The sequence below is a fragment of the Lygodium microphyllum genome, chromosome 21 (assembly GCF_053477565.2).
Source record: "Lygodium microphyllum isolate KBCC chromosome 21, Lygodium_microphyllum_v1.1.10, whole genome shotgun sequence".
NCBI lineage: Eukaryota > Viridiplantae > Streptophyta > Polypodiopsida > Schizaeales > Lygodiaceae > Lygodium > Lygodium microphyllum.
The window spans coordinates 40,722,317-40,794,405 of record NC_141155.1 but is presented as its reverse complement, the minus strand read 5'-3'; the positions used below and the strand labels follow the sequence as shown (position 1 = coordinate 40,794,405).

Genomic DNA, 72,089 nt, shown 5'->3' with positions numbered 1-72,089 from the left:
TGGATGATCCTATGGCTGAAGACGACCTACCCGAGCCTACCATGGAGCAAAAGCTGGATCTTATCATGTTACAATTGGACGAAGAGCGAAGAGCTAGGCAAGCTTTGCAAGCGCAATTGACAAAGCTACAAGGAGCGTCCACTGATAAAGAAGAACCTCAAGCTGAAGATCTGATTCGCCGTACCATCGACGCCACTCTTGAAGCACAAACCATTCGCAAGGAATCCAAGATAAGTAAACGAAGTTTCAAGTTTCGCACTTTCAATGGCATAAGAGAAGGAAAATTTGTTTTATCATTCATTAGCCAGTTTGATGACTATTTCCATGAGGAAACTTATCCTGAGAAAGATAAAATCAAGTGTGTTACTAATCATCTGATAGATAGAGCATCACTTTGGTGGACTGTCGTCCGCAAGAGCATAGAATGTCCTACTACATGGGAAGATTTCAAGAAGAAGTTCATGCAAAATTTCCTTCCACCGCAATTTCATGAGAAGGCTATCAAGCAATGGGATTTACTCCAACAACGCGATCGTGAGCCTATTCCACAGTATACAGAGCGTTTTTGGAATGCACTTTTACAGCTACGCATGCTTGAAGACGTACCAGAGACGACCCATAAGCGGAAGTACATGTCTGGACTTCTTGGACATTACTACGCTGAGGTGAATATGTTCAAGCCTGCTACCCTTGAAGATGCCATCTCCTTAGCTCACGACACTGAAGATAAATTACGTGGAAGAGATCGACGACCACAACCATTCCAAGCAAACGGTAATTATGGATCTAAACAATTCAATTCAAATTTCAGAAGGTTTAATCCAGGTCGTTTTTCATCACCATCTTTCCGCAAGAATTGGCCTAAACCACCCGCATTACCATCCACTGTCAATCCAAATCCTAAGCCTATCCAACAAGCAAATCCAAATATACCCAGACTCCCAGCCATTGCAAATAATGTGACCAAAGCCAAGCCTATTGTATGCTACAAGTGTCACCAGCCAGGCCATCTCGCAGCAAATTGTCATTCAAAGAAGCCATCAGCACATATCAACTACCTTGGAGCTATGGACGAAGACGAGCATGAGGATATGCCGGACTTCACTGAAGAAGAAGATGATCCTACTACTACTTCCGACACTTTACCAGGTATGCCTACTTTACATTCATTGTTGACTATGAAATGTATGGTGCATGGAAAAGAAAGAATTATATTACATGATGACGGTAGTACGCATGATTTTATTTCAGCAAAATTGGTAAAGGAATTGAAATTGCATACAGTACCTACGCACTATCGCATAAAAGCTGCATTTTTAGGCACTAGGTAAAATGGCACACAAGAAGTTCAAAATTTAGAAATTCAAATTGGTCCATATATTGAAAGAAGAAATTTCTTAGTTGTCCCATTACAGTCTAGCGACATTATTCTAGGAATGCCATGGAGACACCAACATAATCCCAATATAGATTATTCCACACACACAATGAATATAAATTTTCAGGGAAAATCTATTACCTTATTTGGTATGCATGCATCTCATATGTTTCCACTGCTTTCGCATACTCAAGCAAAACGTGCACTACGCAAGAATACTAAATCATATCTCATTTGGGTGAATGAATTACACGCAAAAGAAACTCATATGCACCCTAGACATAAGGAATTTCTTGCATATTTTAAGGACTGTTTTGCAGAAGACCTACCACCAGGTTTACCTCCATCACGTCCAGAAGACCATAAGATTGATCTAATACCTGGCACACAACCACCTTGCAAAGCCCCATATAGGCACAATCAAATAGAGCAAAAAGAAATCCAGACTCAAGTAGAAGAATTACTAAATAGAGGTTTAATTCGACCTAGCAGTTCTCCATTCGGTGCACCTGTGCTCTTAGTCAAGAAAAAGAATAATACTTATCGGATGTGTATTGACTACCGAGCATTAAACAAGATCACTGTAAAGAATAGGTATCCTATACCTAGAGTTGATGACCTTATGAATAAATTGCAAGGATCTTCTATATTTAGTAAAATTGACCTTAAATCTGGATATCATCAGGTGAGGCTAGATAGATCCGACATATTTAAGACTGCATTCAGGACACAGTTTGGCCATTACAAATTCTTAGTTATGCCATTCGGATTAACTAATGCACCTGCTACTTTCAGTAGAATGATGAACCGTATTTTTCTAAAATATCAATATTGTGTGATTGTTTTCTTTGATGATATTTTAGTGTTCAGTCAAAGTGAAAAAGAGCATTATCAGCATTTATCATTAGTTTTTCAATTACTGAAAGAAAATCAATTATTTGCAAATCCTAACAAGAGTGAATTCTTTAAGACAGAAATAGAATATCTAGGTCATATTGTATCAGAAGAAGGAATAAAAGTTGATCCTAAGAAAATTGACGCAATATTGCATTGGCCTATTCCTAAAAATGTACATGAATTACATTCATTCCTTGGTCTTGCTAGTTTCTATAGGAAGTTTGTACGTAATTTCTCATTACTTGCTTTACCACTGACCAAACTTCTTAAGAAAGGCATTGTTTATCAATGGACTGAAAACCAGCAGAAATCCTTTGATTTACTTAAACGTGCATTGACCAATGCCCCTGTTCTACAATTGCCTGACTTTAACCGACCATTCTTTTTAGTTGTGACTGATGCTAGCGGATCAGGAATAGGAGCCGTGTTAATGCAAGATAACCATCCAATAGCATATTCTAGTTCTAAGCTGAAACCCTCTGAGCTCAAATATTCCACCTATGACAAGGAACTCTTAGCAGTTGTTCAAGCATTAAAACAATGGAAACATTATTTAATGGGTTCAGAATTCATGATAAAGACCGACCAGCAAAGCATTAGACATCTACTTAGCCAACCCCAAATTTCTGACCGTCATATCAAATGGGCTTCATTCATTCAAAGTTTCCATCCTATCATTCAATACCAACTTGGAAAAGAAAATGTAGTTGCCGATGCATTAAGTAGAAGACCTGCAATTCATAACATTTCTATCATATCTTTTGATTCTTTGATTGCTATGAAAGACACATATCACCAGGATATTACTTTTCATTTTGATTGGCAAAAATTAGTTCAAAATAATTTCATTCCTGTTGATTCATTGTCATATAATGATGGATTCATGTTCTTTGAAAAGAGACTGTGTGTTACTATTCCATTCCGATCTTTTGTTTTGAATGAAATTCATTGTCCCCCATATCAAGGACATAGAGGTATCATTTCTACATTACGCATGTTAACTGAAGATTTTTATTGGCCGCATATGGATGCAGATGTCTCTAATTTTGTTTCTGAATGTTTGATTTGTCAAAGAATAAAAAGACATCATGGTAAACAGTATGGGTTATTAATGCCTTTATCTATTCCATCTAAACCTTGGGAACATATATCTATGGATTTCATTACTGGATTACCAAATACTAAATCTAACCATGACATGATTTGGACAATTGTAGATAGATTTAGTAAGCAAGCATATTTCATTGCATGTAAGAAAACTTTAACAGCATCACAAGCAGCACAGTTATTTTTGAAAACTGTTTTTACTAACCATGGATTGCCGAAAGTGATTATTTCAGATAGAGATTCTAGATTTTGTAATAATTTCTGGATTACACTGTTTGCAAATCTAGGCACAAAGATTGATTTTTCATCTGCATTTCATCCAGAAACAAATGGACAAACAGAAGCCACAAATAGCACTATTTTAGATCTTTTACGTGCATACACTATCTCTAAACCTCAGACATGGGATACTCACTTACATTTATTACAGTTTGCTTACAATAATACACCGCACACATCTACAAAGAAAGCACCTTTTGAAGTTATTTATGGACATAGATTATCTACACCTGTTGCATCTTTGTCTAATAGAATACAAAGTGCCGATGATATTGCTGTTATGCATAACACTATTTTTGATGAGGTCAAGGATATGATTGCTAAAGCCCAACAATCATATACCAAACAAGCCAACAAGAAAAGACAAGCCATGAATTTCAAAGTTGATGATTATGTTTGGCTTAGAATAGAAAAGCGTAGACTGCAAAGTGTAGATAGACATCCAGTTGTCAAATTAGCCCCTAGATTCTACGGACCATTTAGAATCATTCATAAGATTAATGACAATGCATTCAAGTTAGAACTGCCATCACATTGGAAAATTCATAATACATTTCATATTAGTTTATTGAGACCATTTAGAGGACAATTACCTATCCACCCTGTCTATGAAAACCCACCTTTACTAGAAGAAGAGACTGAAATCCTTGAACCAGAAGCCATTATAGACACTGATTACATGACCACTAGAACTGGCCGAAGGTACTCTAGATATCTCGTGAAATTTAAGAATCATCCTGTAGAAGAAGCACAATGGATGCACGCTAGAGACTTAAATGCTTTCCCCACTCTGTTAGCTCCACATTGAGCTAATAGCAATTGAGGTATGATGCCAGGAGGCATATTCCACGGTGGATTCCGTGAGGTTTTACGGTGGATTCCGTAAACTTAGATGACCGGGGCTCATACGCAAAGAGGATTCTTTGTGCGAGAAGTTGATGGGGACGCCTGTCCTTTTCGGGCGTTTCATTAATTTAGTGTGTACATGGGTGATTCCATAGCGGGTGATTCCGCAAAATGCATATTAAATTAATAAACGTTTATGAGTTTAGAGTGCGCACTCGTAATAAATTAAGGTTAGGATTTATTTCTAACCAGTTGATTTATTTATGTAGCTGAAGACTGCTAGGTATTCACTTTTGTCGGTTTAATTGTGTTATTTTACTAACGATTGTGAATGCTTCAGTTGATGTGTAGAGATAGCAGCAGTGGCGGAGGAAAGCATTGGAGTCTAGCGGGTTTTCGACTATATTTTGATAGGCGCCACGCCTATATTTTGATTATGTCTATAGAGACATCGATTATTTATTATTATTTTGTATGCGCTTATGCGCCTGGATATGTTATTTTTATTTGGACATTGAGATTGGGCGTGCCAGACTCTTTGGGCACTGTCCATTAGCTTTATTTTCCTATTTTTGGTAGAAAGCAAACTCAAAAGCTAAAAGCTTGTCATATTTTTGTAATTGGGCTATTTTTGAGCAAAAAGATTAGAAATATATATTAAATACATGCTTTGTGAAGCGCTCACACAAGGCATGGGGGAGATTCAACCCAATTTGTCTCTTGTCTCATGTCGTGCTTGTTTTTACATTGGTTTTTGTGCTAAAAAGTAGAGTGCTTTGTTCTTGGGGACCTTTGGGAATTCACTACGTGAGCTACCTGCGTCCGATCTGCGCACCAGATAATGACATAATTTTCTATAATTGAATCTCCAGGTCTGAACAAGAATTTCCTGCACCCTTTCCACCACCTGAAGTACCTTGTTTGACCATGTAGGAATACCCTGAGTGGAGGAAACCCTTGTAAACCACTGTAACAACTAGAAAAGGGTTATGGGGCACATGCAGGGCTCAAGGATAACCTATAGATTGGTATATACATGCTGTTTGAACTGTAAAAAACTCTGTCCACACTTGTAGATACCCTGAAAATAGGAGATGCCCTGCACCTCTTCCAACCTTGTTCAATGGAACCTTCAACCACTTGCGGTACCCTTAATAGGGCTGATAAGTGCTTTACTACTACAAACTCTGATAATGGGAAATGTAACTACACTTAAATTTGAAATTTGCATGGGCTCCGAGACAAGAGGGGTGTGCAAAGTTCCACCTCAAGCCGGGTTGTGCACCCCTTCAGGGTATTAATCAAGAAGGGAGGGCCACCTCTCTTTTGGCCTCCCGACTTTCTTGGCATCTATTTTTTCCTCGCGAGAACCAACATGATAAGTACATTCTAATGGCTAATTAAACAAGGATGCTATGCATTAACTAAAAAAGACTCTAAATTCTTCAATGAAATGCAAGTGGGTATTGGGAAATGACTGAATTGAAAGGGCTATGGATAGGGCATTGCCCTTTTGCAGTGACTCACTACTTTTACAATATTCCCACTTACCATTTTCATCATTATTTCAGTCCTATAGCATCAATGTTCAATCATCCAACAAAAATCCAAGTTAATTAGGCAATGAGTTGCATTTATGCAATCAATTCAGCCTCAAGATTTGAATGGGTAGGAAAGAAATTCATCAAGCAATCATAATCAATCCTAAGTTGAATTATACATGCCCTTCAATGGAAATTAAGAGGTTATGTTACACTCAATCTCACTTATGAACAATGTGACTAGTTCAAAAATTGGATGAAAAGAGAGATTAAGCTGAAAGCAATAGAATTACCTCTTTAATGTTGATGAAGAGTAGTATATGAATCTAGCAAATCAACATTCAGCATAAACCACCATCAATGGACCAAGATTGAAGATCATAAGACCAACTTCAAGAAAGCTTTGTCCAGTATGATTGCTCCCATGTAATCTTCAGCTCCCGATCAATAAGATTGCTCCAATATAATCAAGAGAAGACAATGGTTTAATAGAAGTCTACAATAGCGTGTTGGAGGAGATCCTTTGAGCTTTGAAGAGTCCACATTCTTGTTAGAATCAAGGATTCCATAAAATTTCAGACATTGCCATGTTCAAGAGGTTGAAAATGCCTTCAATCTTGAAGAAGTTCTTCAACATAAGTCCAATCTTTATGAAATACCTTCATTTAAACCTTCCCAAGGTTGTAAACAACAAAAGCTCCATAAATTGAAGCCTCAATGAAGAAAAATTTGATGAAGATTGATGGTTGTCTTGTTTTTTCCCATTTGAGATTAGGAAAATGCTTTAATCTCGCTTTGAAAGCTTCAATGTTTGCCCAATGTCAATTGTAGATACTTGCTTTCCACTTCTTGAAGCCAAGATTGACCCAAAACTTCAAGAAACCCAAGATTGACCCAAAACTTCAAGAAAATGTTGAGATCTTCATGCTGCCCACTTCCAGCCAATGCTAGGTTTGTGAAGGAATATTCAAGGCTAAATGAAGGTGAAATATCAAATAAGAGATAACTAATACTTTAGGTTAGGGCTGCATTTGATCATGAAAGAGAGGGCATAGCTTTAGGATGAGGGAGTGAGCTGATCAAGAGGATCAACAACATGCTGAAAACTAATGCAAACTGTCAAAGAGCTTCTCCTGTATCACGTGATGATAATTTTGATGAAGATTCATCAAATAGGTAGTTCATATGTTGCCCAGGGTATCAAGAATCATCTCCAGTAGGTGGCTTGAAGAGAAATGATCATGGCAAAGAGAAATGAGTAGAGATCTTCATGGCAATTTTCAACAAGAAGCTTGGAAAGAGGAAAGAGAAGCTCCCTCCAAAAAGTAACTACGGTATAACCTCTCTAAATCCTATTTAGGCTTTAGTTAAGTCCATGATCCTTCAAAATGGCCCAAAATTGACCATGAATTACCAAAATGACCATGAATCTGCCATTATTTCTTCAGACATTCTTCAAGACCATCAAATTTAGTCACGGTTTATTATAGAGACCTTAACTAGTCACGATTTTAATTGAATCAAATCATGTGACTAATTCTTGTCTTCCAGTTACTTTGTACTTAGGCAAGAATTGGAGGTGTTCATTGACAATCTATGTGTCCACTCTAGTTGGAGGGAATACCTAGATAAACTTTGCACAATCTGTGAGCAGTGTAGACTGTATAATTTCTTCTTGAACCCCCTGAAGAGTATGTATTGGTGGGTAAGACACATATGTATCCTATGGTACGTAGTATCTAAGAATGGCATTGCCACAAACTTCTCCAAAGGTAGAGTCATTGTCGATTTACCACCACCCACAAACTATAAGGGAGTTTAGGGCTTCCTAGAACACACAGGGTACTATCAGTGATTCATTCTAAACTATGCATTAATCACTGGATCCCTTTACATATTGTTGATTGTATTTAAGTGGACCAAGAAATGCCAATGTGCTTGCGAGGAACTAAAGAAGGCTCTTATGACCACACCAATCCTAGAGCTCTAGATTGGAACATAACATTTCACATGTACATTGACGAATCAAAGTTTGCAATGGAGTTATTTTGTGCCAATCTGGTGAACATACTCTCGATTATCCTATGAGATTTGCTAGCGAACAACTCACGAATGGAGAGATGAAATATTCCACAAAGGAAAGGGAAGGCCTAACTATGGTGTTTTTTGTAAAGAAGTTCTCTCATTATCTTTTGGCTACACCCTTCACCTTCTTCATTGAGCATCAAGCTTTGCTTTATTTGGTGATCAAACCTTGCACTATAGGATGCATAGCTAGATGGTTACTTCTACTTCTAGAATTTGACTTCTCTGTGGTTGTGCACAAGATTAAGCAGCATTACATGGTAGACCATGTCCCACATACCCACAGGAGAAGAGACGGAATAGGGCATTGTAGATGACTTACCTATTGTCTAGGAGCCAACCTACACAAACTCATGATCCTAGAACCTCACGCCCTAAGTCTAGGAGACAAATCTGACCCTACAGAAGCATACAAATAGTCAAGCTGCAATGGGTCCCCAAAGCCCTATTGGGTGCTTGAGCCTACTATGAAGGCAACAAATGGATTTGGTCACCCAAGGCCACAAGTGGAACTTGTGCCCCTTAGACACATTGCCTTCCATCCCATCTCCACAAGATGGCAACCTAGCTAGGACTGAGAAACCACTTGAGCCAATAAGTATCAAACCCATAGGACCACAATAGGTTATTGATTAAAACCATAGTCCTCTATACTAAAACCGACTCAACCTGGCACCTCTTGTGTCCTAGTTGTTCCACAAGTAGAAAGGAGCACTCCAATTGAGTTGCAAGACCAACTTGTCATATAAGTGGCCAACAAACACTCTAGTGACCAATCTATGTACCAGGCATCAATTGCTAAGTTATCCAATCTAGTCAAACCCCAACCTCCCGCCAGACTTAGATCCTCCTATCAGCAGAGATCTATCCTTAATTTGGCCTCGGACCTAGCCACGAATACGAGGGACAGCCTTCTCACCTGCATCAAACTCTTGGATGCCACCTTTACCATGTTTGCTAAAAGCTATGAACAGTTGGATTTAGACCTTCTAGACGATCCATTAGTAATGGATGTATACTCCTTGCCATGCACTGGGAAGAATATGAATTCATGTTTATCAAGATTTCCATGGAAGCCGAGAAATTAATCACCAACAAGATTTCTCTAAGAGGAGTTGTCGCATCATGATAGGAACCAAGATGGCAGGGCACCACGATAAAGGTAGCAAGCTTCCATTCTCGAAAGAGGAGCAAGCTAAATACGGTCCAGCTATCAAAATGAGAGCCTTCAACCAACTCAAGAATAGAAGCATTCATAAGAACCTAGAAGATAGGGTGATACAGGAGCAAGCTGTGAAACATATCATTGACCGATGCAACCTCAACAAGCATCTGGAGAAGGTTGGCCAAGCCATCGACTACAGCAAGTGCACGAAGTTCAGGTGCTCCTTTGACACAAACATGAGCCATGGCACAATGACGGTGAGGCAGGGAGAGAAGACCTGAAGAGTAGAAGTTGAGTTGAGTCCTAGACTAATGGAAAGGGCTGTAGAGCTTGTCAACAAGCCCGCAAATTGGCCAAAGAGAGATGTCTACAGCATGTTGGGATGGACAAGGGCCAAGTGTATACCAATGATGGGATCAGTTTAGCCGACATCCCCAACCCTAAAATCAGACTACAAGCAAAAAATGGTCCACACATTGTTCTCCAACAAGAGGTACAATGCTTTGATGAGCAGGATTATAGTAGTACTGCTCAAGAGCGTTGCAATTAGATCCTTGGAAACCAGAATGGCTATGTACGTAAGACCATTGAGTCTTTAGCAGAAGTGCTAGCCATGCGCCCTAGAGTAGTAGACAGTGAATCTTCGGCTTCCACATTAATGGCAACAAGAAAGAAACCAACAGCCAATGTGGCCAACATAGGGTTAGGGGGAGTGCTAACTGCCATAATCAGGAGGTGGTGGCAGGTGATGAGAGAAAAGAGATAGTGAAAGAAACACTTGAGCGCTCACCATCCCATGGGTTGCTAGTGCATTCATCCATCAAGGAAAAGGCAGAGCAAGCTGCAAAGAAGAAGGAAGCTCACCTCCAAGCATAGTGACAACAAGGGGGTTCAAGCAAAAGAACCATTAGTGAGCAAGGTGAGGAGGGATCGATCCCATTGAGCCAGGGAGGAAAGGGAAAAAATATGTTGAGAATTCTAGGCAAAAAGAAGGAAACTACAACTGCACAAAAAAAAATCAAGGCAACTAGAAGATAAACGAAGGAGGAAGCAACAAAGAGAGGAGGAGAATGGGCTAAGAAGAGAAGATAGTGAATAGATGGCTCTCAGCATTAGATTGTTAGTTAAGCAACCCTCTCAATCAGAAGAGTTGATAAGGAGGAGCTTAGAACATGCACCGGGCACCCACTCTGCAATGGTAGAAGCAGTCCAAGGACTAGTTGGTAGGTAAGGAAAGGCTCCACCATTACACCCACCATCGCTTATTCTGGCGTATACCAGTGGTGGTATACTATCGGTTTATGCGACAATCAAGATCTTTATAACGGAGCTATTTTCTTACTAGCCGTTTCCGCTTTGTTTCTATCAGCGGGTCGATTGCACTTACAACTGCCTATCATGGTTGCCACACCTGTCACCACACATGAAACTATAGAAGCCATAGTGAACCAAAGTGATGTGATGGCTTGGGTGCAGTACCTCATCAACACTATGTAGCAATTTAGCCTCGTGCCAAGTGGAGAAGCCCCATTACTAGGAACGAAGAGGATGACGACCGTAGATGCATAGTCAAGGAAAGGCCGAAGAAACCCAGAATAGAAGCCTCGATGAAATCCATACCCTCGGCTATGCCAATATCAATGAGTTATGACAAATACGTAAAAGAGCTACTATCCCAATTGGAAAAGGTAAATGAAAAGAGAAAGGCATTGTTGGTAGAGCTTGAGGTGGAAAGAGAGGCATTCTTGGCTTATCAACTAGAGAAGATGAAGTAAATAACCACCCAATAGAGATAGATAAACAGCTTGAAGAAGGATTTCAAAGCAAAGGAGGAAAAAGGGAGCACAAAAGATCCCCATGATGCAAAGATAAGGGAGGAGATAGGGCTTGAGATGGATTTCTTAGCCCTATTACAACAAAATAAGAACATGCACAGGAGCACCTCAAGAAAGTGAGGAAAATTGGAGATGAGCTCATCGAGGAGCTCAAAAGAGTGAAGACCTATGCCTATGCAGAGTTCCATAAGAAAAAATGGCAAAAGGAATGACTGCTCAAGGAACTACACAATGCCAAGACATAGAAAGATGAGGTGTCATCTAAAAGGCTAGCACAGGTGGGAAATTGACTCCATGTGTCCCTCCTAGAGCAAGAACCAGTGGAAGAGTAGTTGAATTACCATAGATAGTATAAGGAAGAGATGTTTGAGATTTGGAAGGAGCTAGAACAGATAGTAATGAAGTTGTCTCGATGCCACACTCAAGGCATAGGAAGGATGGGGGAGAAGGCCATGGTTTGGGAAGAAAAGACTATTGGAAGGCTCAGGGACCTTGCCGAATGCCTTGCCTTGGCAGAAAGTGAACGAATCATGGCACTAGCAAGGGCTAAAGCAATGAAAGCATGTATAGAAGTCTAGCAAACAAGCCTTTTTGAATACTATGCTGCATGTGACCTAGGCTAAAGGCAAAGACATATCAAAGGGGTTAAAAAGAAAGTTGAAATTTGCAAGAAGGGCTATAAGCTATGGTCTCTAGGAGTGCACCCCCATAGCTAGCACTAGCCTAACCACCAAGCAACAACAACGCTACTTAAGACAAGTTGGGTTCTCAACAAAGGAGCATGAGGAGTTAGGGTTTGGAGAGCATGAACAACAAGTGCAGTGTCCCACTAAAGAGCCAAGAGAGCCAATGCAAGAAGAGGGGCCAAACTTTGAGCAAGGTCAAGATGAGGAAGAGCAACTATGTGAACCTAGCCCGTCATGATGGTAGGAGGTGCTACTCGAAGATCTTGAGGAAAGTGTCATTCCAGAACTTGGGTGATGGAAGCAAAAAGGAAGAGAAGAGAGATGGTGGAGCAAGCATAGAGGAGACTGAGGGCTCAACCACAACAAATTTCTGAAGCCCAGATCCTGCAAACAGAAGAATGTTATCTTGTAAATTGGGCCCAACCACAACAAGTTTCTGAAGCCCAGATCCCGCAAACAGAAGAATGTTATCTTGTAAATTGGGCCCAAGAACTAGTTGTCTAAGAGCATTGGGAGAACAAATCTAGACTACTGGCAAGACAAGGTATGGGAGATCCCAAAGAACAGTCAAAAGATATGAAGCCCAAACGAAATGGCGGCGATGTGTTTGGGACTCCAACCTTGATGCTTGGATGGATTTCTATAGCATCATATTGGAGGAGTGCAATGATCCCACCTACATGCCATATTCGTGGAGAATAGGGATAGAGTATAAATCAGATATGCATGGTAGGTATGATTTTCCCAAGATCTATAATGTGAACATAGGGAGTCCAGAGGAGTGCTTTAATCTTCACTAAACAGGAAATCCACCCATCCATCACACACTTCCTCAATGAGTTTCCATCCTGCCCCAACCTCGCATTCATCACTACATGCAAATATCTCAGGGTACTCATGATTTTGCTCAAGCAAAAGCCCACATGGCTGAGGAGGCCACACTACAGCTACTCTTTTTTAATCTCAATGCAAGAATCAATAGCTGTACGATGGCTCATCTCATGATGAGGACCATGCTTCTACCTTCCTTTTGTATGGTGGCCCTTGAAGATATGAACGACAACCAATTCACCAAGTGTCATCACCCCTTTTTGTCAACAACACCCCTAAACATATGTATAAACATCAAATGCTACTTGCAAAGCCAACCCTTCCTTACCAAGTCTCTTAGGCCTCCTCACAATGTAGCTCCTAAAGAGCATCAAGATGATGTCTAGCATGCTCCCCCCTAATGTATTAAGTAATGGAGAGCATCAAGTCACAATGTGCTCAAGGTCCCTCCTTTTTACACATCTAAATACAAAATAATGAAGAATAGAGATTGAGCCAAAAGAAAAAATTATACAAATGAGATAGGTTATAGGAGTACTCACCTTGCAGGAGTTCCTGATCTAATTGTTTTAAGTCACGTAGGCAGGTTAGACCACCACTTTAGATGACTTCTTTGATAGTTCTTTTGGCCGATCTGTGTTGGAGTAGTTAGTTAGCAACTAACTTTTGACTTCTTTGTCTGATTGTGCTTGGTGTATTCCTCGTGCAGTTCAGACCTTGATTTTTTCAGGGAATAGGTCGAGAGTTGTGTTGTGTTATATTGTGTATTTTATTTCAAGCACCTTATGATTTATGTGTGTGGAGATTAATTTGTGGATTTGATAGGCTAAGTCACCCTATCTTGCGGTCACCAATGAGAGCAAGATTTTGAGCTAGGAATATATTAAAAATGTGCTAAATTTTGTCATTTTGAAGGAAAAATGTGATCCCACTATAAGCGGCAAATGTAGATAAAGCCATTTTAAATAGTGGTAAAAGATAGATTTCAAAAGCACTTTTGAAAACAAACCTCCTAGGAGTTGTAGATTTTAATAAATTTTTTGAGAAATAGGTTTGATGAAGACAAGTGCCAAGTAGCATGGGAGTTGCAGACGAGTAGGTAGAAATTTTCAGACTTTAAATAGGGCGCTAGTTATGCGAAAGACGGGTGCCCAAGTGGAGGGGGAAAAAAGGATGTGTAAAAGGGCTTTTTGGGAAGGAGGGGGCATGACTCTTGGGAGTCCCCCCCACCCCCCACCCAAAAAAAAAAAAAAACATGTGATGGGTGAGGGGGTTTTTTTAAATGGGAGGTGAAAAGAAAACAAAGGGAAGGGGCGCAACGATCAAAGAGAGAGGGAAAGAGAGGCCATGGAGAGCCAAAAAACAATCCACATGATGATTCTCCAACTTTTTTTCACTTACAATTTCCACTCTTCGCTCCCACAATGTTGCCCTAGTTGAAGAGCTACAAATCTAGTATTTCTCTCTCCTCCCACTCTCTCCTTCTATAGAGCATTCATGCGGCAATTATAAAGAGAAGATCGGGATGAGATATGACTACCCGACCTTGAACTGAATAAAGATATGATGATGCATGACCAGCATCATTTAGAACCAAATTTGGACTCATTTGCGAGTTGTGCATTCAAATATAAAAACCTGAAACATGCAAGATCGCGGTAAGCCTCATTTTGAATAGAAATTTGGTTCTTTTTGTTGTTTAATGATGCAATCGATGTTCATGTGGTATAAGAATTGATATGTGAATAGAATATGATGTACTTAAGGGTTGTCATAAATAAAATTCAAAAAGTGGCATCATCTTAATGAGTTGCTAATTATTCAAAACTTAAGAAACACTCAAAATAAGCCGTTTTTATAATAAATGAGAGAAACGATAGCAAGAAATGTTATAAATGGATGAAATTTTGTATACTAATTGCCATGATTGATCTTTGAGGCTGTGTGATAAAAAAATACATAGTAATGGGTATTTATAATAGAAATAATTAAGGATAATTAGAGACAAATAGTAAAAAATCACGAAAAAATAGTTTTTAACTTCTAAAAAATGAGAAAAAATCGTAGAATACATCTTGATGTATGGTGGGATGTAGGGCATGAGGTTAGTCTCAGTCTACACCCATTTGTGTGCTAAAGTGTCAGTTTAGGGAGTGTTTCTATGAAAAAATGACACTTAATATAAATAACCCTTTTCATAATGAATAAATGTCAAACAATGACTTAAATGCTAAGTTTTTGTATAAAGAATAATATATGATTGTGCATTGAGATGCAACATATAGGTTTCATTGAATACATATATGAATGAAAGCACGGGTTAGCCTCATTCTGCCTCTTTATTGCAACACTACATTAGGGAAAAACATGAATGAAAGCACGGGTTAGCCTCGTTATGCCTCTTTATTGCAATAGTACATTAGGGAAAAACATAAAAAGAATGTCTTTACATAATACATGGTTGGTTTTTATTTAAAAATTGTTTGATTATGCTAGGACATTCCACACTGCATATGCATTAAACATGATATCAATGTTCAACTCTTGGAGGCATAATACATGTCTTTCGAAAGATTGACCTACGATTTTGAGCGAAAGAGGTTTCCCTCGCTGTAGGCTCGATTGGTTATCTGGGGAACAATTGGGGGAGAAAATAAATCTATCTCTTGGATCGTGCGATATCAAAAGAGTGGACTATGTTTCATTGTTCGTTATGTGTGAAAGATTGCATCCCAAGGCCAATCCCTAAGGTGTAGGAGAGCCGTAGGGGCCATAGAATTCAACTTTTGGGGGGGGGGGGGGGGGTTTTACCTTTTATATGTGTAAATTGAGGTGAAGTCGTCACCTATGTATGGGAAGCTCCTTGTGCTTGGAGTTGGAATGGGCAAAATGTTGGACTATAGTTTGAAACTCATGTTTACAAATGTACTATATAGATAAATCAGTTTTTGTAGCATCTAGACACTCCTGGCTGTGAGGCCATGTGGTTTGTTCGGTGTGTGTAGGAGCCCCGTTAGAGCCTCAGAGCCAGTGTCGGCCCCGTTTTTGGTCATGACATCTTCTCAATGTGCGTTTTTGATTAGGGAGCATATATTCACAAAATTAGATTCACATTTTCAAAATAGTTTTGCGTGTCCATGTTTTAAGTTTTGATGCTCTTGTGCATGTCCTTGAGTTAGAGTGTGTGAATATTTAATTCATTTAACTTATCCAACCAAACATTTAAGAGCTAGAGAGAAGGATAGAGGGTACCTCTCATACTTGACGATGTTAGATTCTTGTTGTTAGTGGATGCCATTTGAGCTTTTGAACTCCTTCTTTCTTCTTGCCTCGCTTTGTTGTAGATGGTATTTGTTGCAATCCTCTTTTAGGTCTTGCACTCTCTCACTTGTCTTCTTTTTAATGCACTTTTAGCTCCCTCACAAAAACTTTTTCTCTCTTCATTTTCATCTCCTCTTCCCTTTTTCCCCAATCTACATGTGCAAGCTCTCTTGTCCCCTTCTCTTCCTCTTCTTTCACCCAACTCTATCTAGTTGGTTGTTTTAATAGACATGACAATTAGGTAGAGATGGGGAAAACAATGTTTTCTGTATAACAATAAGGGGATAAGTGTGTGCAGTTGATTGTGAAGGAAAGAAAGAGGAAGAGTCTCCAAAGATTGTGGGGGGGTAGGTGGAGTAAGCTATGGAGGTGTAGGGAGCGCCATGTAGATCATGGTAAGAAGTTGGAGGGTGGAAAGAGAGAAGAGGGGAAAGTGAGGAGGAGAGGCAAATGAGGATGAGAAGGTGTATTTGTGGTGATGGAGGAGTCACATGGAGAGAGGCTATTAAGGTGTGGCGAGGTGGGTGTCAATGGTGAGAAAAAGATGGGTGGTATCAATGAGGATGGGCAAAGAGAGGTGAAGAGGGAAGGATGCTTGAGGGGGGCCTAGAAGAAGGAGTAAGAAAGCAATTTATGTAATAGAAAGCAAGGGATAAGGTTTTCTCAAACACTTGGTGTTGCTTTCTTTCTTTTTAAAATTTATTTATTTTTGTTCATCCTAAAGTCAAAAATAGGCCAAGTTACCTCATATACCACGATCCAATGCTCTTTCTAGAAGTTGTTCATCATGGAGGGTCTCTGTGTGGAATGGGAATGCTAGATGATCTGTAGCAACACATAACACGAAAGCGCATCGAAGTTGGCTTACACTTGCACGTGTGAAAGAGATGGAATTTGTAGTTGGTAAAGAGAAGAGACAATTTAGAGTGCGAGTGTCTCGCAGAGAGTTTAATGGAAGCGTAAAATAAGAAAACAGTCAGCATTATGCATCTTGTTTATGGGCATGGGCTGCCGAACATTTGTCAGAAGGTAGCAGCCTAAACATGCATGCCTTCTAACACGCCGCCTAAACACCTTAAAGCTTTGACGACGACATCATACGTCGCACCCTCTCATCACCGCATCATGCATGCATGCACCAGGTCCTTCTTTTAAAAAAACCATGTGGGTCAAGCCTCGAGAGAGAGCGCCTCTCACTATCTCTCTCTCTCTCCACTGTCGGACACACGCACTGTGGCCGACTGATTGTAACACTCAATCTCGATGGATTTAAGCCCCGAGCAAAATGCCATGGCAGCCACCACAGGGACGATCCACGCGAAGAAGAAGCAGAGCAAGAAGAAGAGGAGGAGGAGAAGAAGAAGAATACTAACGCAGCAATCCCACAACAGAACGTTCTTGAGCGGATCAGCAGAGTCTTTTTGCTTACTCACCTACCATGGAGTATCGTGCAAGCCACCACGATGACCCTGCAACATCGACAAACAACAAGGGGAAGAGAGCCCTGCCATTGCCATCGACACAGGGCGATGAAGATTTTAAGCGAAGAAAGGAAGTGAAAAGCGAAACGGAGGAACAGGCATTCCTAAAGGCCGAACTCGAGGACCACTCACCCCCTCTCCAGCTATCAACACTTGATTTTTTTCAGAATCGGGAGGTTGACAGGCCGGAATACAGGTTAGTCCTGCAGAAGAACGCGATGAATAATATTGATCCACTTGCTTCCCCCCATGGGATGCGCATGCAGGGAGTACAAACGCAGCAAAACACAAGGGGGCCTTTTCTGGAACATGGATCAATGCCATTAGAGGAGGTTCAGCAAATAGAAACAGCTCCATTGCAGAATGTTGTTGTGAGTGATCATCACGCATGCCTGCACGGAGTGCGCCAAGCAGAGGTGGAGGCTACAGGACGACTGGCACCATCAGAAAATACAGATCACGTGGGTCGCAATATTGCTGAAGGGATTGGCGGTGGTGATAGGAATTCCCAACATTTGGATTGGGAAAGCGCAGTGAGGCAAAATGCCCGGTGCCACAGATGGCGAAGATATTATTTTCAGCAGTCCGCTAAGAAAAATGCTCATCGACTAGCAGCCCGTGCCAAGAGTAGTGATCCAGCAGCTGTTGATCAAGGCCCTCAGCTGGCTCAGCCTCCTCACTGGCAGCCAGGAGCTGGTGCCATAATATCTCCCGCGGGCTCTGCAGCAAGCCAAACAACAGGGAAGGCTCCCATCTACATAGATGTGAACTCACTGATCGGCATCGCGGGTAGTGCCGTCTCTATTAAGAGGCCTTTATGTCCCTCCCTAGGGGACCTTTGTGCGGATCTCATTGCGGACAATGTAAATGCTATTGTGTCTCTTGCAAGTGTACCTGATATCCCTAAGGCACGCATCTGCAAAGCCCTTTGTGATAAAGGGAGAATGACATCGAAAATGCTTTCTCTAGCTTTTGCAGGGAGCAAACCTGCCCTCATTGAGATCCCTGATTGTAGTCTCATTACAGAGGCAGAATTGGCAGAATTTTTTTGCAACTTCGACCCTTGCGATTTGAGGGTGGGTCATTAACAACCTTCTCTATTTTAAGCAACCATTGGACAACTTCTCAGTGAATAACCAAGCTTGGCTGAGCATTTGCATCTTCCTACCACTGTTTTTACTTGTCTGGTTCTCAAATTTAACTCTTTTACAATTTGTGTTGCTTGGAAGGCTCATTTAGCTCCATGAAAATTTTCAGGTTTTGCACTTGCGCTTTTGTGGAGTATCTGTGAGCAAACAATCTTTATCTGTACTTAATGCCAGCTGTCGGCACTCCCAAAAGCATCTTCTCACATCTCTCACACTTTCAGGAGCATGGAAGCTTGCTGATGACTGTCTGGCAGATCTGTTGTTGGTGTATCCTGAACTCAAACGCCTTGATTTGAGCCAATGCATGGGCCTCACTGATGCTGCAGTGGAGTTTATATCTTGTCTTGTTGGAAATACCTTGGAAAGTCTTGTTCTGGATGATTGTAACATTCTGGATGCTACATTGCTCATCTCCTCTTTAATATCATTAAAGAGGCTGCACAAACTCTCTCTTGCTGGGATAACGTGTGTTACAGATGAAGTCGTGGAACAAGTAAGCATCCATTTAGGCCCAAACCTGAAGGAGCTGATATTGGCAAACTGTGGGTAAGTAATTCACTTGCCTCATAGACTGATACTATTGGTGTTTATAGTGCTCTTCTATCTTCAGCACCTTGATTGTTTGTGTGAATGTTGAGGGGTTGAAATGCTGTGGCAAGATGCATGTTTGAATGCATGTGTCCCTCATCGTTTCCAAGGAATCTTCAGTTTGTTGAGCTCGTTACCTAAGGGCCAAGGGTAACATAGAAAAGAGGGGGAAAAAAAGAAACAAAAGCTTGTTTTACTAAAGAATAGGCAGTTGGAAGCATGAAAGGGAATCTTTCATGAAATTTCAACTTTTCTAGAGGTATACATTGAGCAGTCATTGGCATTAAATAATATTTCCTAGATGAAAGAGGGCAATAAGATAGGCATGCATGATGCACACATGTATTGGTGCACTCTGAAGAATGCATACACATGTGAATCATGAGCATCGGTGAGAGTATACCAATGCTTCTTCAGTAACATGCTTTGTCGTGCTTGGTGCAAGAGATGCTGTTGTGAATAATTCGGAGTAGGATTTTGTGATTTATGGTTAATTTGGCATATTGCATCTGCATTTCTTTATCTAAAGTCTATACAAAGGCAGCCCTCCTTGGCACGCACACATGTAATATGCTTTCTTTCTCTTCTTGTGGGGAGATCTTGGTAGCTGGCTTGGGGTGAATGTTTGTGTATTCCATACTTATTACTAGCATTGGATAGCTCTTGTGTATCCCTTACTTAGTAAGTTGCTCCTCCATTATCGTGCTTTCATTTTTTGTGCTTGTTGTCTTGTCTACTAACTATTATATACATTTTGCGCTGATGTTGCTACTTACTCTTTCTTCATTTTACTTTCCATTATGAGTTTGCCATACTATTATATATAACTTCTGTTGATGTTGCTACTCACTCTTTCTGCCTCTCATTTTTCATTTTGATTCTGCCATATATTTAACATGGTATCAGAGCACGATGTTTTTGGTCCTACTCGGGTAAGTACATTGATAAAAAGGGGTGGGCAGTGGCTTTATCATTGATCATGGTCATGCATATCTATGCTTGTAGGACATTAATGGCATAATCTAGGCATTACTCCAGCTTTTCATCTCGAGTTTATATTCGTGTGTGTTTTGCATCCACCAAAGTGTGGCTCTTGCATATTGGTCTTTTGGAATTGAGAGCCTCATGTATACATTTCTTAGTCCCTTGCAGGGAAAGTGCAAGAATAGAGGCTCAATTGCTTGATTCAGCATTTCTGAGTGCTCTTGAAAGATACCTTTAGCTCTTTGACATCGCTAGCCAAATGAAGTATTTGTGACAAACATCTAGGTCGTGCCTTTTTGCCACAAACTACGCTATAACAATGAGCCTTTATTCCAACACAAAATATACTTCACGATTACATTTTACATGAATTTGATAAGGAGAAATGCTAAGGCATACACAAAGAAATGCAAACAATACAACAACTTGATGAACACAATTTGATGAATGCTTAATGGATACAAGATTGTGTAGAGGTCTAGATGATACAAAAGGGTCTCAAACCTTCGTGTGTCAAGGATTGGGATAGAGACCAAGTAAGGGTGGTGTCAGAGGCACTGAATATAGCTTTAAGAGTGCGCTGCCCTTGAGATGGACCCCAAAATGCAGCAGTAGTAGTCCATCATGGCTAAAGATGATACGGGTAGTGATGGAGAGTGTGAAACACATTCTTCAGGATATGGGATGTTGATGAAGACCGCAGCAGCAAAACACAGGTATGCTGGCCGAAAACGTGATCTCACAAATAATAGGAGAGGCCCATGATTACGATGTTAGCTTGTTGTTAACTAGGGGTAGCTGGTGATGATGTAGGTAGGCTTTATGGCAGCTGGGAATGTCCTTCAAGAAAGGGTGGCAACATCTAGCAAGTAGGTGGGAGGGTAGACAATAGGGTTTCACTTTTTGGAAGTAGGGAAACACCTTAGGTTTGGTGACAGCTCCTCAAATGGGTATTGGTATAGTAGAAGAGTGGGTGATGGCTGTTGGTTGTGTTGTAATGATGATGGATATCATGGATAATGGAAGATTATACAGTCATATGGGATGGAGATGGGAATAGGAAAAATTAGGGGAACGGAATGGAGGGGATGAGACGTCATACATACATATCATTTTATATTCACCAAATGTCTATCTTATCATGTGGTGGTAATGATGTGTATGGATGTGGACATGGAAAATATGTGTGGATGTGCAGGTGAGTATACATCAGCGGGTGTATCATTATGATGCAGGCTATTAGAGATTATAATGTTCTGTCGTGTATATATCTACCATTAATTGATGCAATACTACTGTCTCATTCCAAAATCAAGTGCCTACACTGATACTTCCTTCTTCACACACCTTTGAATCGTTGTTGTTGTGTTTCAAGATGTGGAGACAACGACCTGTTCTTAGAGCTATTATTATTGTCTTTGACTCCTCCTTCAACTCACCTCATTCCTGATCCTTGACACGAAGGTTTGAGGCCCATTGTACCATGTTCAGCATACAATTTGATTGATTGATTCATTCACATTTTGAGTTATCTACTTTCTGTATTTTTCATAGGCTTTGAGTTCTCTATCTATGTTTAAGCTGCACTAGAGAGCGGGAATTGAGATACTAAAATGAAGGCATGCATTAATATTAAAATATAGTGTGTGAATCATATTTTTTCTCAAAAATAAAAAAGTTTCGGTTTTTTGTCGGTCTTTCATACACATGCTTACTCAAGACACATCCATACAAATTTAGCTAGCATTTTACACTAGTATTACACAAACAAAATATAATCCTTAGCCGAAATCTCTCTTGAGAGAAAAAAATACTCTCTTCTGTTGGTGAAAAATTGGGTGGCTTGCCAGGCAGTAAACACAGATGATGATAATTGATCAGGGCAAGTGGTAGTAGACCCAGGTGCTTGAGGTGATGATAACAGTTGCTTGACGAAGATTGGATGCTGGTGTAAAGACATGCTCAAACAAAGAATGAGAAATAAAAGTGCATGACAAGAATGCAATGAACACAATAGAACTCAAGATGAAGAGAACTTAGGAGTGGAGAATGAATGAACGAATAGACTTAAGCTGATTATGAATACAATGAGCCTCAAACTCCCATGTCTGAGGTTGACCAGAATGAGGTGAGTTAGAAGAGAAGTCGGATATATTGATGATAGCTCTAAGAGTTTGTCATATCTTGAGGCTTGAATGGGTCCCAAAACACAACAGATAGATTCTGATAATGTTGATGAATAGGGGGCAGAAGAGTGTTAGCCCAAATTGCTGAAATGCAAGTCTGGTTGGTTGGATGATAATGTCAGTTGATCATGACGAGTAGGAGATGACATAGTAGCAAGGTGGCGGCCTGCCTGGCCATTAAAACACAGTGATCAGTAGCTTCAGAGGAGTGCTAGAAGCAAAATGCAGGCTGCAAAAGGATGGTGACCACTGTAGGAGCTAAAAATATAGCATGCATAGTAGACGATAGGTGTTGGAAACTTGGGGAAGGGTGGTGGCTGGGCACAATCAACAAGCTCAACTAACAAAACATAGTGGATAAGTTGCCTAATTTATGGAACATTGGGGAGTACACCTAAACTGAGATATCTGCCAAATGGGGTGTGGAAAGCAGTGAGAAGTGGGCGGTACCAATAGATTAACAGCAGATTAATCCAAATGGCAATGGATTATATAGCCCATCAATTCATAGATGAGGAATCGGGAAAAGTTTGTGGACTTGTGAATGGGAAACAAAAGTTTGTGGATTTGAGTTTTTGGGTGTTTAAATTTAAGGTTTTAATGTATAATGGACCTTTTTAGAGCTTAACAGACCCTCTAGCATCCAAGGCATCCGTCAATAGGTTCACACGCTTCCTAGCCTTAATTTTAAATTCCTAATCTCTTTGAACCTAAGAGCGTTGAAACCTTTCAAAAACCTTATCGAATACATTAAATCATTTATTTTCTAATCCCCATGACACCAAAAGTCATTTCCAGATGGCTTTCTTTTTGGAGAAAAGAAAATTTGATTGATAATACCTTGGAGAGAAAACTTCAAGCAAAATATATCCAAGGAGCTATTCAATGTCCTTGACCAAGATCTGATCTAGGTATTTCTCTTTCACTTGTCCACCACAACTTTTGCCATTGTTCACCATTGCCAAAGCTAGGATTATTTGTCATGTAACTTACATTCAATTGACACATGTATACAATACTTGTGTACAACTTAAGTATCCCAAGAGCATTAAGTTAAAAATCATGACCCCTTGATAGACCTTCATGTTAAAACCTTGCAATTGCCCTTGATTGCATAGGAATGATAAAAAGGCATGAGTTACCACTAGAAATGCATGTGACTTGTAGTCAAACTACCATATAGATGTCTTGTGTATGTTTAAAATTCCATCCACTGAAACTAATTACAATCCACACGCATGCATCATAATCACTATTAGAATTGAAGGTAGTATATCAACAAGCTAAAAACCAACCTTTGAACAAACTAAGGCAGAGTAATGCTAGCACCCAACATAAACAATGCTACAATCTCGGAGTCATGGTGGCTTGCCTTGTTGAGGCCACCCGTCTTACGGGCCTAACAAGCCCAAACTAAAGGGCCACCACTTGAGATACTCCTTCGGGAGACAAGTGACGAGGTTGAATGATGACTAGGACTCCATCGGGTCACTTTTGAGGCGAGTGAGGAAGCAGGTGGTGTTGTGTAGCCCAAGTCTCATGCCCTAATGCCAATTGCACAAGGGAACTCTCTTGCCGCGCGAAAGAGTTTGGTGAGCAATGAGGTTGCTCTTCTCTCCGAAATTGGTCTCAACTAGTGTAATTGCGAGGTGGGTTTAAAATACAATGATGCCATGGTGCACTCCTTCAAGAAATGGCGTAGCGCGTGTGGTGACATGTACGATGCCCACACTTACTCTATCGCAAGGGAGTATGCGGTGATGTGTCTGGTACCTGGGTACACTTGCCGGAGAGGAGTGTATTGTTGGGTTTCATTCACGCTTATGCTCATAGAGGAGTGTCGGTGATCAGTAGGACATTGGGGCACTTTTTACTCTTGGTACAAGAGGTTTTTTCCCCCAGACTTATTCTCTTCTTTTGTATGTGCCTATGTTACACACTTACGGGCACTTATCATGTTTGGGTGTGAACACCCCCTACAACCCTAAGGTTTAAGGGTTGTACTTTGTACTTTCAGCTTACACTCTTTCAGTCTATTGCATTGGGTGTTGTGCTTCACTCCCCACACTGTCTACTGCACTCTCAATTGAGCTTCGATCCTCTCAGCCTCTCACATTTAGTATCAGAGCTGAGTTCAACTCAATTCAGCTTTGCTCAATTCAGCCTTTAAGAGTGTCCGTGAGCTCTTGAGGTCTGCAGCTCGACCTGCTCTACTCTCAACACCTGCAGAGTGCCGCCTTGTGGTGCTCTTCCTAGAGCCTCCCAACGAGCGCCAACAGTCTTGCCCACTCCGCCCGCCTGGACTGCGTGCGCCTCCCTAGACTGCTTGCGCCACCGGTCAGCCAAGGAGGCCGCCTGCCAGCTTGCCCATATGTGCAGTGGTTCTGTGTAGCTCTGCCTGTCCGCTTGGGAGCCCATCTGACTGTCCTGCGCCCTCACCAGTTTGCTGCGCTACTCTAGCCACCTGCGCCCCCTCACTTGTCTTCCAATGCCCTTGTGGCGTTTCATTGCTCTAGCACCAACACCCCGTCCTGTCTACCATGCCCACTACTCCCCCTACAACTTGGAAGCTGCCATTTGTGCCCACTGACGATGCACTCGTCAACTGGGACAGCTCCCGCGACTGTCAAGGTTAGGGTGAAAAGACATTTTTTAATCAAATTTTTATTTCAAATCTTATTCATAGGAAAGCATTGTGCTTGGGCAGCATATCTCTGCATTTGCAAGTGTTTGGGACACATTTAACGCAGAGATTTTGTGAAATTTTGGGGCTTTTGGGCCTTTTGAAGACATTGGAAAAGGTATTACAATCTCAATTTGAATTAGACTGTTTTTGATAATTTTGGGGCTTTTGCTATACAGTGTTGGGCTTTTGCTCATACAGTGTTATTGAGCATTGAATGCACCTTGGACTGCGTGCATTACAGACAATTTTGACAGAGTGTACCTTAGTGTACTAATTGTAGCAAGCTATTTGCTGTAATTTTTGGAAATTTTGGAGATTTCTAGGTTGGTCCAGCTTGGATATTGCTCTTTTGTTTCTTTTGGCATTGATTATCATGGCAAATCAGGGAGGGGATGTATTATCCAAGGAGGACAGATTCGATGGTAACAACTACTCACTTTGGTCCTTCGTGATGAAGAATGTGTTGATTGCGAAAAATCTCTGGAACTTTGTTAGCGGAGAAGAAGTTAGGCCTGTAGTTGTGGCTCCTGCTACTCCTTTTCCAGGAGGATGTGGACAACGGGCACCTCAGCCTGTTTAGCTTGCTCCACTTCAGCCATTTCCCAAAGATCAGCAGCTCAAAAAGCATGGGATATACGGGATGCATAGGCTTTGTCGCTGATTGCATTGGTAGTTCAACGTTCATCATCCCTCACATTCAGTGTGTAGCTTCTTCATGAGAAGCTTGACTAACTTTGGAGTACATGTTTGCTGGTAAGAATGAGACTTGCATCTCTTTCTTAAAGAAAGAGCTTGAGACATTGAAGATGGATGAGGGTGATTCTATGCAAGATCACTTGAACAAAATTCAGGACTTCTGTGAGAAACTTATGAATGTCAATGAGTACTACTTAGATGCGCAGCTGATATCTACTACATTGAACTCATTACCTCCTTCGTACTTGGCTTTTCATACAACCATAAACCTCACCATCAGGATTGCCCCACAACGGATTACTTTTCTTCAGTTAGTCAGTTTGCTTCTAGAGGAGGAGTAAACAAGAAGAAATAGTGGTGTGGATGTCATAGCCTTTGAGCAAGCTTTTATGGCAAGACAGAAGGGCAAAAGCAGCCAAGTAAAGAATGCTCTGTAAAGCTCTAGGACTTCAGGTACTTCATAGGGTAATTAAAAAACAAGGGGGCACGCAAGCCAAGAAGGGCAAATGCCATTATTACAAGAAGCTAGGCCTTTACTGTTGAGATATTAGCAATCACACCTAATGTAGCCTCTTTGTATGAGGCAGTTTGGGATGAAGACATGCAGGGTGCAGGAATCCCATGTGCACAGAAATGGAAAATTGTACCCATTCAACAACTATAAAGCATTGTACTTGACTATCACTTTTCATGTGGAATGAATACATGATGATGATTTTATTTATTAGTTAGTGTCAATGTTGTACTTGTCAGTCCTACAGAAGATTGTGTTTATGAGTCCAAGCTTCCATCTTGGAACCTAATTCACTTGTGTAACAGTTGTGGTCTTCAGTCAATGTCATCATGAGTTTAGTCTATGCTTACAAGCCGCCATAGCTATGCTCTAGATCCCGCGTATTTTAACATGGTATCAGAGCCCAGTCGGGCATGGCACTGCTTCTCCAGTTCCATTCTACTCTCATCTAGCTCAGCTTGAGCTTAGTCTAGCTCAGGTTAAGTAGGACATTAGGGCACTTTTTACTCTTGGTACAAGAGGTTTTTTCCCCCAGACTTATTCTCTTCTTTTGTATGTGCCTATGTTACACACTTACGGGCACTTATCATATTTGGGTGTGAACACCCCCTACAATCCTAAGGTTTAAGGGTTGTACTTTGTACTTTCAGCTTACACTCTTTCAGTCTATTGCATTGGGTGTTGTGCTTTACTCTCCACATTGTCTACTGCACTCTCAATTGAGCTTCGATGCTCTCAGCCTCTCACATTTAGTATCAAAGCTGAGTTCAACTCAATTCAGCTCTGCTCAATTCAGTCTTTAAGAGTGTCCGCGAGCTCCTGAGGTCTGCAGCTTGACCTGCTCTACTCTCAACACCTGCAGAGTGCCGCCTTGTGGTGCTCTTCCTAGAGCCTCCCAACGAGCGCCAACAGTCTTGCCCACTCCGCCCGCCTGGACTGTGTGCGCCCCCCCTAGACTGCTTGCGCCACCGGTCAGCCAAGGAGGCCGCCCGCCAGCCTGCCCGTATGTGCGGTGGTTCTGCGTAGCGCTGCCCTGCGCTGCCTGTCCGCTTGGGAGCCCACCTGACTGTCCTGCGCCCTCACCAGTTTGCTGCGCTGCTCTAGCCACCTGCGCCCCCTCACTTGTCTTCGAATGCCCTTGTGGCGTTGCACTGCTCTGGTGCCAACACCCCGTCCTGGTCTGCCATGCCCACTACTCCCCCTTCAACTTGGAAGCTGCCATTTGTGCCCACTGACGATGCAATAGCTTGAACATGTGCCACCAATAGCTGGGATAACTCCTGACTGTCAAGTTTAGGGTGAAAAGATATTTTTTAATCAAATTTTTATTTCAAATCTTATTCATAGGAAAGCATTGTGCTTGGGCAGCGTATCTCTGCATTTGCAAGTGTTTGGGACACATTTCACGCAGAGATTTTGTGAAATTTTGGGGCTTTTGGGCTTTGTGAAGACATTGACAAAAGTATTACAATCTGTGTGAAATAGACTGTTTTTTATAATTTTGGGGCAAGAAATTTTGGGGCTTTTGCTCATGCAGTGTTGGGCTTTTGCTCATACAGTGTTATTGAGCATTGAATGCACCTTGGACTGCGTGCATTACAGACAATTTTGACAGTGTACCTTAGTGTACTAATTGTACCAAACTATTTGCTGTAATTTTTGGAAATTTTGGAGATTTCTAGGTTGGTCCAGCTTGGATATTGCTCTTTTGTTTCTTTTGGCATTGATTATCATGGCAAATCAGGGAGGGGATGTATTATCCAAGGAGGACAGATTCGATGGTAACAACTACTCACTTTGGTCCTTCGTGATGAAGAATGTGTTGATTGCGAAAAATCTTTGGAACTTTGTTAGCAGAGAAGAAGTTAGGCCTGTAGTTGTGGCTCCTGCTACTCCTTCTCTAGGAGGACGTGGACAACGGGCACCTCAGCTTGTTTAGCTTGATCCACTTCAGCCATTTCCCAAAGATCAGTAGCTCAAAAAGCATGAGATACACGGGATGCATAGGCTTTGTCGTTGATTGCATTGGTAGTTCAACGGTCCATCATCCCTCACATTCAATGTGTAGCTTCTTCATGAGAAGCTTGACTAACTTTGGAGTACATGTTTGCTGGTAAGAATGAGACTTGCATCTCTTTCTTAAAGAAAGAGCTCGAGACATTGAAGATGGATGAGGGTGATTCTATGCAAGATCACTTGAATAAAATTCAGGACTTCCGTGAGAAACTTATGAATGTCAATGAGTACTACTTAGATGCACAGCTGATATCTACTACGTTGAACTCATTACCTCCTTCGTACTTGGCTTTTCATACAACACTAAACCTCACCATGAGGATTGCCCCACAGCGGGTTACTTTTCTTCAGTTAGTCAGTTTGCTTCTAGAGGAGTAAACAAGAAGAAATAGTGGTGTGGATGTCATAGTCTATGAGCAAGCTTTTATGGCAAGACAGAAGGGCAAAAGTAGCCAAGTAAAGAATGCTCTGTAAAGCTCTAGGACTTCAGATACTTCATAGGGTAATTAAAAAACAAGGGGGCACGCAAGCCAAGAAGGAAAAATGCCATTATTACAAGAAGCTAGGCCTTTACTGTTGAGATATTAGCAATCACACCTAATGTAGCCTCTTTGTATGAGGCAGTTTGGGATGAAGACATGTAGGCTGCAGGAATCCCATATGCACAAAAATGGAAAATTGTATCCATCCAACAACTATCAAGCATTGTACTTGACTATCACTTTTCATGTGGAATGAATACATGATGATGCTTTTCTTTATTAGTTAGTGTCAATGTTGTACTTGTCAGTCCTACACAAGATTGTGTTTATGAGTCCAAGCTTCCATCTTGGAACCTAATTCACTTGTGTAATAGTTGTGGTCTTCAGTCAATGTCATCATGAGCTTAGTCTATGCTTACAAGCCGCCATAGCTATGCTCTAGATCCCGTGTATTTTAACATGGTATCAGAGCCCAGTCGGGCATGGTACTGCTTCTCGAGCTCCATTCTACTCTCATCTAGCTTAGCTTGCTAGCTCAGGTTAAGTCTAGGAGCTCATCTCCTTCTTCTTCTCCATTTGACATTGTGGCAGCCATAGCCACCTTGCACCTATCTTGCTTCAAGCTCTTAGATCTTTTCAAACAGACAAGATCTTGACAAGCTTTCTTCTGGAGAACTGTAGCCCTGCTCTTGGAGCTCCTCTCTATAACTTTAGAGCTCAACATTAGGCCATTTCAAGCTCAGCATTGTGATTCTACATAGTTGTTGCCCTTTGTGTCTGCCATAGCGAGACAAACCCTGGCAACTTTGAGGAGCTAGATCTTGCAATAGAGGGCATAACTCTTCACGCTGTCTTCTACAAAGTTGTTCTTCTACTCGAGGCGCTTCAGCGTGGCATAGAAATCAACGTGATCAATGTAGAATAAGCTCAGCATTTTGAAAAGTTGACGTCGTTGATAGATCTGTGCCTAGTTCCAATCGTACAGTTTGTTCAGTTCGTACACGCAACAATGTTGATCATTATCATAGGGCTTTTGAAGCTATACATCTGAACTCTCTCTCTCCCAGAGGGTTTCTCAAATTATTACCTCTCTGAGCAGCAATAAGCAAAATACCAATCGCCTGTTCTGAAAACCCTAATCTGCCATAGCTCACTTTCACAGAAGCTCCTTTTTTACTTCATCTACTCACCGATTCCACTACATTGAAGGCTCTGTCACTTAGGTTTGAAGGTACTAGCATAAAATCAAGGAAGGGAAGATTTGGTTTGGAAGATCTTGAAGGCTTGGAAGTTTTTTTGAAGATCATCAAGTCAAACTCAAGCAACAAACATCAAAGTTCAAACTAGTATATTTTGATACTACACTGCCATTGCTTGTGTCTTTTGACACATACAAAGATCAACTCATTGCTGGTTATTCTTTGTCATTTGAAGCTGATTCTTTAACACAAGAATGCCAAGCATGAAGTTTTTTATGTGGATGCCACTCATGGGAAGTAACATGATTATTGTTACTCATTTATACTACATTGGAAAAATGTCTATTCTACTTACAGGAACACATGAAGTTGCTTACATCAAAGAGCAATTAATGAATCCATTTGAAGATTTTGAAGTCATTTTTGCTGTGGTGGAAACGAAGAAAACTTACATGACTTTCAAGTTCATAATGACAAAAGATTCCTAACTTTGGCTAGGGGCTTATTTATAGCAAACTCTAAGCTCTAGACCTATTATCTTATTACAAAGGCTTTTAGTCTATCATTGGGCTTATTTATTTGTCATTGGCCTTATTTACTTCATTACAGCTTGATACCTTGTCCCATGAGCCGCTTGCTATTGATGATCATTTGGAACACACTAGGAATGAAATTCAACATCCTAAAAGAGTTTCCCCTTGGATCCTCAACACTCTTCGGGGCAGTGAGCAGCCTCTTCCTTTGGCTACTTGCACACGAGTCTCTGCTTGCCCAAAACAAGGTAATCTTCTTACATGTGTATTGGTGGCTACAACATACAACAGAGAACCCTTATGCTATAGCCACGCTTTTTGAAATAATCATTCGGTGAAAGCCATGAACATAGAAATTGATTCCATCCATTAGAATGATACTTGGGAGCTATGTGACTTGACCTCCAAAGTGTGCAACATGTACCAAATGGGTTTATAAAATTAAAAGAAAGTCAAATGGTTTTATTCATAGGTACAAAGCCCACCTAGTTGCTAAGGGCTATGCCCAGTAGCAAGGAATTGGCTTTGAGGATATCTTTGCTCCTACTATCAAGAGTATTATTGCCCTTGTTGCCCACTTCTATTGGAAAGTACATCATTTGGACATCAAGACAACATTTCGCCATGAGCATCTCACTAGAGAGATATATGTTTCAAAGCCTCCATGATTTAAGATTAAAGACTTCGAGCACAAAGTTTGTTCTCTCAAGAAGGCTTTGTATGGTTTAAATTGAGCTTGATGGGCTTGGTATGCCCGAAAACATTCTCATCTATTGTGTCTTGGCTTCTAGAATAGCCCTAGGGAGTCTACTCTTTGCATTCGACATTAGGGATCTAATTTTATTATTCTCCTACTTTATGTTGATGACATGCTATTCACTAGGACCAATGGTGGTCAAATTGCAACATTCAAGGCTGATTTATAGTAGAGCTTTGCCAAGATAGCTCTTGGTCTACTCTATTACTACTTGGGTATCCAATTTATCAACATTTAGGGGCATTATCATGACACAGTCCAAGTATATTAGACAACTTCTTTAGTCCTATCATTTTGAGGGTTGCAATCGCGTGTCTACTCCCTTAGACTATTTATGCACAGGAGGCCCGATGTTCAGTTTGCTGCCTCATAGTTGAGCATGTTTATGCATAGCCCTTCAATACTTCTTTGGTAGGTAGTGAAGCATGTCTTTCAATATCTGAAAGGCACCAAGGATATTGACCTTTTCTAGCAGGTTGATTCTTTACTCTCTTTGCATGGATATTCAGATAATAGTGATTGGGTTGGATGTTGAGAATTCTTTCTCTCTCATAGTGACGTATGCTTCTTCTTAGGTATATATCTTATTTCTTGGTTTAGTAAGAAGAGAAATACAATTGTTACTTCTAGTTCTGAGGTTTAGAGTAGCGTTGACAACTACAGTGGAGTGTATTTGACTTTGCAAGTTACTTGTAGGTTTATGCACAGTGTTCTTAGATATTACCATTCCATGGAGGGGAGCTTGTAGGCCATCACTTGGGATACACATTGATGCTCTTTAGTCCGTCATCGAGCCTAGGCATTTAAACTATCATTAAATGTAGTTGTTTCCCCTAGTATCCTAGACACTAAGTGACACTAGGTTGGGTTTTCGTATGACAGTTAACCCATTTAGGATTAGGTTTTATTATAAAAAGACACTTTATATGTCACTAGCACATGAGTGTGGCATTATTCATTGTGATTGCTGAAACCAGCCTTCCTTCTCGGATAGGGTGGTTTAACTTGATTAAGCACTTAATTACAGCAATGAGCAAATGAACATAAACTGAAATGCTCACTTTACCCTTATAAACTTGGACAGTGGACACCCTGTTGGCCCCAAAATTGGCGCCCCTTTCGGTATTTTTTTAATTTCAATTGTTGATGGATAAATTACAAGCCGAGATTTCACGATCTCCTTGGCTGATTCAAAAGCCCCTTGCTGTCCCAATAATCAGCAAAGCATTCGGGCGAATTGCCCGTTGATTTTCACCTAGGACTTGCTCTAATGGAACCCCAACTGGTCAAATGCTGCCCCAAATTCACAATAGATGGGCTGGCATCTGAAATCCTCACAATTCCACGAATTTTCGGCGCTCATTTCAGTGTACAATGCCTTTGACTGATGGCACGAGTCCCAAGGTGGCTGCTAAACCCTAATTATTGCTGTAATTTAGGGTTTACAGCAGTAAACTCTCTGTTGTCCACCAAATTTGGCTGTACTTTGCTACTAATGGTTGAGAATTGCTGAGAATGCTTGAGCATAGATTGGAGGAGATGAGAGAATGCTGTAGAAAGAGAGAAAATCAGCTGAAATGTATCTTTTGATTCATAGCTCTGATGACAAATCTGATGGCACCAATAGCTTCGAAAGGGGGGTTAAATGCTAGCTCGGCTGGCCACAAGCTCGGTTGGTGAGCCCTTCTCTTCTACTGCCGCCTCTCTTGAGGTGGAAGAGAAATCTTGCTGCCCTCTGTCCTGTTGCGGCGGGCGATCAGTCCGTCGTCGCCTCTCAGAGCCAAATCTGATCACCTCCTCTCCCTCTACCAAGCTTCGAATGGCTGTACTTCAGTTTTCACCACCCTCCAACGGCAATTTCAGCCCTTTTGACCCTACCCAAAATTGAACATGCCTATCTGTAGTGAAATTGGCTAGGCCATTTGCAACTTGGAGTGGTTTCCAACCTCTGTTGAGCCTTAGATTAGCATTAATTAATTAATTAACGCTAGTCCCTAGTGTCACCACAGACACTTAGTGGCCAAACAATTGTCCTAGGGTCCAACCTGGCACCAAACTGACCACCAAAACCCAGTTGGCATAACTTAACACAACTTTTGCCTTTAAGACCCACTGTATCCTTCGGGTCCTTGGCCCGTTTGCATGAAATAACAGCCATGTGCATCACATGTGCTAAATAACCTTGCACATTTGATTAATAACTTAATCAAATGTTACTAGCAAAATTAAAGCATCTCAAAATTTCACGTCCCCGTGACAATTGCCTTGAGCCTTGTACTCATTCTAACTCATTGCCTCTCATTTTATGATTGGGTTATTGTGCATTGATTAATTCTTAAATTATATTTAATTCTTTATCAATTAATCGTGCAATTACTTCACACCTCAGCCAACAATTCCAACACTTCCTTTCTTGTTGTACATTGTTCACACTGTGTGTATGTGTAGTTGAGTATTGATCCAACACCCATGAGGATGCATTTTACCTAGAATGACCTCTCAAATTGTAATTCTGATGTCAAATCTAACATTGCCAATAGCTTTAAAAGATGGGCAAAGCCCTAATGTGCATGTGAGCTGTCCTCTTGTGCCTTCACATGTCAGGCATATAAAATATCTGCTCTCCCTCTTCTGCCACGTGGAAGATTATGTCAGCTGCACATTGGCTAGAGATATCCTCTCTCTCTCTCTCAACGAGGGCTTTGGATCATTGAGGCAGGTGATGAACTATGAGGACCAGAGATGTCCGGGCCTTTTCTTATTGGAGCTCCAACGGCAGAGAGTAGCATTGTCACGGGATCGGAGGCAACCCCATCCACATCCACCCCTCTAGAGAGTAGTTACAGACTTTTTCAATATAGTTGGCCCCCCGGCCACTGCCACCCTTACACACTACATCTCCTATTGACAAGCGCCATGGAGGGACATCATCAAGTGGCATCATAGTAGACAGAGCTACAACGTTATGTATAGCAAGATGCCATAGGGTACTTGCTCGGCAACTTAGGTATGCTCTTATGCAACACATTTGCATCATGATTGCTTGTTACAAACAAAGATTACCACGATGACTTAGTCGGAGGTAGTTTGCAAAGCCTTGGTGGATTTTGTACATTGAGAGGAAGATACTCTATACTCTTTTCAGTTTTCCATATTTTTCATTTTCCATTTCAATTTATCATGTAGACCTAGATATAATTCTGTTTTCTTCTTTGATGAGAGATGATGAACGAGTTTTATTAGTTATCGTCTCATAGGCCGTTCTGGCCTTCTAGAGATATTATAGATCGTTCTTTCTTTCTAAAATGAGTGTATATGTGACACCTCCAAAAACAAACAAAAAATCGAAGATGTGGAGTGTCTAAAGAAAAGAAGTCTTTCCACAAACTGTTTTATCACTTTTATGGGGTAGAATGATTAGTGGAAGAGTTTATATAAAATTCAAGTTGAGTCCTCCATGGTTCAAAACATAGATTGTGGGACATCTCTTAAGGCAGGTTGGGATTACTCTCTCTCTCTCTCTCTCTCTCTCTCTATTTCTCTGAGGACAAAGCAAAAAGGTTTGTAGCCAAGCTCTCTGATTTTCATCAACCATCAATGGCATTTGCTACACAAGCAAGTGGGCTAGGCAAAGCATACCTATAAATTAGTCATGGTGGGATGAAGTCAATACCGAACACCCTGCCCGTAGGCCATAGATGGACATGCAAGGCATGCCTTTATGGGTGCATGAGCATAGTTGACAAGGTGCATGCACATTTCTTTGAGGAGTCAGGAAAAGAGGTGAGGTTTCACACAAGAATGACATCCAAATGTGGAATGGGAATGGCACAAGAATCGGGAACAAAGTAGGAACAGGAAGGCCTCATTTTGGGAATGAATACTTCAAAACAGGTAAAATTAAGATATTCTCATATGTTTGGAATACAAATTTGACAAGTTTACAAAGACACTTGAAAGCATCACTTCAAAGACCAAATTGCACTACTGCAAAACCACAATGATTCAGCCCTAAGATCTGAATAGTGCTCCAGTTCAGCCAAAATGATTCAGCCCCAAGATCCAAATTGTACTCCAATTCATACAGATGATTCAGCCCTAAGGCTTGACTTGGAGTCCAATCATATTTCCATACTTGTCTGCACTTGCGGTGTGGAAAATTGGTCTTGAGAACCTTGTCCAGTTTGGACAGATTGTGCTAGTTTGTCTGACTGGGGATCCAGAAGTCTGTCTCATCATACCATTAGAGTTGGAAGATAGACAATTTTCCCTCCTTGTCATGTGATCCCATTGCTCTGTGCTAACATCTGTACCTAATGTGTGCATGTCATGATTATCATGTCTAATTTACACATGCAAGTACCTTAATCCTGACTGATATATCAGTCCTTTTTTTGTCATTTGTATGTCGGTTTTGTTTTTTGAAACAGCCTCGTGCACTGGAGAGCTCCTGGACAATGCATGTAGAATCGCATTCTTTCACCTTGGAAAGTCATCAGTTTAAAACTAAGATACCAACAAGAAGTTTGCCATCAGAGGTGTTGTTCTACTATTATAAGTGAAGATTGGATTGATGCTTTTCCCATTTCTTAGTCAAGATGTTCCTACAGTAACGTCGCAATGGTTAGTGTGTGCAAATACAGAATTAAGAGGATCCCTTACTCCTTGTGGACTCTCAGTTTGCAATGGTAGGAGTGAAGGGAAAGGAGCCTTCACATTATGCAGCCCCTGGCCTTGCTTTCAAACCCATATGGACAAGAAGTCTCCCATCATAGCCGTTATTCTACCACAATGCAAAAAGGTTGCATTCATATTTTCCCCCTTTCTCAGTCAAGATGTTCCTACAATGACATCGCAACGGTTCGAGTATGTTAATACGACATCAAGAGGATTCATAACTCCCCATTGTGGAGTAATAGGAGGAAAGAGGAACAATCCTTCACAGTATGCATCACAATCTCAAATAGCCTCTAGCCTGGTTGTCATAGGAAAGAGGAACCATCCTTCACAGTTTGCATCACAATCACACAAACAGCCTCTGGCCCTGTTGTCAAAACCCGTATCCTTGCCATGTTTGGAAATATGAGGTCCTCTCATCTTTAGATCCGTTTCCAAGAAATTTCAAGGATGGCGTGGTTGGCCAATGCCTGCACGTTTTTGGGTCACCTTCAATTGTGGTTAGTGTTTGCTTATGATGTAAAGGCACCCTAATATATATACTTCTGACTTCAGTTAGTACAATACTTGTCTATTGCTTGTTTTGCTTTCTTAGGCAAGTCTGTGAGTGCCTAAACCATTTTATTTGAGTTTTTGTGTGTTCCATGGCTATCTGTGTCCTTACCAGTGATCAAGCCCTGTCAAGATTTAAGTATGGCAAAAATTCAGTTTCCTTTTTGATTGATAGGAACAATGCAATGTTTGACTTTCGGCGCACGTAGAGCATATGACCATATCTCATTAGCACCATATTTGACATTGTTGAATGAGAATCAAGTGTCATTCTCATCCTGTATCTGTAAGCGAGCTTGCAGGCGATGCTTTTGCATTCAAGAGTCCTGATTTCTCTATTGTGTTATGGCAGCTCCCTGTCCGATAAAGCAATGGTTGCTATTGGTACCTGTTGCCCTAGTCTGGAGGTATTGAGTTTGAAGGATAATATTTCACTCACTGATGTCGGCCTTGCTTCCGTAAGGAATGGTTGCCAGACACTCGAAGTTCTGCTCTTGATGCGCTGTCGGTTCAGGTTTGGAATCCTTTCCCACGCCATATTACCACTGGTTTTCACTCGTAGTTCTAAATTTGGATCATTCTGTTTGCAGTGGTGAAGCAGTTGCTTCATTTATAGCTGCTTCAGGTCATAGATTACGGAGGCTTTCCTTGAATGGTTTGACAGAGGTAAGGTCAGAACAAGGGTCTCCCACAACCAGTGCACCACCCCACCACACTTCAAAGTTCACATTACAAGGCAGTACATGTTCTGGTGCGGAATTCTATGGTTTCCAATACTTTTCCAGCTTGAAGCTTACGGAGTATACCGAGTGCAAGAGAGACATTGAGAATGTGTGCACCATTGTGTATGGTTCCAATTTCTGTCCAGCGCCTAACAGATGTGTTTGCAGGTTACCGACGAAGTTCTATTGGCCTTGGCAAGACATAGCAATGGATTCCTGGAGCAACTAGATGCATCTTGGTGCAGACAGCTATCTGATAAAGGTCTAAGCACTCTAGCCGACTGCTGTCCGAGGCTTTCCAGCTTGAAGCTCTTTGGCTGTACCCAGGTACACACAGCATATTCTATTCTACATGTTCGAAACCTTGGCGCAAAGAAGTGTTTCTGTATCAACGTATGAAAACTTATGGAGGCCTGGTGGGCTTCTGTCGTCAGGTGACACGGAGCTTCATCAGAGGGTATCAAAGCAACCGCAGCAACTCGAGATCTTTGAAGATTTATATTTGACGATGGCTGGTGAGGAGGCAATGGCAGCGCATGTCCTCGTGCATGGGCAGTGCGAGGCTCGCATCAGAGTCTCTCTTGAACTCAGAACTTGGAAGCGTAGGAAAGTTTTGCTTGTTTGATGGGTTTTCATCGTTTTGTAGTCATTTTCAACGCACTGACAAATTCTTTCGAGAACTGGCAATTTTGCACTCCCACATTCATTGACGGGCCAGATGCCCATCTTGATTATTGCATAGTAAACATGGGTCTAGAAGGGCGAAATGATAAATATACTTGTTTAGGGAAATCACCATTTAGAACTCGTGTACTGGTGTTGGTACGAGAGAAATCCATAATGTAGCCCTCAAATAAAATTTTAAGAGGAATGCCTTACGAGCAAGGGCAAAGAAGAGGTATCAACAATATCATCTTGTAAGGATCCATTGTCACCTTAAGGATCTAGAAACCACAAACCAACACATTTTCTCTTGTTGGTTTCTGGTTTCTTTTAAGAATACCCTTCAGGGTCATAATCTCCTTCTAAGGATCCATTATTGTATGACGATCTCTTAGATTTTCCTAGCCTTATTGAAGATCACATTTGCATGATTAGACATTTATGACAATTGTTGAATTTTCTCAAAGACTCTTGGAAGTTGCCTTTGATGGAGGAACCCATTTAAGCATTTATTTTGAACTTCCATCTCCTTGTCATAATCTACCAAACTTGATTTAATGGAGAATTTTATGCTTTATTTTTCCTTCACAGTGTGGGGATTATGAAGGAGAGTTAGTGAGTACTTGCATAGTAAACCCTAGGTGAAACGTTTACGTGCCACTTCAAGGCCCGACTCCTAAATGCCAAGAAAGTGCCTAGGGGCATTTATATCAACGCTACACTTTCTCTCTTGCAAAATTGTTTAAAGAGCATTGTATAGGAGAGCACATTGCCAATACATATGGATTTCTTGTACTTTTTTTTGTCTTCAAGAGTGTGGATCCTTCCCTAGAACCATTACAACCATACCCAGATACCATGAGCAATGCAGATCCACATACCCCATGATACTCGAGCAAGATCTTGCCATGGTAGTAGCCTTGGTGAGCGTGGGGAAGTTGCTTCAAAGGGGGCTACTCCTAGGTAAATCTTTATGCGTGTATATGTGTACATGCGCATGTTTGTGCGTGTGCTTGTGTGCATGTATGCATGCATATGTGGGAGTTGCTTTATGTTTGTGTTTGGATGTCCGAAGCCAAATGAAGATTGGGGCAGTTGGGGTTTACTTTTGCGGCACACCAAACATAGTAGTTGGCAAAAAGAGATTACAATATATTAAGCAACAATCCTACTCAAAGTAGACGACCTGTTGGATAGGTTGCATTCCTTACCAAGAGTGACCTCCAACATTGTTTTCATTTTTATATAATTAATTGCTACTTATAAAGTTGAAATCTACCACATATCTTGTTTTCTGTTACCTTTTGGGCTTATGAATAGTGCATTCACCTCCAAGAGATAATGACCTATCATTTGAAAGAAATCATTGTGATATTGCATGGCCATACTATGTGCATGGCCAAATTCTTGCACAAGAACATCTTTGGATCCTCTTGGGAATTCTAAGATGAGAGAAGGTTATGCCGATCAAACTGTGATTTCTAACAAGGATTCTTGGTCAAGACATTGGATTGAAGAGAGAGAGAGAGAGAGAGAGAGAGAGAGAGGGCTCTTGTAAGACACACAAGACACAGAGAATGCACACATAATAGGAAGTTGAAAACCCGAGGCTTTCTTCTTCTTCTTCTTCTTCTTCTTCTCTAGAATAGACTCAAAGTGTCCACAACTAGTGCATGTGTGTGCTTGCCTCAAGCACTCCAAAGAGAGGGGTTCTCCACTATGATAAATTCATTGTGTATTTTTATAGGGTAAGGTTGGGATAGTTTTAGGGTCTCTACCATTACTAAGAGCTCTTGCTTCCGTTTTTTCACATCAACCATAAGGTGTAGGTCATCAATATGGATTGCTTCATTGAGTACATTGTTGATGCTAGAGCTATTTGGGCATGAGTTTCTTGCCATGGTTTCATAAGTATTTCCATCACAGAGTCCCTTGATGAATGCTTTGGTCACAGCCTTGGCAATATGCCTTTTAGCAAGTGGTATACATTAAAAGAGGCTTCTTACTTTGGAGATGTAGTCTCATATGCTGTTCTCTTCCTGATGCTCAATGTTCATTAAGTGGATAGTGAGGTCATCACCATATCCAGCCTCTACAAAACTCTTGATAAACAGATCTTTGAGTAGGATAAATAAGGATTTCTTGATGGCATTGGGCCCGGGTTTGAATTCTATTGCTTGGTTGCTAGATTCTCTCGATTTATTTGGTTAAATGTGTATGTGTGCACGTTGTGCAGTGATATGTGGAATTTTGTGAAGTATGTGCCTATTGTGGAATGCGTGGTTGTGTGCAGATGGGCTGTGTGTGTTAATCTAATAGCAATACACTATGTGCATGAAAGTATGCTACGTTAAATGTGCATGTTGAATTACAATTTATTTAATGATGTAAGAAGATTGAAAACACTCATATGCCCTAATTGTGTTTATGGAATGCATGAATGATAATGTGAAAAGAAAAATGTGGACAATGAATGTACATGTGTATGTGTGCATTGTGCACGTGCATACATTTGTTGGATGCACGTATGTGATTGCATGCAATGTTCTATGTGTGACTATGGCCCAAGGGTTCCATAGGTTGGTCTAAGGTGGGTTGTATTAGGTGAATAGACCTAGGTGTGGTGTGTTGTGCATGTGTACCATGCATCGTACACTATGCATTATATGCTAGTCTATGAGCACATATGCATTGTGCACTGAGGTGATGAATTAGCAAGCTAGGATGCACTATATGCAGATGGGTGACAGGATATGGTTGTGCGCGAGGTAGGTTGGGCATGAGGTCTTTGTGCATCCATGTGTACGTGTACTGAATGGAGGGTACTAGTGCACTACGCACTGTGCACTGTGTGGCTTGCTCTATGCATGTGTATAAGGTTGGGTGTGAGCTGCTAAACGATATTAGTATGAGGTGTGGTGCACAATGTGTATACTAGGTGAGGGTGATGGTTGTAAATGGGAGTGCTTAATGGGCATCTGCAGTGTGTGCCCTTTGCACGTGCAATATACATCATGTGTCGTACAACTATACATTGTCCATTGATTCGTGTACTAGTGCACTCTGTAGTGTATTGATATAAGACCAAGGTGGTACAACAGTGAGATGTAGGTTAATCAGTGATAGTGTTTTAAGCTATATGCAAGAGACTAATGTAGTGGGTTACATATGTGCTATGTGGGCATACACGATGCACTAGTACACATATCAATGCAAAGTGTATACTAGGTGAGGGTGATGGATATAAATGGGAGTGCCTAATGGGCATGTCCGGTGTGTGCCCTTTGCACATGTGCAATGTACATCATGCACCATACACTGTACACTATGCACTGGGCATTGATCCCTGTACTAATGCACTTTGTAATGCATCGGTATAAGACCAAGCTGGTACAACAGTGAGACGTAGGTTAATTAGTGATAGTATTCTAAGCTATATGCAAGAGACTAATGTAGTGGGTTACCTACACACTATGTGAGCATACTTAGTGCATTGCAAGGTGTCCATTCTTCCTTCCTCGCTTCCCTTGGCTCCCCCTCGCAAACAAGATGAGTGTCTCTCGAGTGTGAGAGAAAAAACGAGACCACTAGTAGGTTTGTAATCATGTGCCTTTTTTCTATTCACTATAGTGATGTGCAATAGTGCATGTATATGTGTACATTGTGTATTGTGCGCCATACATTGTGCACTATACACTATGCATTCGGTGGGGGCACAGGGGTGCTATATAAGTAAGTTGATGTCCTCATAGGCTAGGGTATGGGTGTATTATATAGTGGGTAATCTAGGTGGAGCTAGGTAGGTACACTAATGTTTATTTGTGTGTGGATGCACTAGTGCACATGTGCACTAGTATGTGCATGCCAATGTACATTCATTGTGTATGTGTCCATTGTGCTCTATGCATTGACGGGTACACTAGTGCATTGTGTATTGATGGATGCAGTATTGCAGTGGTGAATAATTATGTGATGCAATAGTGGGGCTTTTGCATTAGGTCTAGGAATGTAGTGTTTACTTGTAGAAGTGAATGATGTGCATATGGTTGTGCAGAGATGTAGTACACTAGGGTGGCATGCACCTTAATGGGTTTGCTGTACAGGTTGTGCACATTGGGATGGAATCTTTATGTAAGTGACTAAGTGCTGGATTCTAGGATGGTACACATGGCACTATGGGTTGCCTCATCCTCTCTTTCTCCTACCCATCCAACCCTCCTTGTGAATAGGGTGGGCGTTGGCTAAGAGACAAAAGAAAACATAAGACATGACAAGCATACTAGTGTATGTGTGCAAGATTGTGTATGCGTGGCTAGGTAAATTAATACATTACAAGATAGTAAAATCCCTTGCTAGGAAAATACAACTACATGAGTTCAATACTTTGAACAAACTCTCAAGAAGCCCTTACCTCTTAACCAATGATCAATTAAGGCTCTCCTTGTGGCTCTAGTGGCTCCGCTTCCTTCTCCTAGTGATTTCCTCCTTTGTGGTGGTTCTTCCTCTCTTTCAACTATTCCTCCCCTTGTCTAGTGGTATTGTATGTGTAATGAATGATGTTGAGAGGAAAGAGAAGAATGAGCAGAAGAGAGAGAAATATTAGAAGAGGAGAGAGAAAGATATGAAAAGGAGGAGGAAGGAAGCCATGGAAGCTAAAGGAGAAGGTGAAGAGTCAATTCTCAACTATATTTGGATCCCTAAACTGGGATCTTACACCTTACTTACCCCCCTCAGTGTGATTGGGTATATAACCCCTAGTTCCCTTGTATCCCGCTCGTTACATTTCATTCTGACCTTGAAAGTTTTTACCCTAAAAAACAAAAGACAACTACAGATACTGGTTGATAGAGGGGCTAGGGAGTGGGGATACAAAGTAATACTCTAATCCTCATTATAATGAGAAGATTGGGTGAAAACTATGGATACCATGTTGTCCACTACAAGCATGCTAAGGTAAATCTGCCATACCTTTTGATTGGCTACTGCAAATGGGGCATGCCATATGTCAAAACGGAGCTTATGATGAGTACTTTCAGTACATCTTGGAAACACATGGTTGTAATTGAGGCAAGTACAAAATTTTTCTAAAACAATGTGTAGCCAGTAGGTAGTATGTGGTCAAAGGGGGTATAACTAGCTAGTCTTCAGCTCCTTTGGCCTCTTAGACGTGAGTAAATTCATCCACACTGGTGCCTAGGCACTAGGCGGCTTCTTCCAGGGGTAGGAATTGCCATTTGATGAGGTATTACTCCTTGATGGATCAAGATTGCAAGTGTTTATCTTGTCGCCTAATGATTGTCTCAAGGATATATGAATGATGCCTTCTTCATCTATGGGGGATAGCTCTTCCATATACTCTATTGAGGTGCCAATGAAAGGATTTAGCACCTGGCTGATATGAAACACATTGTGAATCTTGGTGGTGGGGGGAATTTGTAATCGGTAAGCCAAGCCACGAACTCTCTTGAGGATTCCATAGGGGCCATAGAAACGGTGGACTAGCTTGTTATTGTTGCCCTACTACTTGAGAGTGGAGTAATGGGACTTAGGCACTTTTAAGAGGACAAGCTCTCCCTCTTGGAATTCCAAATGTCTTCTTTTCTTATTAGCATAAAGCTTCATGTGGTCTTGTGCCTTTTGAAGATTCACTTTGCATTATTGAAGCAGGACCTCCTTATGCTCCAACTCCGCGTTACTCAAGGGATTGATCTTATCATTGAACAAGATCGTAGGGTGAGGATCCTTATACTTGTATACTATCTCAAAAGGAGAAACCCCATGCTAGAGTGGGTGGAGTTGTTATATGAAAATTTAGCCAAGAGGAGCTACATATCCCAACTGTGTTGTACATCATGGCAAAAATGCCATAGGTAGGTCTCAAGCCATTCACTTACCCTTTCGGTCTGGCCATGAGTTTGTGGGTGGTATGCAGTGGATGGAGCAAGCTTGATGCCAATAGACATGAAAACTTCTTACCAAAATTTATGTGTATACTTGACATATGGATCATGCACTATGACTTGCGGTAACCCATACAACTCAAATATATGCTCCATAAACTGAGTGGCTATCTAAGAGGCAATGTATTGGGTCTTAGTTGGGAAGAAGTGGGCAGCCTTGGTGAGGCACTAGACTACCACATATATACTGTTCCATCCTTTGTTGGTAATAGGAGACCAGTGATGAAGTCCATAGTGATATGTGACCATTTCCTTTTAGGAATAGGTAGGGGTTGTAAAAGGTCAGTGGGTCTAAGCATGCTATTCTTGTTTTGAACACATTTAATCACAAAATTCTTGACATCCCTCCATAAGACTTTCTAGTGAAAGAAGCATCTCTTCCACAATCCTCCATATGAAGGGAGACGTGTGGGGGATGTCAATCTTGTCATGGGACTAAATAAGGCCATGTTTGAGCTGCTATTCGGAGTTTTCATCCATTACCCATGTAATTTTTGAAATATGTGGATGAAGTCCTCATCTAACAAATAAGCTTCTTGAAGTTTCTCAATCCAATCACTATGAAACTTTAAAATGGAAGACACTCTCCATGCCCACATTCGCGAGAGTGAATGAGCCATTATGTTATCTTTGCCCCTAGTGTGAGAGATATCAAAATCATAGTTTTACAAGGTTGCCACCCATCTCCTCTACTTAGGAATCAAAGTAGACTGAGTTAGGAAGTACTGGAGGAATCGATGGTCACATTTCACTCTAAAGTGGCTAGCATATAGGTAGTGGTGCCATTTCTTGATAGCCTAGAGGATGGCCATCTCCTAGTCATAAACATATATTTGCATCTCCTTTTCATCAAGCTTACGACTCTCAAAAGAAATCACACCATGCTCTTCTAGTAATACAACACCAATTCCTCAGCTATCGCACTGAATGGCAAACTTCTTGGAGAAGTCAGGGCATACAAGGATGGGGACTGAAGTAAGCATTTCCTTTATCAGTGTAAAGATATGATCAGTAGTAGCATCCTAAAAGAATGATGCCTTCTTTAACCGATTAGCCAAAGGTGCTGCAATGGTGGTATTGTGCTAGATGATGCATCTATAAAATGAAGACAGACCAAGAAAACCACATAATGAGGTAGTGGTGGATGGTGTGGCGAGTCCTTTATACATTGCACCTTTTTAGGGTCAGCCTCCTGTATGCCATTCTTACTAACAATGTACCACAAGTACTCCACTGATGTCTACATGAAGATACACTTACTTTCCTTAGCAAATAGCCAATGCTCTCTCAAAATATCAAACACCCTTTCAACATGTGCCAAGTTCTCCTCTTGTGATTCACTATAAATGAGAATTTCATCAAAGAAAATGAGCACAAACTTCAATGAGAAGGGTTGGATGATTTTCTTTATGTGAGGCTCTAAAATGTGGTGGGGGTATTAGTCAAACAAAAAGGCATCACTAGAAAATGATAAAGCCCATGATCAGTCCTGAAAGATGTTTTGATCTTATCACCATCTCTCATACGTATTTATTTGATGGTAGCTGGAGCAAAAATCAATATTACTGAAGAACCGTGCCCGATTCAACTTGTCCAACAAGTCATCGATTCGTGGGATGGGATACCGGTTCTTAACTATGATCTTGTTCAAGTCTCTATAGTCAATGCACATGTGAAAAGAGCCAACTCTCTTCTTGACTAGCAGGACTAGATATACATAAGGAGAGGAACTCAATTCAATAAATCCCATCTCCAGTAACTCTTTTGCTTGCTTTGCAACTTCTTCACATTCACACTTGGAGAGTCTATAAGGTTGCTTGTTCACTGGCTTGGAATGGGACTCTAAATCAAGTGGATGGTCTACTTGCCTCAAATTTTTTACCCAAGACAACATCAATGGGTTCCATGTCTAATGCGATTAGATCAACTAATGCCACATGATTTTTAGCCAAGCATAGGGGAACTTTGGAGTATATATTTCAACCGATCAATGTTCAACTTATTGACAAAACCGTATGTACTACCACTATCCACAATGATAAATACCTCATAAATACATGCTTTCCATTAATACTGCTTTGAATGTGTAGATTGCTAGGGCTCCTGGAACCAATCCAAGCATCCTGGGAGATAGAGCAAAGGGAGATGGTAGTTGAATGGGGTGTAGTAGGGGTAGTCAAATCAAGAGTGGCGGATGGGCAACTACTCGGGTAAAAGGAAACTCATCCTCACGATCATAGAAGTGCTCCTGGTCCAAATCCTCACCATACTCCTCATTCTTAGCATGGGCAAGTGTTTGGGTCAAAGGAAAACCCATCCTTTGAATCATAAAAGTAATATTAGTCCAAATCTTGAGCATACTCCTCATTTTCAGCATGTAATTCCTCATTGTTCCAATCTTCCATCACATACATGCTATGAACTTTGAACTTGGTTGTTTTGTAAGGGAATTTTGAGGCATGGTCAGCTGTGTACTTGCCACCACATTTAAAGCATAAGCCTTTTTCTTTCCACTCCTTTATATCATCTTGGGGAATGAACTTTTGACCACTTGCACCATTTGAGGGCTGATGGAGTTGGGGTCTATTTTAAATATATTTACTCTCAACATTAGAGCTAAATTTTGTCCCAAAGGTATCCTATTTTCTTTCAACATGGAAGGGGGGGGGGGGGGGGGGGTTATTAGGTATTTTGGGGTTGCTACATACTACCATGGGGTTGCCTCGAAAAATACCTCCATATGGGGCCGATCTCAATGGGATGTGGGGCTACTTATAACCTTGTTGAAAATTCTCATTTTTATGATACTTTCTTGTGTATCTTTAACCAATTCAATTGCCTTAAATAAGGTAGAAGGCTTTTGAGCCATGACATCCGTGGATACACATAGTTGTACTTGTGCGATTTTGCATCATCACTAATGCTTTCAATATACATGGTCAAGTTCATAAATTGATTTGTGTACTCTTGCACAATGAGGTTGTGTTGGTCAAAGAGTGTACCATTGTCGTGCAAACCCCTCTTTTTTCACGGGGGATACAAATACTTGAACCATGTGCACTTTAAAGCCTTCCCAATTATTAAATTAATGATTCTCTCGATTAATATAGCACCACCATGTGTGGGCAAACCCTTCCAAGTGGAGAGATACAAATATACATTTTCGATAATCCGTGTAGGGGTAGATATTGAAAAAGAAATCCAATTTGGGAGTCCATTATTCCAAGTTTGATGGGGATGGGGACTACCCATTGTACTTGATAAGAAGGATTTTGTCATTGACATCATTAAGGCCTTACTGTCAATACCCCATGATGCCTGTACATACCATGTTTTCTATATATACCATGTTGTGCATTTGTCCCATGTCACCCATTTTAACCATACTGTCAATCATTGCCATGATGTCCATTATTTCCATGTTATCCATGATTGGGCTGAGCCATATAAGCCATTGGGGCTCCTAGGGAGAGTGGGGGATCTTCTACCAATGGTGGGTGGGGGTGCACTAGAGGGTTGGCTGCATGGATGATGGGAGATTTGAAGAGAGGCTCAGCATTGGTATTAGAGGGCATTTGGAATTTGAGGAAGGGGAATTGGTCCTCTTGAAAGTGCCTAAGTCTTGCTACACCACTCCCAAAGAGGGGAGCAATCGTAATAAGATGGCCCACCACTTCTATGGCCCCTACGAGATCCTAAAGAGAGTTAATGACTTGGTCTACCGATTGGAGCTTCTCCCTACCATCAAAATCCACAATGTGTTTCATGTCAACTAGCTAAAACCCTTCATGGGCGAGCATCATTCAATATATCCTTGAGGCAATCATTAGGTAATGAGATAAGCACTTAAGGTCTCGATCCATCAAGGAGTACCTCATCACAAATGGCAAGGCCTACCCTTGGAAGAAGCCTCCTAGCACCCAGCCACCATTGTCAATGAATTTCCTTACCTCCAAGAGGCCCAATGGAATAAAGACTAGCTAGTTATGCCCCCATTTGACCATCCTCTACCTGTAGATTGCACAATGTTTTGGAATAGTTTTGTAGTTTCCCAAATCTTAGGCATGTGCATCCTACCTAAGCTGAAAGTACTCGTCATAAGCTCCATTTTGACATGCAGCACACCCCATTTGGAGAAACCTATGAAACGTTATGATAAATTTACCTTAACAGGCCGGTCATGGGACATCATGTTGTTCCTAATCTTTACCTACCCACTTTCATTGTAATGTAGCTCAGAATAGTACTCTGCACCCCTCCCTAGGCCTACCCATCACTCCCCTCCAGTTCTCTTTATAGAAACTAGGGGTTAGACACCCAGTCACACTGACTATGGTATATAAGTGTGCATCCTACCTAGGCTGAAAGTAATCATCATAAGCTCTTTTTTGACATGCAACACGTCCCATTTGGAGCAACCTACGAAAAGTTATGATAAATTTACCTTAGCAGGTTGGTCATGGATAGCATGTTGTCCTTAGTCTTTACCTACCCACTTTCATTGTAATGTGGCTCATAGTAGTACTTTGCACCCCTCCTTAAGCCTACCCATCACTCCCCTCCCATTCTCTTTATTTTTTAGGGCAAAAACCTTTAGGGAGGGGGATGGACTGTAACAAGTGAGATACAGAGAAACTAAGGGTTAGACACCCAGTCACACTGACCGAGGTATATAAGTGTAAGAGTCCTAGATTAGGGCAACCAGTTATTATCAAGAACATACTCTTCATCTTCATATTCAACTTCCATGGCTTCCTCCTTTCTTCTCCCCTCTTTTCTGTCTTTATCTCTCCTCTTCTAGTCTTCTTTTCTCTTCTTCTTGTTCTCTTTCTCTCTCTTCAGCTCTTCTCCTCTCTCCTCTTAGCTTCATTCATTACATCATCGTCCCAAAGGAGGGCACATCAATGGACCCTGTGAAGGTCAAGGATGTTCAGGATTGGCAGCCACCCTAGAGTGTTAGAGAAATTTGAGGATATCTAGGTCTCATAGTATCGTACAAGATTTTCATCAAACGTTTCTCCTTAATAGCATCACCCTTCACTAAATTTTTTAAAAAGCAAGAAAAAATCACATGGATGTTCTGAGAATAGGAGATCTTTGATAAACTAAAGAAATGTCTCGCTACTAACCTTGTCCTATGACTATTGCCAGATTTTATGAAGAAATTTGAGGTTATTATTGATTTTAGTATCTTGGCAGTTGGATGTGTTCTTACTCAAGAAGGGCATCTACCCCTACAAGAAGAAATACCCTACATATGACCTTGAGCATTTAGTAGTCATTTACCCCTAAAATTGTGGCATCACTACTTGCTCAGAAAAAGATTTACTCTTATGATAGACCACAAAAGCCTCTAGTGGATTTTCACCCACCAACTTAATCTCAGTATGAGGCAAAGGAGATGGATTGAGGTCCTCTAGGCTTCAACTTTGAAATAAAATTTTGACTTGGAAAGGACAATGTGGTTGCTAATGACCTAAGTAGCAAGTCCTTCCTTAATCTCTTACTAATGGAGGAACTAGTGAGCAGAGGATTTATTGTAAGTTTGATTTCTATGCCTAGCAATCCTATTTTAGAGTTTGTATCTATGGGAGTTCTTAAGGACCTTGATTGCCTTGAGCTAAAGAGGCCCATCCAATCTAGGTGAGAGATAAAATGTAAAGGAAAAATTCAAGCATTATCACATTTAAGGGAAAGATTATATACTACCAAGATAGATTTTGTGTGCCCAATAGTTAAAACCTCAAGAAAAAGAACCTATGAAAGGCCAAATGTTTGATAGGTACATCTCGACTACAAAAAGGCTATAAATGTAGTAATAAGATGTTATCATTTTCCCAGGAATGGAAGGTGTGCTAAGATATGTCACTCAATGCTTGACTATCACTTATCATCCTCAAACTAATGAGCAGACTGAAAGAGTCAATCAAGTGTTGGAAGATATTCTAAGAGCATACTGTAGCAGGAAACCCAAGAAGTGGATAGAGTAGTTGCCTTTAGTGGAGTTTGCCTACAATGCCTCGTATCAACAAAGTATTAGGTATGACTCCTTTACAAGCAATGTATAGGCAAGTCTGCTTGTTCCCTCTCAATGTTTTTGATCCAACCTTGAGGATTAAAGCATCCAAAAAATACTAGAAGAGATGGAGGATCATAGAACAAGGCCATCCAACATGGCATTGAAGAAGCATAAGACTAACAAAAGGCCTATAGGCTGACCTCAAGAGAACTCCTTAGACTTTCAAGGACGAAGACGTGGTGTTCTTAAGATTAGACCAAAGAAGAGTTCTTTATATCTAGAAATTTCAAAAAACCTAGTCCAACTTATTGTGGACCCTATAAGATCGACAAATGCATTCATAGAAATGCAAATCTTTTGGTAGAAATGTTTATAGACTAGAACTTCTATCTTGCCTCAAAATTCATGTAAGCCTTCTCAAACCTAATGTCCCCAATCCTAATCATGTCTTAGATGATGGATGAAATTGCAATCCCAACTCAAATATTACAATTTTTAGTTGGAAGTGATTTTGTATACGTGTGTGGTTAGTTTTTCTCTTTTTAATTGTTGGGATTTTTTTGTCTTTTAAAAATCAAATGAGGATAAAAATAAGTATAATGACCAAACAGAGATTTGTCATGGTGCATGTGAAGGAAAAGAAAAACAATGTAGTGTCGTGTGGGACACCCACCACAAGGTCTGATTGCAGATAGAAAACTAGATGGCAAATATATCTATAAAAGATATCATAGTGACAGTCAAGAGAATTTATCCAATGAGAAGATTAAAAAAATATGAATACTTGCCAAAAGGAGAAAAATAATGGTATTTAGTTGAGAGTGATTTTGTATGTGCATGTGGTTAGTTTTCCTCTATTTAATTATTGGATTTTTAATATTTTTAAAAAATAAAATAAAAATAAAAATAAGTGTAATGGCTAAACAAAGGGTGATGTCATCATGGAGGTTTTTGTTTTATGTTTTAAAAATGGTGTGCTATTGTTTTTCATAATATTGTGTGTGGCCATGATGTTGATTGTTTTTGTTTTTGTTTCATCTATATGCGTGCTATTTATTTATTTTAAAAGATGTTTCAAGATATATTCTTTGTGGATTTTTGCAAGTTTTCTTTGTTGAATAAAGTTTTGTTATTTTTATTTTTTTGTGTTATTTTTTTGGTTAATATAGATATCTGTTTGAAATTTCTTGGTCTATGGTAATGTTATTTCTTTTTCTTTTGGTTTTTTATTTGAAAAAAATAGCGGGTTTTTATTCCCCTTATTTTTTCTCTTTTTTGATTTTATGTTTTTGAGTATCAATTTATAATTTTTATGTTTTTTTCCTTTTTGAAAATACATGTGAATTATTGGGATAAGGGTAACTACTACTGAGACTATAAATGCATGTGAATAGCAACTTTGTGTAACAATTTAGTCCATAGTTGCATGGTTAGCAAGAGAAATTAGCATACGAATAGTGGTTAACATGTCCATCATGCACGCACATTGACTTGTGACACGCGTGAATATCAATAATGAGGGACACCAAGGAAATGATAACCACATGTGGGTGAACATCCACTAGCCTCGATAGTGTTCTTGCATGGGAATGGGAGCTAAGGGGAGCTCTACAAGTTGGGTTGGGGATGCATCTTTTGGGTGTTTGTTGATAAGGGCAACATAGAGAATAGGCACCTTGTGGGGGGTTTTTATGATGAGGACGGGGAAAAGGGGGGTTTGTAAGTGGGAATGGGGCTTATGGGGGAGATGTGGGGATAGGTTAGGTGGGGTAAAGAGGTTTGATGAGGAGTGGTGGGAGGGTGGGAAATAGGTTCATCGAGGGAATGTTCAGTGTAGGGTTGGGGGAGGTGGATTTACTGATAGGATCCGAGGACTATGATGATTGGCAGGTGGGAAAAGTAGGAGTGAGGAAGAGGAGAAGGGAGAAGGAGGAAAATGTGGTGGAGAAGAAGTGTGGGAAGAATGAGGGGTTGCAATTAGACGAGGTGGGCATCAATGGGACAAAGAGGTTGCAAGGCATCGACCTAGAGAAGGAGGGTGTTAATAGCCATTGGAAACTCCACTAGGGTAGGTAGTTGGTGAGCCGCCAAGAAAAGGTGATGACCAAGTGGCATGGTGGGGTTGTTGGGTTCACGAGGAAATGCTGCAGCACGTCACAAGTGAGAGAAGGGTGAATATGCAATGATACATCTAACATTAGCGACAATGAGTAGATAGGGCAATTGAGATTGTGAGTGATGATGGCGCTCTGGGAATGGAGAGGAAAAGGAGAAGAGACAAGCATGGAGGAAAAGGAGATTGTGGGTGATGATGGCGCTATGGGAATGGAGAGAAAAAGGAGAAGAGACAAGCATGGAGGGAATTTGTTATGAAATTATATTTATTATTGTCGATTTTTGTCTATGTACTACATAATTTGTGACTTATCGTGCGAACATGTACATTGTCGAAGGGGTTTTAGTTGTGAATCAAAGCACTACGTAACTGATAAAACTTGACAAGATAAACAAAATCCTTCTTTGGGACTACTTGGAAGAAATCTCTAAGCATTACATATCTTGGAGCTCTCTAGTAGACAAAAAATGTGCACAAAACATTAGCTTCTTCTTTGCTGCTCAAATTGCAAATTTGATGGCTCCATTGGCTTCGAAAGGGGGTAAAACTCTAGGACACCTGCTTAGAATTCTTCCAAATCACTCCTTCTCCCAGTTTAGAGTGCTATTTGTTGCCCATAAATTGCGATCATGTGCCGTGGCGCTTTTGAATGCCCTTCTTTTTACATGAAATCTCCAAAACTGGTTGAAAAAGCAACTTACTTTTTACATGTCACCCTATTTTAGAAGTTTTCTACAGCTTTTTTGGATATTTACAATAAATCATATCAAATTTATAAAAATTAGGCTAAACTTGTCAAAAAATCTAGTATTTTTAAACCTCCATACTATGGACACTGACACTAATGATTAATAAAGCATTGACTCTCTAGATCAATAAGAAAGCTGGATGATGATGCACTCTAGAGTTTTTCACAGTGTGTGCACGTAGTGGCACTACATCTACCCCCTCTAAATTGTTGGGACTTCAAGCTCAACTACTCATATGTATGTGTGTGTGACCGACATTACCTATAGCTGTGTCGAGTTGTACTCGTATGTGGGATATTAAATAAGTCGGTGTTGACCTAACCACAATTAGTCATGGTTGGTAACCTAGTTGTACTATCTCTTTCAGGTTAGTAGAGATTGAATAATAAAGATGAATGAGATGAGCTAACTGCTCACTCTTTGGCTCCACTCTATCTCTCTTATCTTTGAACATGGTATCAGAGCCAACATGAATAGACTCTTTGGAGCATGGCATTGAATGTGTCTAGATCTGGAGCTTGAAGATAAGAGTCTCTACTTGAAGAAGAAAGGCTGCCATTGTTCCTATCAAGGCATGCATCAGGGTTTATGATTTGTGCCTGTGCAAAAGCTTGTTATGGCTTATTTGGGAGCTTCATAAGGCTTCATTGAACATTTGTGAGTGGCCATTTGACATCAAAGACATTAGATCTAAAAAAATGTCATCAAAGGAGATTATGCCTGCAACCCATTTTTTTGCAGAAGCCATATCTTGCTACAGAAATGGATTTTAGAGAAATGGCATGTAATTCCTTATGGTTTTGACATGGTCTACACAAAAGAAAGTTTTTTCAAATTCTTCATAGATTTGAGATATTTAGCACAGACATGTGCAGACTAGCTATTTACTGTAGTAAACAAGAGATGGTTTTGGAGGAAGTTACTATATGTATATCCTCTACATCACATGCATTCAAGGCCTATTTATAAATATCCTTATCTGTCAACATTTTTTGAATAAAAAATAACCCTTTTCTATTCAATTTGTAGATAATCCCTTTATATTATATCCTTCTATATGTAAAAAATGTAAAAAATGATATTTCTAAATACCTTTTTTTAAACCCACATGATGCACACATATATTCATAAGTAACTTACACGAGAGGTGGTTCTAGGGCATTGGTGGCTTTTACCCTAATAATGTATATACCCTTATTCTCATGTATTTGAGCATGGTTCTAGAGTATCAAATACTCAACTTTGGAAGGTTTTAACAGGCTGGAAATCTGTCCTGAATTGTGGACATCAAGCATTTATTACTTCTTAAAGCAATCTATGATATTGGATAGTATTTGTGGACCCTGATTAGGGGCATATGTATGTTGGATGTTGTATGATCTGAAAAGAGAATTGAATGACGACTCGTGGAGCTGAAAAACAACTGTATTGACATGATTATTGGCTATGCATGAATAGTACATGAGCTATATGACATTGGTTCTTGAAGGCATGGTATGTATGCATGCCAATATGATCATGTCTTGGTCTCTACATGTGTTGGCATATGTATGCTATGATTCGGGAAGCTTTTGAGCTTGGATTGCTCTTGTTTTGGCTATGTATTGGTTGACTCTTATCAGCCAGAAAGATATTTTGCATTTGTAATCCTTGTACATGTACTACAGTGTTCCGCTTGAAAGATCATGTATGGACTCCCATATATAGTGACAAATGTCTAGGATATTTTGGGGCATGTTTGATACATAAATATCTCTATTTTGACTGAGAAAAGGCTGTTGATCATTTACTAGTTGCTAATTGCAGACTATATGTTTCACTACTGTCAATAAGATTGAATGTACATAGGGTATGCATCAACTACATGCTCTATGAACTGGTTGATGTACCTACATGTTGTGCCACTTGACTGTGGGTGTATCTGATATGTTTGTGGGCTGAAATATTGTGATTTGAGCAAGGATGTTGTTGCAAAAAATTGTCATAAAATTTGAAGAATGAAATTGGTTAGTAAGACATCTTGGTTTGCGAGGAGTCGTGCATTGATTAAAAACTGTCTCCTGCAATATGGAAAATGCTCAAGGCACTGATAACATCACCCAAATTGTTGCCTGATAACAAAAACTTCGCACTATTAGAAGTTTAGGATGTAGAATTTTCTGATTGGCAAAAGATACTGGGATTTATGCACGGGGTTTGAATTTGAACGCGAATTACTTGAATGGAATCCAACACAATATCAGCAAAGAGTTCATCGATAGTGGTTAGAAAGAGCTAGCAAAGTACTACATTGGTTCTCTTTGTGCATTTCTGATTCAATGGCTATGCAAATTACCAATTGTCATTCCCCGAAAGATGCTTGGGATACACTCCTGAAAAATTATGGTAATGTGATGCATGCAAGGAAGATACAGCTTAAGTGACAATTTAATAATATATCCAGAAATGGTAGGAGCATTTAAGCATACACGACAAAGATAAAGACCATAGCCAACCCGTAGGCTACTATTGGGTCTAGTGTTTCAAAGGATGATATGATCACAATGACATTGAATGGGCTTGGCCAGGAGTACAATGCATTTGATACTTCTATTTTTGTAAGAGTTGAACCCCTTGATTGGGATGAACTACTTGCATTACTGCTACATGAAGAAGTAAAGCTTGGTCTTAACAGAGGTTCTAGTTCATCTCAAGACAAAGACATTGTTCTCTACTCTAGAAAAGGTGGCAAAGGTGGTAGAGGCCGTGGTTCTTTTTGAGGTAGAGGAGGCACTCGAAATACCTATGGACAACAATAATAGAATGCATGGAATAGCTCAAATGGGCAGTCAAGTGAGTAATCTAATAGGGACAAAGACTGTCATTATTGTGGCAAATATGGGCATATTGCCAAAGATTTTCATAATAAGCAAGTAGACATGAAAGAAAAAGGTAGACAACATGGAAATTATGCATCTTCTAGTGGTTCTAAGAATGATCAGGGAGACAAGTTGTTTGCTATACAGAATGTATCAAAGAATGTGCCTAAGCAAGGCAAAGATGAGAAATGGTATATAGATTCACGGGCCTCTAATCATATAATACCCCACAGAGAATGGTTTGATGTGTTGTTTGTAGGTTCTCATGGATATGTCTACACTCGAAATGATACCTAGCATGATATTTAGCATATAGGTGTGGTCCCATTTCTTATGCCTACTGACGACAAGAAAAAGAATCTACATGATGTTCTTCATGTGCCATCAATCACTAAAAATCTTTAGTCGGTTGAACATATGGCAAAGCAGAATCTGCAAGTCAAATTCAATAAGGATGGATGCTTAATTGAGAAATATGGTAATGGCTGCAAATTGATTGCTAAAGGCAGAATGAATGGCAAGATGTTTATATTGGATGCATCTATTCCAAAATTGAAGGCAGCCATGTTTGTCCATGGTGATGGAGTTGTACGCGATGTTGAAATTTGACATCAACATATTGGCCATGTAAATGTTCAGAAGGTGAAATCTATGCAGCAAAAAGATGTTGTACTTGGATTACCTAAGTTCAAATACAATGATCTTGGACATGTATGCTCTGCTTGTCAGTTTGAGAAACAAGCAAGGTTTTCTTTTATGAGACATGTCAAGAACCGTTCTCATCCATTAGAGTTAGTACAGTTGGATGTATGGGGCTTGTCTCATAATGCTTCTTTTGATGGTGCTCGATATCATGTTGATCTGGGTTTTTTACAACCCGGATTACTACCACAAAATTTGGCCAAAGCCCCTATCAAAAGCTTACCATATCACTTTGGATTTACTCTTCAAGCACTAGGTATGCTACATTGCTTCTCGAATATGATAACTCTAGCAAATGGGGGGAACAAGTTCTTAGGAGGCATGTCAATGTAAAGGGTAAAAGGGATGGTTATCTTAGTGAAGATGAAAATGGATTACACCTAGGAGTTGAGTGAGTGCATAGATTTTTCAAAGGACTAGCCTCCAACTACACATGGGCTCCATCCGCATCACTAAGATTTGGAATCTATCACCATAATTAGAGGACACCTTTCACCACACCAACTTTCCACTCTATCCTTCTTGTAATTATATTATAATAATGTGCTTTGGGCACCCACCTCTTGTAATCTAGCTCCATTTCTCTATTTTTTCTATAACCACCCTTGGCTTCTTGCATGATGACCAAGGTGGGGACTTGTCCCATCCACTATTCTCCATATTTTCAAAGATGCCATACATAATCTAGGATTATGTTAATCAAGAAGATTAGCTTAATCTAATCCCTCATGGAGGCTATATAAAGAGCCCATGGAGAATGAAGAAGAGGAAAAGGAGGACAATGACAAGCCCATGAGAGCACTCTAGGATACCCTCATCTCTTTGAGGTGAGCTATGAGTGAGTTCTCATTCCATGTAGCATAATGGCAAGCTTCCTCTACCTCTTCTCCTATTATCTCCCTCTCTTCTCATCTTCTCATTCCATGTAGCATAATGGCAAGCTTCCTCTATCTCTTCTCCTATTATTTTCCTCTCCTCTCATCTCTCTCTCATATTCTAATATGGTGTCTAGTACATATATTCTCTCTTGTAAATTTGTGTCTTGGTTCTCTTGATTCTCTTTGAGAAAAAGGATGTCCTAGCCCATCCTCCCTTTGGCTAGGTGGTGCCCCTCTTTAGTTCTCTTAGTGAGGATTGGAGGTTGGATGGGTAAGAGGCAACTCGTTCATCATTTCAGCCCTCATTTTTGGTGCCCCCACTGAGGACATTCTCAACCACAATTCTCTACCTCCTTATGTGGGACGATACAACACATGGTGGTGCATCCTCTACAACAAGTGCCCCAAGTGGCTCTTCTCTAACGTCTTCACCAAATTTTTTTGAAGCTGGTCAAATTCCATGACTCCCACAATGGTCTCCCAAGGAAGCCCAAGAAAGGAAGTATGCCTATCGGATGATGGCACGTATGCGGGTAAAAGGTATTCACCTTAGAAATTCCATTCTCTCACAACCAAAAAAATCATGTTTCCATCAATTGCTAGGTTCTCATAATTGTGGTGAGTGTTTTGCAAACAAAGTGAAGGCCCTTTCGAGAGGTCCTCGTCTCCAAATCATCAAATCCCTCTCTCTCTGGCCTAATCCACATCAAAGGAGGACAACTATGCATGAACGGTGTGGAGTTTTGTAGAAGTGCAAAGTATGAAGACTGCCTTCAATTGTTGTTAGCTCAAAGATTAGGTGTGGTTGAAAAGGTGGCCATAACACCTTATGAAATATATGTCGCCGAGGATGGACACACTAAGGCAAGAATAATAATTGGTGAGCAAATTCTCTGTATAGCAAAGTTGGTGGGTTCCAGAAAGAAACACTTTGGGGAAAATCCTTCATAATTCAAGAAAGTACATTCCCTCTACTCCCTTAAGTAGTCTCCACTCATGAATAATAATAATGGCCCGAATTTCTACACCTTCCACTCTATACAGAACATTCGAGTTAATGTATGCATCAGTAGGAAGATATTCTTCCAGCAGCGCCTTGTCATGTACTTTGGGGCTGAAAGATTAAGGGAGATTCTTGTATCACCAGAACCTATAATCTTCCCAATGCTAGACTACAATGCATCATTCAATGTACATGTCTTTATCTTATTATAATAGTTTCTCATGAATCACCACGAGTTGTATGGACCTATCCATCCACTTGCTATGCAAATTGTGCATATTGTAGCCAGCACAAAGCTTAGATTCCAAGGCATTATTAGAAGCATACTGGGGCCTAGACGTCTTGCTGAAATCAATGCATCTGTGAACCCATTCATACTTCCCCTCATAAAATAAAACTTAAGTCTAGACGTGTTCATCTTCGTACTCTACTAAGGCAACATGGCATTTCCAAGTTTTTTTGGGCACAAAGGGGAGAAAGCTCTAGACTTTTTGGATGACTTAGAAATGGCCTTCCTAGTCACAAGCCAAGATGATGAAGCAACCAAAGTATGGGCCTTTCCTTTAGTTCTAAAGGGTGATGCTCGAGTGTGGTATCAAGCTCTCTCGGAGGCTACAAGGGGTAATTGGGAGGATCTCAAGACCGCATTCATGCACAAGTACCAAGATACAGAGCCACCTGAAGATATTTGGAGACAACTCTTAGATCTTCGCCAAAACTTACTAGGGGAGTGCCAAGCATATGAAGGCATGTTTATAAAATTCTGGGATAAATGGACAACCTCCTTAGCCGAGGGAGAAAGAGTACCTGATTGCCTTAAGAAAGATTGTTTTCTAGTCGGACTCCATCCTCTACTAAAGGAGAAGGTCAAAGGAAAGTTTCCCACATCCTATGAAGAATCAGTCACTTATGCGAGGGAGAAAGATAGAAAATTGAAGTATCAAGCCCAATTGAAGGGGGGAGTTGAGCCCATGCAGGTTTTACCAACCATGCCAAGGCCTAGAGAAATAGCAGAGGCCCCACTTGAACTGGAGATGCCATAGCAAGAGCTCCTACAACGCATTACTAATCAACTTGAAAGCCTTTCGTTAAATTTGGTGCAAGGATACGACCCCCTCCCCTCATAAATGAAGGCAATTGAGGTCCAAGGAGACAAGAAAGAGAGTATGTTTGCTATAATTGTGGAGAGACTGGCCATGGTATGTACTTTTTCCCTCATCCTAGGCGTTTTCCAGGAAATGGGTTCCAACCAAGAAGGAGAGGACAACAAATGACACCACCTAGGGAAAGGTTTTTTCCACCGAATTTAGGACCTCCACCACCGGTTCAAGTTCTCCAGTATCCTCGACCACTTGCAGAGGTGCCGCCCTTGCCTATCCAGCCGCCAGAGAATCATGATGTCAGGATAATTAGTTTAGATGAGAGTGATGTCAAAGGGAAGGCCAAAGTAGTAGAGGTTGAAGCAATGCCAGTGAAGAAAGTCCGTAAAATTGAGAGAATGGAGCCTACACCACCAAAGGAGGTTGAAAATATGGAAGAGGAGGCAGAGTCATCAATGGCTGCAAAGACACACAACAGTAAAAAGAGGAGGGCTTGCTCACGCCGACACATTGAGCCATATGATTTTTGCCTAGGTAAAGGTACTAGAGCTTATGATTTGCTTGCTGATGTGAGGAATCAAGGGCCAAAAATTTCATGGTCACAATTACTACATCTATCTCCAACAGTGCGGCAACAATGGTCCAAGATGGTAAGCATTAGACCCATGAAGAATAGACATGTGAATGCAATCCAGACTAGAAAGATGAAAGATATTGTGCCTCTAGTGGAAGCCGAAATCAATGGGCAGAGAGTATCAAAGACATATGTCGATGGAGGTGCAGAGATTTGTGTCATGACGGAAAAGTTGATGCATCGTTTGGGATTAGAGGTATATGAAACTACTAAATTTGGGGCCAAAATGGCTAACAATGTAGTAGTAAATTGTTTGGGAGTTATAAAGAAAGTCAAGGTAAAGGTGTGTGGAGTGCAATTGGAGCTTGACATGTATGTGATGCCAGTGAAGGGGGACGGCTATCCACTCATTCTCGGGCGACCATGGCTAATGGGAATGAAAGCCAGACAAGATTGGGAGACAGGGGCTTTAGAGCTAAGGCCACAAAAGGGGCTGCAGAAAAAATGGAAGAGCACTATCTACAACATGAAGGAGGGTTGACAGGAGGATCTTGTGTTAGAGACCACCGCTAATGAATGGAGTTCCAGCGAGGGTTGGTCATCTATGATGACAGAGGGAGAGTCTTCTAATGAGGAGGAAGAAAGCTCTCTAGAAGTGATGGGGATTACATTAAAAGGGCCTTCTAGTAGTGAAATTCCGCAGCAGCTTCCAAAGGTCGAGAAGGAGGGTTTAGAAAAAATGTTGGCTAAGGATCTATCAGTTGAGAAGAAGACGGTCTACATGGAAGTGGTGATAAAACACTCTGCACTTTTTATTTCTGATTATGAACACATCACAGGTATGACAGCAGTACAACATCACATAATCTAAAAGAGGGAGCATGGCCAGTGGTGCAGCGACTACGACGATTGGGAGACATTTCCATCTAGATGTACTCTACCACCTTTTTAATATATATATATATATATATATATATATATATATATATATATATATATATATATATATATATATATTCATTAGAAATGCATGTTGAAAGCCTAAGTCATTTAAACTATGCAAATATTTTGTTTTTTTATTGCTTTGAGTCATATGTAAAAGGCTAAAAATTTTATATTCCTTTACATACATGATGATTAGTTTTGGTATACTAGCATTTTATATTATATAGATCATTTTAGGCCGAAAGCTAAAAGCATTATGTTGAGATAAATGCTCAAGAAATGTGTTGAATATTTGACCCATATGATCATGTGTATAACCCACCATCAAAAATCCACTTTCACTTTTTGAAATGCCCCCATGTGTGTAACCATACTAATCCAGTGTTTCATGCACACACCAAACATATAGAGATCCAGTATCACTATGTGTGTGATTTGATTGAGGATGGGATAGTGGAACTAGTCTATTGTCCAATAGAGGAGAATGGAGTGGATATCTTCAACAAAGCACTTACGAAGGATCTACTTCAAGTTCATCTTTAGAGACTCACCGAGGAGATAGTTCACCTGAGCGTGGAAATTGAGGGGGGGTGTTAGATATGCTCAATGCCCCACCCTTATAAGGTGCCACCAATAATCCATAGTGCTCAAAGTTTTAAGGTCCCCATTATGAGGACAAGTCATATGTGAGCTCGGATATTGGTTAAGTCTTGATTTGTATGTCAGATGAGGTCTATGTGACCAGATGGTAAAAAGGTAACCATTGTGGGTCTAATCTTTGGGTTAGACGCAGTAGTTAAGCTTGTAGCAACTCAAGGCACATTTCATCGAGTTGTGGGGTAAGGAAGTTAAAAGGAACCCCTATTTTGGGGTCTGGGGGCCACGGAAGCGGCCCTTGGCTGGCGCCCCCAGCTGATGAAGGGAATATTCCCTGGCCGACTAGTGGAGGCTCATATGGTAGGTCAACAGGCCGACCTAATCGCCTTCGCAGGCTATAAAAGTAAAACCCCTTTACAACGCCCATCCATCATCTATCTTTCGCTTAGTCAGAGTTGTTTCAACTAGCCTTAAGCCCTTCACCTATCTTCTGTCTACATCGCCATCTAAGCTTCATAGGGGAAGTGCACGGGTGGAGAGAGCCATCTTTTTATTAGTTGTTTTGAGCTAAAGAATTTTGTATTCTCCCCTTATTTTTTGTGTGCTCTCTATCTCTTTCTTAGATTCTGTTTGCTGCACCATGTAATTTTTAAGATGCTGGTAGAACTTTAGAATGACCATCTATCCTTATCCAAGTTTAATACGAGTGTCCAAGCAGTTGTACTTAATCATCTTTCACGTGATTTTTTCTAGCACTATAGTAATCATGATGAGAATTAATTGGGGATTAAGATGAAAGGAGGAGTAAACTTCGTAATTGCTAGCTTTATTCCTAATAAGATTTGCTATTGCAGTGCAATCAAGGATTTCATGTGGCCTTATTTCTTCTATTTGTCTTGTAGCCACATTAGATTTGGTTCTTAACAGTTCTCAGCAAATACTATAGTTAGTCTTATGTAGAGTCTCCCATAGGTCATCATAAAATAAAATTCAAAAGCGGTCATTAGGTTGCAGCTCATGTGAGTGGCTCAAGCAAGTGGTGATGATCTCAAAACCACTTCATCAATGGAGCTAGAAACCTAAATTATGACATCACATGCCGCAAGTATACAACAAACTTTATGCTTTAGGAACACAATATGTAACTCATTTGGATGACAAGATTCTTGCTCTTATTGAATACAAACAATTCTCTATAATTAGTCCAAACTTCTTGCCAACCCTTCCCAAGACTCAAGGTCTAAACCCTAAAGCACCCAAGATTCTCTTCCCTTCCTACCCAAACCAAGTGCTCTCTTACAGTGCACACCATCCTATCTCATCATGCCATCCCTTTCCTCCATCACCACCATAAACCACTTGGACCCTCCAAGAACATCCTTTCATGTGCTACTTATTTATTTATCACCTTACCTTTTTAGCTACTGTTCACCTCTTGTTTTCCTCTCATGCAACATCATCCTTAATCCCATAAAGGTGATAAAATAAACATGCTCTATAGCGAGCTTTAATCTCCTTTACCACATCTACAAAACCTAGAAATCCTAAGATTTTCCACGTCTCCTTTGATCAATGATGACCTAAGTATCCTCCAGTCAACCAGTGGAATAATTGTATTGTGCCCTTCATTGTGAGGTTGTCCCAATTCATGTAACATCCAAATATTTCTTACAAAGAATGATAGTCCCCATGACATCCACCCTCTCCAAATATGCACATTCTCTAAATGTGCCACCTATGCAACTACCCATGTGAAACACCCAAATAATGAGCTCTTCTCTAATTATGCACATAAGTAACGATCCACCTAGATCATGGATCAAAATGGTAAGCATCTACTTCACTATATATCCAATTCAAGTATCCCCTCCAAGATCATAAGGCCTCACATGGATCTTATATACTTGAGGCTTTGGAACCTCCATATGCATTCTTGCAATGCACCCAATAACAAATACATACCAATATCTCTGCTCTTGTTTAATCCATCATGTGGGATGCTACTCCTTTGACCACTTTCTTCCCATATCCAACATAATTCGAGCATTACTTGCATTTAGCACACTTAGAGAATCACTCAAAGCATATAAACATTCAATGTCATGAAGCATCTCTAAATTTCATGTCAAGGCATCTATCATAGCATACAAAACATTCTCAAATTGTATAGCGTTACATTCATGAGCTCTGCATAAATATCCTCCTACACTTGAACCTTTCTATAGTCTACAAGTATATCTTGTGAGAGTGTGCAATAGAAAGGAATGGAAACACAAAGACAATGGAACACAGAGAGGATACAAGGAAAGAAGAAAGAAATTTGAACTAAATAATATAAAAGGAAAGTAGAAGGAGACTGCTTGTTCATTGCACAGATCCCATCAATTTTAAGTGAGGACAACTAATCAGGCTAATGATGATGGTAGCACTAGAGATGGCGGAAGATGATGGATTCGAAACATTGTATTAACCTATCAAAACAACATATGTATGACAAAGACTCACCAATCAATTTCAGCCACCTATTTTGGTGCCAGTACAAAATTGAACCGTTGCAAATATAGTTTCCCTACCCTATGTTGAATACACAAGACCCATTCAAACATCACAAAAATCTAGCCGACAACCTATAGTTTCACTTTTTCATGCAGTAAAGTTAAAATACATTTGGGAAATTATCTCCTTGGACGATTTACAAGAGTTAGTGCATGTCGTGCATTTGGGATACTTGTATTTCCATGTTGCAAATCCTAAGCACATATTGCATAGGTTTAAAAAGATGAATTTGTTTAAATGCATATTTGATTGGCCGTAGAAAAGAAAAGCACATAAGGCATTTTAGGTAGTAATTTTCTACTTGTAGATTCGTATGATGTAATCATTGTCGCTATTGTCCAAGTAGTTGCATTGCATGGAAATGAAACCATGAACTTGCATGTTACATGCAAAGATGCTTACATTTTAAGACGGATTAAGTGCCGTAGAATGGATTAAGTCAACATTGGTCTTATGACATTCGTCATGCATGAACTTCATTTATCAAAGTTGTATCTAGAAAAGGTTGCATCTCATATTAATGCCTAAAATTCAATTGCATTAAACGAAAGGTTGTAGGCAAAGCTCTTGATGTAAATCCATGTAGGTTTTACGCAATTTATACCCCAAATTGTCAATCATCATGATTTTAGCAAGGAGAAGAAATAGTTATTGCAAACCTTATAGTTGCATAGAAGTAATGAATCGCATATTTACACGTAATGTGATGTCTTGCAACTATTTACACCTTTAGAATAAGTTTAGAATCTCTAAGAAACGATCCTTTCTTGTCGCAAGACAAGTAGACCAATTTAGCTAAATCACTTGTAATGTTATAACCCTCAAGGGATTCGTAAAAGCATAACTTGTTGGTATGATGAACACTTCAAAGTGCTAGGTAGGGTTTAGCACGTTAAAAATTCTGCCTAGTATCGCACTTGGGACGCCAAGTCGAGACCTTCAAACCCAAAGGTCCTACCCACATTCATAGGATGTTTAGGTTAATTGGATGCCCATACAATAATGATCTAGGGTTTTACCCTAAGGATCGATCGACCTAATACTAAACTTCCGATTAAGTTTAGAACCCCTAGGACCAAACGTTATTGGCCTAGTAAGGTTAGGGATTGGGTTGGGTAAAAAGACACCCCAAACCCTACATCTTGACTAAACATCTTGACCAAGGAGCGTCATTGATGAGAGATTGATCCCACAGTTAGATGCGACTCCTGTGCAACAAGTTGCAATGTCGCATGGCTTTGTGTTTAAGTCACAAGATAGATTTGCCACTCTTTAGAACAAGGGTTGGTAGGATCTAAGTACAAGATAATTTGCAAGGGGATGAGTAGTCATCCTACTACATCACCCTTCTTGGGTGGAGTTGCCAAGTTAGGGTAACTATGAGTTGCCTAGAAAGTTGACAAATCAAGTTAGAGAGACAAAGTCGCCAGGATTTAGTGTCTTAGTTTAAGGAACCTAATGTGTTGGTTAATTTGGATTAATAGGGTATAACCTTAACCCAAGGTTATAAGGGTACACAAACAACGAAACCCTTGGGGATCTTGCCAAGTCGCAATTGATCCTGGATCAGATGCTAGATGCATTTGGAGAGAAGGATTCACACCTTAGCAGTTGGCCAAATAAACGACCACTAGATTGTTTGTGTTTGTATAAGTTAGGAGCAATGTTTGTATTGCTTTGCTCAAGGAACTAAAGATTGAAAGATACTTAATGCTTCAAGTTGAAGGCCTAGAGGGAGAGGCATCATCACTTACCCCTGACTGTGTGCCTAACCCTAACCAAGGGGGTTTCTAGCCGTGCCGGGAATGTGGACCGAACTCACTGCGAGAGGTCTCTCCGTTGGGCGCTACTTGGAGCAGGAGGACGCTTGGGTGCCAGGGGGCTCTGGCCGTGAATCCCTTGCCTTCCGGGTCCTGCACAAGAGGCCGACGTGACTTGAGATTGGATCTCGAGGCCCGCATACTAGTGTATGGGCGAAAACTTGGATTAGTAATCCCTGAGGATTGTTGGATTGCCTTCGGGCGAATTATGGATTGCCTTCGGGCATATCTATGGAATAGCCTACGGGCTGGATTATTATGATGTATTCCAAAAATTGATTAATAAGATAACTTTTTGAAAAGGAACTTGTTTGATACTGTTCTTCTATGTCAAGTGCTAAGATTACGCGAAGGAACTGGTGACTAATTGGCTAATTAAGGAAACTATTTTATACGTGTCCAACTAAATGTGGTAGGTAATTAGACAACTAAAGCAACCCCGAGGAAAGTGCGGTGGATGTGGCCATGGGTCCGTCCTATGGATGGGTGGTCCCAGTTGGCTAGGAAATTTTCTCGAAGGAAATGAATAGCAAGGAACGTTGACTTAGAGTCTAGGTTACTAGAATCCAGATCTATGCTGTTTTAGGGAAACGGAATGGAACTATGCCTTATGGGCAGAGAGGTCGAGCTTTGCATCCCTCTCGTTTTCCATTCTCCTTAAACCAAGTACAGCATGAATCTGCTTTGACCCTGATGTTTTTGCGTAAAGTAGTTTGCCTGGGGTTCGACACTAGTTACTCTCTAGGAATTTGACCATTAGGAAAACCCTGATTCAGGTCGATCCTAAGTGGGAATGGCCAGAATGCTTCCGCTTCATGGTAGACTCGGGAGGGGACCTAGATCGCAAACCCCGTAACATTCCATGGGAGTGCCAGGCATCACTTTCTAGACTCTCTTCTCAATGGGTTGCTAAGACGTGTCCTGCAACAAGTGAACAGGTGGACATGTTACAGTTGGTATCAGAGTGAACCAACGAAGGATCTGTCTTTTACAAGGAAACTTAATAAGGAGAAGTAGAGCAAATGTTGCTGTTAAGAACATTTCCTTACTTATCGATGCTTTCTTGCAGAGTCATGAAGTATGGAACAAATTCTTGGTGTTCCAAGTTATGTTCATGACTGCGATGCGTGCTTCAAATTATCGACGAAGGATCGATATGATGAATATCCTAGACTGCATCTACAATCCTTCACCCCTGTATGTGAAACGGAGATGGATGGGTGATTCAGGAATCTATTACATAGCTGCCCACGGATTTGCATACCTTTGAACCAACCTAAAGAGAATCAAGTGGTTGGAGAACCTGAAGATTGTGAAGTTGTTCATCTTTGTTGAGGCTCATGCAAATGCAACCCTACATATTGGAGGACGGAAGGTCAAGCAGAACACATATGTGTATGAGGAAATGACCCGAATAATCCTTGCTGACAAAATCAAGGTGTTGGGATGTTACGAGAAGAACGGGTACCAAAGGAAAGGATACCCTAATCTTCCAATAACCTATCGATTCCTAAAAATCCATGACCCCAATCCATACTATTACTCAGTTCCAGTAGCTCAATGTAACACAATCTTATTCTCCCTGAATTAATGTATCAGCTTGTTCCATCTCCCCAAGAATAATTGTACTCCGAAAGGGCTACGCCCATGTGAATGAAATAAGACTCTTTTTATCAATGATTGTCTTGACTGTGAGTATTGATACAAAAGTTAAGTGATTAGGTCTCTTGGCTGAAAGCTGAATTGGGCATGAAATATAATCTGAGAAACTTCTAGCAAGTTGTTAACATTAAGAATCTTAATGTCCAGGCACAACCTCAAGTGCAGATTCCTAGTCCGGCCCCTACACCAAGTACGGCCGTGATTTAGTTGAAGAAGTTTCTTCTCGAGCAAATCAAGCCACCAGAATTTGATGGCAAGGGAAGGACCGTTCAAACTGATGTCGAAATCTGGATTGAGTCCATGGAAGATTACTTTGAAGCGGCAGGTACTGCACCCACCAACCAAGCAATGCTCGCCAAGCTGAAGCTTACTGGCAAAGCAAGACTTTGGTGGAAGCAATGGTGCAGGGACCAAGGGATCTCGGAAGGGTCCGTTACTTGGGAGAAGCTGAAAAGAGCTGTGCGCGGAAGATATTTACCACTTGCATACTGCACGCAGAAGATGAACGAGTTCTATGAGCTGAAATAGCTTGGTCTATCTCTTGATGCGTACTACTCAAAGTTCGTCTCTTTTGAAGTACGCACCACAAATGGATATGACACAACAGGTGTCGAAGTTTTGTGCCGGATTAAACCCACCCGTAAACACATACCTCGAATCAATGCACCCAACAGATCTTCAGGACGCTCTCATTAGAGCTATGCCTATAATACAAGAAGTGCAGACCAGGCCAAGAAGTAACAAGACTTGGTCTTATAAGGATTAGAACAAGGGAGTGTATAGGTCCCAGGCGAAGAGAGTTCAAGGTTGAAACCGGGGACAAAGGAAGAAAGCTAGGACCAACAATGTCAATAATTTTGTTCCTACCCAAGGTAATGGCCACAACCTTCGTTGCTTCCATTGCAACGAGCCTGGTCATTTCAAAAGACAATGTCCCAAACTTGGCGGAGGACAACGTCAAGGACCATTCCAAGGAACCACTAATGGCCAAGGAGCCGCCACCCATGGCAAAGGAAGAACCGCCTGTGTTCCCAACAAGGAGATGTGCGATGAAGAAGACCCGACCATGGAAGCAGACTTTGAGAGGGCAACAATCCATGCCGCCCTTCACAAGAAAGGCCCGGATCGCCAGTTTTCAGTGATTCAAACACCATCGAACTATCAAGGTAAAGGCTTCAAAACCTTGATTGATTGTGGTAGTACGCATTCCTTTATTTCACCAGCTTGTGCAAGAAGATTAGGAATAGCCACAAAAGATGCACCTACCTTGCTTATGGAATTAGCAAATGGTCATGAGGTCACTTGTACCAGGCAAACTGCTAAGGTGGAATTCCTACTGGGGGGAAAAGTCAACTTCGGTCAAATTCAGGGTTATGAACCTAGGTATCCATGAGTGTTTACTCGGAATGGATTGGCTTAAACCTAATGATGCCCATATTCACTATGGAAAGGGCCAAGTTTCCTTCCAAAAATCTGAAGGGGAACTGGTCACAACTCAAGGAGAGGCTGGAAAGCCAAAAATTCAATTGGCCAAAGCATCTCGGATAATAAAGGGAGTTAGAAAGGGGCTACCTGTCTATTTGATTAAGCTTAATAAGCTAGATCAGAACTAGGAGTCTAGTGAAGAACCTTCATGGCTAAAGGAGTACGTAGACGTATTTCCTGAAGAGCTGATAGAACTTCCACCTCAAAGGGAAGTTGATCATGAAATCAAGCTAGTGCCAGGAGCTATACCAATTGCAAAGAGGCCATATAGAATGTCCATCCTGGAAGCGATTGAACTGAAGGAGAAACTCAAGCAACTATTAGATCAGGCTACATCCATCCTAGGAGTTCGCCATGGGGAGCTCCAGTGCTGTTCTAGAAAAAGAAAGATGGAACACTTCAGCTATGTATTGATTACAGAGGGTTGAATCAATCAACCATTAAGAACAAATATCCCATTCCAAGAATAGATGAACTTCTTGATCGTCTTCAAGGTGCGAAGATCTTCTCCAAGCTTGATCTCAGGTCTAGATATTATTTGATTAGGATCAAGGAAGAAGATATCCCAAAGACGGCATTCAGCACAAGATATGGGCATTTTGAGTTCTTGGTCATGTCAATCGGGCTAATGAATGCACTTTCCACCTTCAATAGGTTAATGCAGGATATCTTTAGACCATATCTTGATGACTTCGTACTCGTCTTCTTCGACGATACCTTAGTTTACTCCAAATAGGAAGAAGATCATGAACCCCAGCTTCGCATTGTCCTTGAGACAATGAGGTCACACAAGCTTTATACCATGAAGAAGAAGTGTGCATTCTTCAAGCAATAGATTAAGTATTTGGGATTCATTGTATCAGCGAAAGGAATTTCAGTAGATCCGTCAGAGATGTTCTGGAGTGGCCAATACCAACAACTATCAAAGAAATACATAGTTTTCTTGGATTGACAGGATGGTACAGGGTCTTTATCAAAAACTATGCTTTGATTGCAGTGCCACTGACCAATCTACTGAAGAAGCAAACATCAATTTTATGGTCAACTGCTGAACAATCTAGCTTTGATAAACTAAAGCAAAGTTTGGTATCAACACCTATCCTAAAACTTTCGGACCTTAATAAGGAGTTTGAAGTAAATACTGATGCTAGTGTACTTGCTTTTGGATGTAGTATCTCATTTTCAGGATTTTCTGAATGGTGTCTACACTAACATCATTCATATGCAGAACAAAAGCTAAGCAAAGCACTGTCTTGCCAAGATTGGAGATGGGATCGCAAAGTTCTGTAAAAGAAAAGCTACATGCTTTTTTAGGCACTCAAGTATGCAAGAGGAAAGGGAGAAGACTGGGATGGACATGGCTTCATGGAAGGATTGTTGCATGAATACAAGAGCTATCTTGTGATTTTAGGGTGGAATATGTGTTGAATAAGCCGAGGGACTATAATCTTTTGCGAGGTGGAATAGCCACCCCTTTTTCATTGAGTGGAAAGCATGATTTGCTAGTTCCCACGTTCATCATGCTGCAATTTAATGGGGAGATAGTCGTCATTTTTAGGAGTCTAGTCACCATGATTTGAGGGACTATACTCAATGATCACACTACTCATGTGAGGGTGGCACTTACTGCAGCACCCTGTAGTCATGCAAATGTTGCAGGTGCCAACGATGATAGCCCCCAAACTAGAACTCGATGGGCCATCTTGATAGTTGGCTTTGTGCTTTTGGAAAACCAAAGTGCCTTGATTGGAGGCAGTGGAAAGGTAGTCGATAGTTCATATTCTATTTAGATCATGGGGATTGTGGAGTTCTTGGAATGCCTACCAACCCAAACCTTTATGCAAGTGATTTCAAAGAGGCTTTACAGATGAAGCATGATGCTGGAGGTTATAGAGAAATGGTGATTTATATTGAAGACATGATGTGGTAGCAATAGACATGATGATTTATATTGAAGACATGATGTGGTTTTCAGCCAAGACATTAAAAGAGATGAAGATTGGGACTGAAGATTTTTTACTTCTAGTAGAAGTGAAATGTTTTCAGGAGATGTTGAGTAGACATGCGAGAGCCTTTGCTTTTTTTCCACTTGAGATTGGATGTGTTGATCCTAGGGTAGTGATGCCTATGGTTATTTTTACCATTCTACATGTCCGTTGGAATCTACGGCCTATTCTTGTCCCTAGGGATCACTTGTCTAAATTTGTGGAGATTTTGAATGAGAGAATCAGGATGGGGATTCGAGAACCATCTTCACCTTCGTATTCTAATAGATATTGCTGATGAGTTCATAGAGCCTTTTTCTAAACATGCTATCTATTCACTTGGAGATCTTTATTCAGGCTATGACCAGTTCCAGCTTTCCCTTGAGAGTAGAGATTTGACTACAATGAAGACACATTTAGGTCTTGTCTGGATGTGTACGCTTCTGCATGGAGTTAATAATTCCATTTCCCATATGATGAAAGGAATGAACAGGGTCTTACAGGATTTTATTCCAGATCTTACCATGCCTTTCATTGATGATCTACCTATCAAGGGTTGTTTGGAGAAAGAGAAGGATGAGACTTTAGATGATCATGGATGTAGGTACTTTGTGGCCGTGCATATCAAAGATGTTGAGAGGATTCTTTGCAGGACAGAGGAAGTGAATTTGACCTTGTTGAGGTTGAAGTCTGTTTTTGGTGCGAGAGAGGTTTTGAAGTGAATTTGGCAGGAGGCCTTCCTTGCAAAGATTGATGCCATAGAGAAGATTGCGGAGACTTGCTCTTCTACATCACAGGTTTCTTGGAGCTTGTGTATTTTATCCTACTTGGATTCCTCATTTCACCCACATTGCATATGATCTCTACCAGCTCTTGAGGAAAGGGCAATTATTTTCTTGGGACATGAGACACACTAGAGCTATGTAGAAGCTGATGAGATTGTTGAAAGTTGCTCCAACTCTTCGAGAAGAATATTATGATTGTGGGAGTTCTATTATACTCATTGTTGATACTAGTCCTATTGACATTGGATGGACTGTTGGCAGGATGATGCAGATGGGAGTAGGTATACCATTTGGTTTAGGGGGAGAGTCCTAAACGAGCAATAGCACAGGTATCCACAGATTAAGAGGGAGCTCTTGAGAGTTGTTATGGCTCTCAAGAATGATAAAGAGTACTTCATTGGTGCTGCTGCGGTGGTCGAGATTGATTGCTTGCCTCTTCT

The 72,089-nt window shown here is 40.7% G+C and overlaps 2 protein-coding genes across 2 annotated transcripts; both read left to right on the top strand.

The window, feature by feature from the left end:
• Positions 1–17,057: 17,057 nt before the first annotated feature.
• LOC148017917 (uncharacterized) lies at positions 17,058–19,150 on the top strand. The gene is made up of 2 exons (XM_087661520.1): positions 17,058–18,528; positions 18,710–19,150. The coding sequence occupies exons 1-2, from the start codon at positions 17,410–17,412 to the stop codon at positions 19,148–19,150; spliced, it is 1,560 nt and encodes a 519-aa protein (XP_087517646.1). The 5' UTR covers positions 17,058–17,409.
• Positions 19,151–36,789: 17,639 nt separating this feature from the next.
• On the top strand, positions 36,790–38,388 carry LOC148017916 (DNA repair protein rhp7-like). The gene is made up of 4 exons (XM_087661979.1): positions 36,790–36,984; positions 37,061–37,136; positions 37,361–37,519; positions 37,627–38,388. Exons 1-4 carry the CDS (start codon positions 36,842–36,844, stop codon positions 37,696–37,698), a joined length of 450 nt encoding a protein of 149 aa, XP_087518105.1. The 5' UTR covers positions 36,790–36,841; the 3' UTR covers positions 37,699–38,388.
• Positions 38,389–72,089: the final 33,701 nt, after the last annotated feature.

Coding starts and splice junctions, on each gene's coding strand:
- LOC148017917 (XM_087661520.1), top strand. CDS start 17,410: ATGGAGTATCGTGCAAGCCACCACGATGACCCTGCAACATCGACAAAC. Junction 18,529..18,709: donor TCGACCCTTGCGATTTGAGG/GTGGGTCATTAA, acceptor GAAAATTTTCAG/GTTTTGCACTTGCGCTTTTG.
- LOC148017916 (XM_087661979.1), top strand. CDS start 36,842: ATGGTTGCTATTGGTACCTGTTGCCCTAGTCTGGAGGTATTGAGTTTG. Junction 37,137..37,360: donor CCTTGAATGGTTTGACAGAG/GTAAGGTCAGAA, acceptor ATGTGTTTGCAG/GTTACCGACGAAGTTCTATT. Junction 37,520..37,626: donor AGCTCTTTGGCTGTACCCAG/GTACACACAGCA, acceptor TTCTGTCGTCAG/GTGACACGGAGCTTCATCAG.